The 72089-nt window shown below is 31.1% G+C and overlaps 4 protein-coding genes and 4 long non-coding RNA genes across 12 annotated transcripts in view; 2 read left to right on the top strand and 6 right to left on the bottom strand.

Annotated features, from left to right (window-relative positions):
- LOC121118564 (uncharacterized) overlaps positions 1-1155 on the bottom strand; it is a 1299-nt gene extending 144 nt beyond the window's left edge. The window contains exons 1-2 of the long non-coding RNA XR_005864498.2: positions 318-1155; positions 55-259 (exon numbers count right to left, since the gene is read on the bottom strand). This is a non-coding gene — a long non-coding RNA (uncharacterized lncRNA). The remainder of the gene's footprint in view (positions 1-54; positions 260-317) is intronic.
- A 12281-nt stretch (positions 1156-13436) lies between these two features.
- Positions 13437-13932, bottom strand: LOC139905369 (uncharacterized). Its single transcript, XR_011780041.1, has 2 exons — positions 13792-13932; positions 13437-13564 (listed from the first exon to the last, which is right to left on the bottom strand). It is a non-coding gene; the product is annotated as an uncharacterized lncRNA (long non-coding RNA).
- Positions 13831-22977, top strand: LOC121118313 (uncharacterized). 3 transcript variants are annotated; one of them, XM_040712887.2, is made up of 7 exons: positions 13831-13960; positions 14015-14068; positions 14609-14894; positions 14977-15891; positions 15947-16195; positions 16813-17327; positions 22355-22977. In XM_040712887.2, the coding sequence occupies exons 1-7, from the start codon at positions 13888-13890 to the stop codon at positions 22744-22746; spliced, it is 2484 nt and encodes an 827-aa protein (XP_040568821.2). In that variant the 5' UTR covers positions 13831-13887; the 3' UTR covers positions 22747-22977. The 3 variants fall into 3 exon arrangements, with proteins under 3 accessions (XP_040568821.2, XP_071744457.1, XP_071744458.1); XM_071888356.1 differs by having other exon boundaries at positions 13888-14068; XM_071888357.1 differs by lacking the exons at positions 13831-13960; positions 14015-14068 and adding an exon at positions 14216-14552.
- Positions 22876-29389, bottom strand: LOC121118315 (uncharacterized). Of its 3 annotated transcripts, none has more exons than XM_071888358.1 (8): positions 28509-28881; positions 28360-28432; positions 26823-26911; positions 24605-24802; positions 24408-24536; positions 23607-23778; positions 23308-23432; positions 22876-23241 (listed from the first exon to the last, which is right to left on the bottom strand). In XM_071888358.1, exons 2-8 carry the CDS (start codon positions 28425-28427, stop codon positions 23117-23119), a joined length of 906 nt encoding a protein of 301 aa, XP_071744459.1. In that variant the 5' UTR covers positions 28428-28432; positions 28509-28881; the 3' UTR covers positions 22876-23116. The 3 variants fall into 3 exon arrangements, with proteins under 3 accessions (XP_071744459.1, XP_040568825.1, XP_040568824.1); XM_040712891.2 differs by lacking the exons at positions 28360-28432; positions 28509-28881 and adding exons at positions 27171-27349; positions 27405-27590; XM_040712890.2 differs by having other exon boundaries at positions 28360-29389.
- A 15630-nt stretch (positions 29390-45019) lies between these two features.
- LOC121118284 (uncharacterized) lies at positions 45020-47410 on the bottom strand. Its single transcript, XR_011780043.1, has 2 exons — positions 46962-47410; positions 45020-46848 (listed from the first exon to the last, which is right to left on the bottom strand). It is a non-coding gene; the product is annotated as an uncharacterized lncRNA (long non-coding RNA).
- A 471-nt stretch (positions 47411-47881) lies between these two features.
- Positions 47882-53023, bottom strand: LOC121118590 (uncharacterized). The gene is made up of 3 exons (XR_011780042.1): positions 52774-53023; positions 52504-52589; positions 47882-52297 (listed from the first exon to the last, which is right to left on the bottom strand). It is a non-coding gene; the product is annotated as an uncharacterized lncRNA (long non-coding RNA).
- Positions 53024-54940: 1917 nt separating this feature from the next.
- On the bottom strand, positions 54941-57896 carry MTA1-like (metastasis associated 1-like). Its single transcript, XM_040713457.2, has one exon. It carries the CDS (start codon positions 57384-57386, stop codon positions 55320-55322), a length of 2067 nt encoding a protein of 688 aa, XP_040569391.1. The 5' UTR covers positions 57387-57896; the 3' UTR covers positions 54941-55319.
- Positions 57897-60316: 2420 nt separating this feature from the next.
- LOC121118863 (tyrosine-protein phosphatase non-receptor type 4-like) lies at positions 60317-70249 on the top strand. Its single transcript, XM_040713459.2, is given in 8 exon segments — positions 60317-60847; positions 65267-65870; positions 65950-66767; positions 66770-67073; positions 67248-67430; positions 67494-67803; positions 67868-68012; positions 68085-70249. Coding segments are annotated over 7 exon segments (3300 nt in total). The 5' UTR covers positions 60317-60847; positions 65267-65299; the 3' UTR covers positions 69054-70249.
- Positions 70250-72089: the final 1840 nt, after the last annotated feature.

The raw sequence follows: 72089 nt of genomic DNA, 5'->3' as shown, positions 1-72089 counted from the left end.
TAGAAATGAGGCAATTAAGTAACAAATTATTTAAAAAATATTGTTAATATTTACGTGTTGACAATTAAATGATAACGGAACATTCATTTCATTAGGTGATCAACAAGCCCCTCAATTTCTTAGTACTTAGTTGAGACCGTTTAATTCTCCTTCGTCTCCTTGAGTCTTGTGTTTCTTGAAGACTTTTAAGTTGTTGATGTGATGGGAGATTTTGGAGTGGCGGATTATTTCCAATAAATAACGAGATGGGCACGAGAAACTGCAAAAACGGTAAGATATACTTTTATTTTCAAAATCATAAATCCACATATCAGTACCTTCATTATTAGAAACCCATGAAAAAACGCACGTTTCCTTCGGCATGATGATGATGAACTTGAGAGAGCAGTAAGGGAAAGTTGCTTTGCTGAAGATTAGTGCAATACTAAGAATAATTTGTTTAGAAGATGCAAGGGCACCAACGTATTTTATTCCTTTTTTTATATAATATCTTTCAGCCAATCAAATTCGTTCTTTTTCAACAATTCCTATAACTCTACATATTGTATTATTTATTTTTTCTTTTTCTCCTTTTTCATTTTATCTCTCTTTCTTTCTATCTCTTTTCTTCTTCTCTGTCTTTGTTTCTATATGTTCTAGCTGGGCATACGAATACTTATTGACTTTTATTATGAGATCAATTCAAAAATGATTTTTTTCTTGAAATATTATCGTGGCTTTATCTTAAATTGACAACCATGTAGAGCGTTTTGGGAAAGGTTTTTTTTTTTAAATTAAAGTTCATACTTTCAGCTATCAAATACAATACTTTTAAGCTTTTTGAATTGATTCGTCTTGAAGCTATGATCCTCTAAACAAAAAGCACTTATTTTCAACTTTAAACAAAGATAACTCGAGTTAAAAGTATGTTGCAGACATTTTATAAATGGTTTTAGAATTTTTTAACATTCAAGTTTTAAATATATTAGCATAATTTATCCCTATCTTCAACACTGAGGGTTTAAAACAGCTTTGAACCTTAAAAATAGACAAAAATAGCAAGAAATGTATGTCCTTTTCCGAAGGTCACGAAACTATGAGAGAAAAAATAATAACACATTTAGAATCAAGGGATCAAACTGTACTAAGTTGAGCATATGCTGTTCTTTTGCATAAAAAAAAGTGGGGTTTTGTTTTGGATAGTGTAATAACATCTTTAGAAAATAAAAAATACTATTCCTGTTGCCAACAGCAAAAAAAAAAAAAAAAACTCGCACGCGGAAAAAGGCTAAGGAATTACAACCCAGGATATGATATTATAAGCATCAGTGACCCAATTAAATTAATAAATAGAGGTGTAAATACTCCCTCTGAAAATATATTCATTTAAAGATGACCCCTTGTTCAATTGAGCGGCTAGATGGAACTAGTTAAACATTTAAAACATTCGTATTAAGATTATTTATTTTTAAATTTTAAATTATTTTGTTAGAAATAAATATAGTGTGAAATAATAAAATTAGTTGTAAATTATTTTCAAACTCTGTTTAAAACTCACATACTCCCAAAAAACGAATTATCAAAGGATCATGTAAAAAATCAGTGTTATAAACGCCTTGGCAGGTCGGAAACAACGTCAAGTTGTGTTTCATTTGATCCATGTAGTCTTCCCAACGAGTAGTTTGGCTGTTATAAAAGTAAATTATATAATTGCGTACATACTTCAACAAATTGTATCTTTTTTTTTTGTTTACTTTGAATACTTTTTGCCATTTTATTTCATTGTCTATGAATTGGTAATCTAAAGTAGTGGTTGGAGAAAAGAATATTAAATTATGTGGGCTATAAAGGATATATTATTAATAATGAGTATTAGAATGAGACATTGTTTACTCCCCTTACATTTCTCTTTTCAATATCCATTGTTGAGGTAGATAAATAGCGAGAACACATAGAAATCATTAATTGAAATATCAATAATTCATTTCAAAATCCGTTAAATTAAATTTTTGTGTTATTATTAGTTCTGAAGAGCTTTCCAATAGAAGCAAACTCGATTAAATGTTAGTGATCCTCTAAACATCTTGGTTTTATTGTGTTGGTTGAGTCAAGCCTGTCTTTTCAATGTTTGTTAAATTAATGAAGTAATATCACAAGATGTGGGAAGCAAGAAGTAACTGATTATCATTAAGAATTTACTTAGGTAGAAAGTGAAAAAAACATGATACACAAAAGATATTATTGTCAGCCCTTATTTATTCAATCCACTCCAATCTTAGGACCAGTCCTTCAGACTGTCAGTTCTAGAACTGATTTTTAAAAAATGAAATAAATTTGAGTGACGTTATCTAGGACCAAACTTTATATGTTTTAGGACTGATATACATAACTGCAGTCTTCAGTCCTAAGGACCGACGCAATACTAACTACAAGGATATTTCAGACACTGGGAGGGAGGGGCATAAATAACTCAGGGAAGTAACGGAATGTTACGTAAATTGTAACTCAAGTGTATCTAATAAGAAATTATATATTAATTATTTTTTAATAATAAGTATTGTTTTTTAAACATATTTGGATATAACCAATTATACAAACCACAATAATAATACAAGTCAACAAAATATCTACTTTTTTCGCCCCTAGATTGAGAGGGTGTGTTGTTTATTGTTTTTATCCGTAGAAACATGAAAAAAAAAAAGTTTAATTATTTATGTATCTTTTCTTAATCGGAAAAATTGCCTTGTTAGTAAAAAATAATTGACTAAAAATGGACTCTTTGTTGGAAGTCTCATTAATTAATCCTTTTCAATAAAAATGACAAAAATTATAGTTTGTCGTTCTTTAAGGACATACAAATTCCCCTCAAAAAGAGACCATAAAAAAATAAATGTTTTAAAAGTTATTTTTTTAAATTAGTTGCTTGAAAAAATATTTTAATATATTTATTAATCTATCAAGGATCATTAATAGTATAGAAAAATATATTATTTACATCTTTCTTGGGGTAAAAATAATGATAAGGAACACTATCTCAATTCAAGGGGAACATTTGTTGACTTTTTACAACCTCGCTTATTCAAATAATATCTATACTTTATTTGAGGGGCCAAAGAGACGAAATTTCAATTGTTTTTTAGTTATTTTGTTAATGATAATTTAAAACGTCATTTCTTAATTGATATATAATTTTGTGAGGCTTTGTCAATCTTAGCCTTCAAGAGAGAAAAAACAAAAAAGGCATATGATCAAGGAAAGAACAGTATATATTTATTTTTTTACCTTTTCATTTCCTTACAAAAATTTATAATAATACTTGTCAACACAAAAGAAAGCTAGAATAGCGTGGATAACATTCTTTGACGAATTATCTTTAATTTCCATCAACAAGTTATTATTATTGACAGTTTAGGTGTGTCTCAAGTTGCACTTAAAGTAGCCGAGATTGATCCTTACAATAAAAAAAGGATAACCTTATAGATTCTATCGTTGAAAGGCCATATCGGGGCCTATATATGTTTCTGAAAGCCAATTAAGATTCTAAACTATTGCTAAAATACCTGGCTAGATAAAATCACCCTTCAAATTTACATAATAATCCTATAATTGACTCAAATATTCCTATGAAATATTTGCCTGTATTATATAAATATTTGAATTGAAATAAAGAATTGGGATTTTCTCCTTTTATTTGATTTTTGCCCAAGATTGCTTTTATGTTGACTTATGATATATGTATACACTTACACATTATATTATTGAATTTCCATCCAATTTGTTCTACAAATGTTGGATATTTTGTGAATCAAAACCTAATGAATTGGTTCCCAGGATAATATTTGAAATTTATAAAGACAAATAAGGAAAACTACCATTTCAATTCCTCTTTTCCCATATATGTATGAACTAAGTACATATTACTTGAATATTTTATGAATAAACAAATTGGTTTAGAGAAAGAAGATTTAAGTTTTACCATTAGAAAATAACCACATTTGAATGAAAGTTTATTTCGTATCATTTTTATATTATGTTATAGAATATATACAAATGTCTAATATCATCATTAGAATGAACCACCAATCTACTCACACACAATCCCTGGGAAAATATATATGATTTAATAAGCCTAGTATAATAATAAATACATAAATACCTTATATAAATATGACGTATACAGGAATCACAGTGTGATATGAATGTACATAATATCTTCGAATATTCTATGTATTATAAATATCATGAGAAAATGCGTACTGTCTTAGAGTAGTAAATCAAATATTGTACCATAATGAACATAAGATGTATTAGGGCGGTCTGTTTCTCTACTTTTTTTGAATTATGATCATCTAGATCAAAGTGTGCAAACAAGAAAGAATAATGTAAGGAAGTTTTGATAATCAGCGTATAGCGCTCATCTTCTATGTCCTTCTGAAAATGTACATATATGTTCAAAATTCCTTATGAAGATTATCACAAGCCACGTGGCTGCATAGAGAGAAGCCCCCAAAGCAATTCCATCCTCTCTATCTTCCCCCATTTAAATAATATACAAAGATGCCATAAATGACGTCATAGGGAACAGGAAGAAAAAAAATTAGAAAAAGGATCGACCTTCAGAAAAACGTCATTACATGAAGTTCTTTCAAAAAGGCCATAAGAAGGTCTTTTAAAAAGTTCAATTTAAAAAAATAAAATATAACATTATTTTATTTTTTTTAAACTTGATTTGATAAATATAGTAAAATATTTTTTATTGTCTTCCAAAATATCGGTCCACATTTTATTTTCTCTGCTTGAGGAGGGGGACCTATTGCTTGATATGATTAATAGTGTCGGGTTTCGGACTGAATATCCTAGAGAGGTCCCTTTAACTTTATGATTTTTAGTGAGCCGAACTAATTCTGTCTAGACCGTTGTTTAAAAAAATTTGTGCTGCATCGGTCTTAATTTTAAATTTGAGTTTTCACATGAATTGTTAATGACATCCAGTGTGTGTTCAAAATTGTGAGCATTGACAAAAAAAGATATCGTTCTTCGAGTGGATCTCAACACTAGTATGAATATTTTGCCTTGAATACTGGCGAATACTAATAACAATTCGATACGATACCAACACGAATCATTTTTTTTTTCATTTTCCATTGTCATTTCCCAAGGAGCATAAACACAGGGCACCCTTTATGGGTCACGAAAATCGCTATTTAATGCAGTATTCTGTGATGTATATACCCTTGAGTTGGATATATTTCAGTTAAACATTTTAATCATCTTGTACACAGTAATAAAGGTACATTAATAAAACAGGGGTTTAAAAAAAAAGAGAAGAAAACAACAACAAAAAAAAAACAGACAGACAATCAAAATGTCGACCATCCAAAAAAATCATTCATATTTTTTAGCCTTATGGTTTATCGTTCTTTTTCTTTTTGTTCAATCATTAATAGATCGTTGTCGTGTTAACAACTATCTCTGAATGATGAATTCCCAGCCTACTTTTGTAGCATTTTTTTTTTTCAATGCATAATATATATGTTATATTATTTTCACAGCATTTATTTGTATTTTAATTGTGGAAAGTTCCCCTCTCTATATCATTAAATCATTTTCTTCCCCAAAACCAGATATCAAGCAGCTGATGTTAACAATTATGTTATTCCATAAGTCTTGCTCCGGCCTTCTCCTCGTACTCTTCGAACCCCTCATGCCCATCAATGAAACGACTTTTTATGCGTCCTAAAGATTGAGGGCAGGATTTCAAAAGTTTGTCACTGTTTGCTACTACTGAATTTGCACAAAACACTAAAAGATTTTAAAGAAGATTAAAGGGGGAAATATATACATGGAGAGAACATAAAAATGGTCTTAAAAGCTATTCAAAACACATTCATATAATGTATTTTTCTGCAAAATACTCAAAGAAGGCAATGAAAGGATAATTTCAAAGCATTCCATGATTTCTATCTCCATTGTTCATTTTTATCTACTTTCATTAAAAACAATTTTCGGTAACATTTTGTTTTTGTATAAAAAAATACAATTAAAGTTCACAAGATACCAACCACAACTGCCGCAATAGGCTATGCCTACATGGAATTTCCGTATTAATAAATATATATAACTAACACGTATTTAATTATACAGAATTGTAGAAGGACAACATCATCTAGCAAAATAAAAATGATTACTATAATGTAAAAGATTTCAATTAGAACTTACACAGTCTGCACACTTCCGTTCCTTCCTTATTTTAACAAACCTTGAAATCTTTGACTTATTACATAGAGTTAATAAATTGATTTAAATGATCTTTTATTCCCTCTTAGAGACTGAAACAATTCAAACCCAATTCAATAATCAGACCTATATCCAAGGACGGGTAATTGACTAGCTTGAAATGTCATTTTATGATGTAAAAAAATTACAACATTAGTTTGAATTTATTATATTTTGAACTTTGGCAAAAAAACGGATCAATAGTGGAATATTAAATTTAAAATATTGACAAAGTATTTTCATTTTTGATAAAAATAACTGTCTTTTATTCAACAAAATTTTGGTCAGTGTGCCTAAGGTTCTCATGCAGTTACGTTTTTGCCTTCTTTTTTTTTTTTTTTTTTTTTTTTTTGTATGCGGAAAAATTGGATATTATCACTTATTTTCCGTACAATTCAAAGAAATTGGCATCCAAAAAAGTTCATTTTCACTTTTATCAATTATTTTTTTAAGAAGAATTAAATTTGCAATATAAATATGTACAGGATTGTAATGATTTATGATTAGTGTTTATTTATATAAAATAACCTGATCGTGACTATTTTTTTGTACATATTATGTATCTGTTGATAATTGATGAAATAAATAAAAATTAATAATCTTTTAACTAATGTCAAATTTAACTAAACAAATAATATAAATATTAATGTAAATAACTACTATTATTTATCCATGAGGAATACAGAGTTACATGGGAGGATATTATTGGTACTGAGACTAAGTCTGGGCACGTCGTTACTTTTATTGTATCACGCAACCTTTCCTCCATAAAGGAATAAAAAAGGCTCGAATTTATTTAGTAGTTAGCCAAATAAGTTAATCACAACAACTGATATTTATCTCTTAAATACTGCCAGACTATCATTGTCATTTTATATCTCCACAACTTTTAAAATAGATTACATATGTATATTTCGTAATATTAAAATCCTACATTGTATTTTATTCGATACTGTGTGAAGTGTAATATTGCTTTGTAATATTTTATTAAAAGCGTAACCATACATTTTTATTTATATATGATAACCAAAATTATACAATATATACAATAAATATATACGACGAAGGATCAACAAGATATTGTATTCCTATCCTTTTGGAAACACACAATAAGTAATCATAATAAATATGTCCATATATCATTTTTGATGAGTTTTTTTTAAGAAAATAATAATTCTTTCTATTTATGAAACAGCCTTTCTTTATAAAAAAAAAGTAAATCAATTTCCTATTGAAACAAAATTTATTTTTCGTGTATACATTTATTTATTACAGTGACCAATTAAGTGCCCAATTAACGGTCAGAACTCTAACAAAGAAAAAAGAAGCAGAAAAAACGACCGCTGAACTATAAAAATTTTGTGACGTTTTCATTGACCTCATAAAATGCATTGTTATGTATTTAATATGTCCTTTCTGGTTTTTATCTTCTTGTATATTCGTCTATGTATTATAAGTACTGAGTTTTACGTATTATAAATAGTGTCGTCTTTTGTAAATATATCAGAGTATAGTTGGAATACACATGAACATATAAACAGTGTAGTTTCATTCCTCCACGTCATTCTTCTCCTCATTTCTCTCGGTCATCCTGGATCTCTCCACCTTATAAATAAGATTGTGTCTCTCCCTCGTCAAGACGCAACATGCATCATTATTTAAGGTGATAACATTTTGGAGGCTCATAATTGGTATTTTTACAACATAAAAAGGACAATTTTACAATAATTCTTGATTAAACTCCATCAAATTGCTTTATAAATTTAAAAAAAAAAATAATAATAACATTAGATTGAACACTACTTGATACAAAGAACAAACCTGAAACAAGCATATTTGCATATAACCATAGTAACATGTACTGAAAATCCCTATGAGATGTCTAAATTTGTACAATTATGAATTATTTTATCGATGAGAGACAAGAAAAGTAGTATATATGAAAATAAGATTGTATATTAAGATTATTTGATACATTATAGGGGCAGGCATATAATAAAACTAGGCAATAGAGGGATATATTTTTAATCAGGAGTAAGGTATAAGCTGAAATAAGCGAAAAAAGAATTCTTGTAGCCAACTAAATTTGTATTAAAGTTGATTGCGTGATCATCATTTCTCGACTTCATGATAGTTTGTTCGTACAATACTTTGAAAAAGTATGATTCACCTCTTCTGAATATCTATGTACATTCTACACACATATTATGTGTAATGTATATCATTAACTCGATTACTAATAATTATATCCCATGACATTAAGGATTAATGGTGTAATTTATTTTCTTTCGTGCTTCTTTCCTTCATATTTTTTGGATATTATCAGTTCATAAAATTTAGACAGGGTAGGCAATGGAAATAAATTTTTTATATAAATATTATCAACAATTATATTATATAATAAAATTATATTACATAATTAAAAAATATGCATGTGTATATGATTTATATATATATATACTAATGTTGAGACTCGGTCCAAGACCGAATTTTTTATTTTTTTGGTTCGGTCTATATAGATTTTTTTCTTGACCAATTTTTCTTTTTAATGCATCACTAAATTACAATTACTTCATCTGACCTAGTATTTTCGTCCAGATCGTGATTTTAGACCGTAGACCGAAATTTAATCGCTTTCAAATCATAAACTGATTGTTTCTTAATCAATCTATGGACCAATTTTCTTCCACATTCTGATTATGAGTGTGCAAATATAATTTATGCAAAACATTGAACTCCATAATGACGTTATTCTAGGTCAATGTTTATAATTTTGAAATAAATAAAAAGTCATCAACAATTCATCCATAGAATCCGTCTTGATCGAATTTTAAATTAGACCCATTTTTTGTAATACAGATCCAGACCAATTATTTTTTTTTGGGCCAATCTATACCGAATTTTTTATAAATGACCGAATTAGGCTAGGTTACTATATATAAGGTGAGTCGATAGGAAACTTGCAATGCAGTCTGGTCGACGTTAGTTGACAACTTTTTCATTTGTAAAATTAAAATTTCAGCGACACATTAAATCAAAACAAAACAGGAACTTTGGGTTTCTAATTGTAAGAGGTCAGACAGAGTCAATATAAAAAATACAGGAGTTTGTGAACGACACTTTTCTCCAGAGGATTTTGAAAGAAATCACCGAGTGGAACTCTTAAAATTGAAATGCAGGAAAAAATTGAAAAAGAATGCATTCCCATCGTGCCATATTCCAGGGAATAAATTCATTCCCGCTGAAATAAAATGTGACAGAAATTGACTTAGAAAAAAAAATGAAAGAAAGGTGTTGGTAGAAATTTTTTTAAATCAAGACTGTCCTGAGAATATTTTCTCTCAAATTCCTGCCTTAACAGGAAGTAATAAGCACCCGTCTCCGGTTGAGGTCTTTAAAAGATTAAAAGTTATCATGATTTGCAAAAATCATAACTCAATCCTTAGATACCCAGTAGTCGAGGAAGAAGCTAATGAAAATGATCTGACAGCCTTGAGAGATGTTGTGCAAATTGTAACAAAATCTTAAACTCATGACTTCTTTGAGTGTACAATTAATCAGCCTAATGAATCACATCAAGAAATATTAGATGGAATTGAATGTTAGGAAGTTTTGAAACATTCTGAAATTTTAGAGATTTTTGGTATTCACAAAGAAGTCAATAGAAATTAAATGCTCTAACAAGAATGTTTAAAAGCTTCCAGAAGTCAAAGTAATTGCTCAGACCAGGGTTTTGCCTTCATTGTTTGATTTTTAGAAAAAAATCAAATCTTTATATCCATATCTTGGACAGAAACAAGTTAAACAGAAACTTACGCGCAAACATCTAGTTCTTGGACTATGCTTGTTTCTCATAAAGGTCTTAACATTCTTTCGGAAGAATTATTGAAATTTTACCAATTATTGCAATATAAACTCCAAGAATTTCACAGTATTCATGAGGACAGTATTGGCAAAAGAGCAAACTCTTTTAAAAGGCTGTTTGATACTCTTTTTGAACTTTATCTTTTGTAAAAAAATAGATCAAGAATAAGAGTAAATTACCTAAATCACAAACCGAAACTCAAAAATCAAAGTGTTAATTTGAGAAGATTGAAACAAACTGACCAATTTACGAATTATTAATTACAAATATATTTAGTTCATGAATATTACAAAAAAAAAGGATTTTAATGAGTGAAGGATTGAATTGAAATATTATTGATTAACTATATATTTATTTGAAACATTATGTTCCGACGTATTTTTAATTAAAAACAACTTTTAATTTATTTATTTTAGATAATTTTAGTACCATAATCGTCGGAGGGTAAAAATTTACACTAATAGTATTGGGTGATGAGAAAATACTATATTATGTATACAATTTGTTTTACCAAATTTCCTCCTAAATTGGCTCATCTGTGACTTCATAAAAATACCCAATACAATTGTAATCAAAAGCAAAGAAATCTCTTCTCGACACATTTTCTGTAATAGTTGCCTTGGCCTTAGGTCGCTCCACTAAAAATTATTAAGGTCACAGCCTGATCTAGTATTTTCAAAACAAATCCAATCACTAATTAATACATATATATATATATTATGTGATATAAATTATTTTCTTCTAATACTCATTCATACGCGTAAATATCAATGATACCAGAAGACTGTTTTTATTGCTACACTCTGCGGTTGAAGTAGAGTTTTCTTAGAAAATCATGATTTCCAAAAATAAAATAAAAAGTCATTTGAGAAATCATCCAAGCATACAAATATAATACAAAATCAACCGCTGTGGATCAACGTCGTCCTTCTCTTCTTTTTTTTTTTTTTTTTTTTTTTTTCATTCCCTTGAAGTGTAAATCGAATATTTCAAATACATACATAAATTAATATTCGTAGGTATGTCAGTCGTTACCTGGCTAACACAAAAATATAGACTATCTTTTGTTGTCAGCTGTACATATTTTTCCATTATCCTCCTAATCAGTGTTCTGAACGTTGATTGGTTGAATTAAAATCACCAACAATTATTGAACAACTGTTCTATTGTTGTAAGAGTTGGCTAACTACCAACTGATTTTAGACTTTTCATGCTTCTTTTCGGATGAAAGGTTGTGTGATACAATGTAGGTAACGACGTGATTTATATATTGTACAATCATTATAATTGAGATAGTCGTAAATATTATGCGTAACAAAATAATTACTTGGATTGTATCGCTCCTTAATATCGGATTTAAAATTGGTCCATTCCTATATAGTCCCTGTTATCGATCGTTAAAAAACGTTTCAAATCTTAAATCTGCTCCTTAAAAGCTTTCATTTTCCCCAATATTAGAGTAAAGTATCTCAGTTTACCATTTCAATTAGTTTGGTATAACTTTCAGTATCTGTAAAACACGTAAATCTTTTGCCATTGTTATGTACTTAGGCCTGATTAAATCGAAATTAGGCTTATTAAAATGATAGAGTTTATCATGACGTTACCGTTAGATATCTGCTATGACGTCATTTATGAAAGATTGTTATATGTACCAGCTATTGCGTCCGATTCGGACGTAGCTCTAAAATTTAGGACGGATCATCAAAATCCAATACATCCCTAATAGATACTTATCACTTTGTCAGGATGTGATTTGTATTGTATATCCCAACCTTTCTTCCAAAAAGAACAGATCTAGGGTCGTTACTTGATAATTTTGATAGAATATATTAGGAAGAATATATTTATTTTAAATTGTGATAAAAAATCAAAATTTTGATAACATACTTCTATTTTTGACAAAAAAACGTTACATTCGACAAATTTGAGAACAATATATTTAATCAAAGGGTAGTATTCGCGAGACCGTTGATAGTCAATTGGAATTTACCTAATTATATCAAACAGTAGAGCATTTTCATGTGACACAGTGTTAATGTAGGTCATCTTGGAGGATAAATCTAACGGAAATTTGTTACACATGATTTGATGTTTATTGTATTTCTCTACCTTTCCTTCAAAAAAGAAAAAAAAGGCCCAAAATTAGTTTGTAGTTAGACAATGTCACCAACTGTTGGACAATTATATATTTAATAGTAAGAACTAGTACTAATATCTTGCAGATTACCTACATATACTTTTTTTAAATGTATGCTCACGAGAATTTAGACAATTTTCACAACCCTAGTCATTATCAAAAAGTTGATCAAATATCCTGAGAATGCTGTCATTGAGGTTTGAACAAGGTTTAGGCCCAGAGTCCAGACTGTAATAGAGATTAACTATCAAACTACAATAACTATAGACTATCAAACCGAGTATTTTTGCATGCACACCCTATAAAGGATCAATTTATTATTAACTTTAAGATTTATGTAAGGAATAACTAATAAATAATTGCTTGGATGACTATGGATAACTTGTTAAGAAGTGACAATCTTCACTTACTTAGAAACGTAGGTTATTATTATTATGTTAGTAGATGATTCAGTCTGGTATTCTTTATTATAGCTATTTTTTATTATTCACAGCGTTTACACTGAGATAATTGTTCCACACACAGTGGTAGCCTGTTTCACTATGGTCTATGAACCACTGGATTCCTTGCGGCTATTATTATGAATGGTATGGACGTTATGGTATGAAAGGAACGGAGAAAAAAAATAGTCAAAAAAGAGTGCGCTTCAAGTTGCGCCAACCGCTTATTGAGCCAAGAACTCCGTTCCTTTAGTCAACGGTCGACTCAAGTGTCGTCCACACTGAAAACATGTGATTTGTTATTCCTTGTGAGCATTTAATATTTAATTATTATACATATAAGTAATTATTATATTACTGAATTTAGTTTTATAATAATTAGTGATTTTTAAAGTTATTATTTGTGGCTCTTGAAAATTTTATAGGGTTGAGTTTTTTATATCAACTTTGAAAGCATCTTTTAAATCTGTATACAACCATTAAATTATAATTTATTTATTTTCATCGTTTTATTATTATTTTTCTCGATTAATCCTCCTCAACTTACGGAAATTCATTAGAATTTATTGATTTGAATCAAAGAATTTTATACCAAATAATACACGGAGCAAACATGGGCACCCAGTTCTCAAAAATAAAAGTAACTCAACGAGTTGAGTATGAAGGAAAAGTCCTACATTTTAAAGAGGATTACTATGGACGAGGACAAGGATCTTTTTCAGATGAAGAAGAAGAGGATGATGAAGAGATCTACACTCGGAGATCACATCATAGTGGGATAATTTCGGGGCATGAACTTATGTCGTATACGTTCCTGGGAGGACAAGCTTGTCGTCCAAGGAGGAGTGTTCGAAGAAGACATCGCTATAAGGGATTTGTTCATTTTAATATCATAAAATGAAATTACTGTAAATTTGTCGATGATTCCTCATTACGAAATGGATCATCGACGGCCATGAAAATCTATTTGATATAAAACGTCTGTGTTAAATGACAATTATTATTTCTATTTTATTTTTATTAAATGATGGAATCATAAACGAAGGTTTTATGATATTAAAATGATCCTGGATATTGTCGACTTTTTATACAATAAATAGGTTACAAAGGAAATCCTTGCGTCTAAGAAAGAACGACGAAAGAAATCCTTCGAAGATGAAGTTGTGGATAAAAAGAAGTATTTAGACATGGGATATTGTTCCTCACACGATTCCTCCACTGGAAGTACGTCTTCTAGACCTGAATCAGAGCTGGACTCAGGTATTTCAATCAATTATGAGCATGAACCCAGATTGCATCTCATCAGGCCTCTAGGAAGTAACACTGTGAGTGAGAGTCACCTCTATGAAATCCCATCCATTCAGGAAGGTAAGCAAATCATTCGCTTTTTGTTTCTTTTTTTTTTTTTTTTTTTTGCTTATTCGTCTGCTGTTGTTGGTGTTAGTCCATCTGTGACAAAGATCGTATTTTAACTTTCAAAAATAAATAAAAAACACACATACTATAATTTGAAATAGTCGAGATGTGTGCATGCATATCTGACTATTATATGTGTCTACTAGAAAATTATGATTTTTTCCACTTGCAATAGAGTGTACAAAGCTCCTCTTCTTCCATGAGAAAATTACCTTTATACGTAACGGCACAAATAATATCTATATATACATATAATATGTTATATGTATCTTCAATACCTCTTTTTCGCATTTCAACCATGTTGTAAAACCAGTATGATTTTAGAAAACGAATGCTGTGCATTTCAATTCCATCATATGAATGGGGGCAAAGGAGTTTTATTAAATTATGATTTTGTCTTTCCTTTTATTAATATTGACACTCTTCGTATTTTTATGTACGTATTATCATAGTAAATAAAATGTATATTTTATTTTGTGCCTTTCTGAATAGATGCAACTTCCCTATCGACGGAGGCTCTAACATTCAAGGATGGGGATTTCATCAAAGTTGAAGTCCTGCAGGAAGATGAAAAAGAAGAAAACTACACATGTGAGCCCTTGGATGTAGAAGAATCGGTCGATGGAAAACAGACGGAGGAAGAGGAAGAAAAAGTTGAAATGACTGAAGAAATGACGGATATTCTCAAGAGGTACTATCGAGATAACTTCTGTGATTGGTTTCAACCCGGGACTATTGTGGATGGCAATAAAACATCTCAGTCATTGGCGGTTTATAGGTACATCCTATGTCGTTTCAAAATCTTATATTTTGTATGCCCTTGAAAATATTAACAATAAGTTTGTATTTGTACTTTTCAGACGATCCTCCAGGAAGAAAAGTCTGCATCAAAAGTTAGTACTCTCCCAATACGCATCCTCCCCATCATCTAAACAGACCAAGGGTTTTTCATCAGCTATTAAGCTAGATATGGACGATAGAGCAAAAATGATCCAATATTTTTCCACAAAGGAAAATGGAAAAAGTTCCAAGGAAATGTCCGTTAAAATTGAAGATATGTTTGTCGGAGCTCGTTGCTGGAGTCTTCCAAGACCAGGACCATCAGTTCCGACCATTATAACAGTTCAAGCTCCAGCTGGAATTGGCAAAAGCTCTATGTTAAAATATATGTGCATGAAATGGGGATGTCAAGAGTTGTGGAATTCTAATTTTGATGTGATTGCTTTTGTGGAATGTAGAACTCTTAATCGTCTTGGTCCTCTCACAGGAAAGGAATTTTTGAAGAAAATTCTCTTAGATCCTGTGAAGGACCTTCGTAACAAATATGGTGTGAATGAGTTTGAAAAGGAAACGGAAGGAGATGAAGAAACTAAAAGTGAAGGTTTTGATTCCTTTTTTCAAGAGTTAGCATTGAAGGCAGCTACCGGCCGAGTTTTACTACTTTTAGATGGATTAGATGAAGTGCATGGGGTTGCTAATCTAAATAATATTCCCTTAGGAACAATTGTTCATAATGGGAGAAATGGAACCAAGGAAATCTCCAGCTCACGGAAACACTCGCATTATTATTATGACATTAAATTAACTCCTTTGGAATTCACACAGCTTTTGTTGACAGGATCAATATTAGGCGGATGTCATGTCATTGTTACTTCAAGACCACATACGCTTAGCCATCTTCAGGCTTCGAAATGGTTCCTATCCTTACAAAAGAGATTGGTATCTCTGGATATTCAAGGATTAAGTGACGAAGGAGTACAATCTTTCATTCATAGGTATATATGTACCTAAATATTTATTAGATTTACAGCTCTTATAAACCAATTATAGTTATGTAGACGCAAGACAGCAATATATGGATAGAATTTCGCTAAGTGAGGATGAAAGGCCTTGTTCGAGCCAATGCCCTTGCCAACGGTTACATGATTCTGCACGATCGGATCCTTATATATTTTCTTTAGCGACCAATCCGTTTTATCTTTGGTTAATTTGTACCATCTTTTCTGAAACTGGAGAAGAATTCGTACCTAAAACACTAACACAGTTATATACATGGGTAATGCTTGTCTTTGCTCATAGGTATGAATACATGATCAATTATAATTCCATGCAGCAGCATTTTTGCATGCAGGCTGAAAATTAAATTTATCATTGTTATTAAAGCCGTAGAGAACAAAAATGACCATTAAAACTTTCAACATCTAAATGTTTGGCCTTTAAAGTCTTTTTAAAAAAATTAAGTTTTAAGGGTATAGCTAAGATTCAGTGTCATACTTTGATATGATAGAACTATATAAATGAAAATCAAAGTAAATAACAAATTGATACAAACATTCTGCAATTGAAAAAATAATTATTTATTACTAATTAATATGTACATTTTTTATTAATTAGTAATAAATAATTCTTTTTTCAAGTGTTGTATCAATTTCTTATTTACTTTGATTTTCATCTATATAGTCTATCAATCATGTCGAAATATAGCACTTTTTCGTAGCTATACCCTTAAAACGTGATTTTTTTTTAAAAGGCTATATATATTGAAAGTGTTTCTTTTTTCGTGTTCTACGGCTCAAATAACAATAGTAATTGTGGGTTTCAGTCTGCAGGTATTCCAAGACCTTAATTTTGTTCATAGTGATATAATTAATACATTATTTTGAGTATATGTACTTCATCCATTCCTTTCGTTATAGATGGCAAAACACAAGTCTACAGCTTACATCCATGTTGGAAGAAGAAACAGTTTCCTTCCTCCTTGGATTTGCACGACTCTGTTATCACTTAGTTCGAACTGGAAACATCAAAATGTCTGCTCGACTCGTTAAAAACGAAACAGAATACAGACTTTTCTTTCCAGATCTTGGAAATGACGTGAGTATTGATCAAGAGCGAGCAGAGACATTTGGACTCATGACTGTGAGTCAGAATAAAAATGATCTTGAGTGTGAATTCCGTCATTTATCGCTGGCAGAGTATTTAACTGCTCTGCATGTTCATGTGACGGGAGATTCCCTCCAAGGATTTCCAAGAGATCGTAAGGAGTTGATTCTTCAGTACCTTAGTGGTCTAGCCTCATCTTCTACAGTAAAAGATCAAATAGTTGTGCAAGAGTTTTTACTTGCATTGGGATCATCCCATGAAATCAAAGACCCACTCTCCTATCTGAAAATTGTGCAAAAAATGAAGGGCGAATGGTATAATCAACAAGGTGAGGGATCATAATTATAATTAATAATTATCCTAGATATTTTTTGTATATACATCATTGATTATAAAAAGAAAGTTATCTGCTTTCAAACAACATAATAACCACACTATAAATATACCAAGGGATAAATAGTTGTACGTAGTTCTTATAAATTATATTGACTTCATTCGACTTTCTATTACAATCGTGACGGAATTTAATATGTAATAAAGCCAAAGTCCACATTTATTTACATATTGCTGAGTGAAGTGTAATTTTGATATTAATGAACTACTAAATAGACCTCATTGAATATTGCAATGGACAGTAGTTTGATCAGAGACAAAAAAAACAAAATAAGATGACAGTAATCAGCAATGATGAAATAAAAAATGTTATAATGGAATAGTCTTTTTGTAGTTGCAACTTGGAAAGGGTTTTTTGAATTTACCATAGCTGTAACTCGGAGTAGAATTGAGGATCGACGTTGTTGTAATTCCTGTCTATATCATTACTGTATGCAGAGTGGGATTTGTGTTAATTTCCCTCATCTCATAGCTGTTTGCAGATAATTTAATGGAGCGTCATTACAAATAAGCTTCTCTCCTCACAAACATTCCTCGAGTTGTCACGGTTAATTTTCGGGGTTTTTTTTTATTTTATTTTTTTTAATATACTGACCTTTCATACTACTTAAATATATGAATATTGCAATGGACTTTATCTCCATCCGAAACACACAAAAAAAAACAATGTAAAAAAACGAGAATCAGTCATGATTTGAGATGCGAATATTGGCTAAATTGAGGTGAGCGTTCAATTTATAAAAAAGTATATATTGATACTAGCAAAATAAGAACGCTTTGTTATTAATCATTCATCTCTGTTTGAAAATTATATCGTATTAACAAGCAAAGAGCACCTTAGTTTATGGCCATCTCTGTCATCAGATTTGTCGTCCCTTAAAGTTACCGTATTTGATATGAAATTCTCTCAGGCGGAGTTTCGATGCTCAGCTCAATTTAGTAAACATTCACATCGCTGATCATGATCCATCAATTAAGTGAGAAAGGACAGATATTCGGCAAGAAAATAATATTGTGGGGCTGTTAACCCAAAAGCAAGCTTCCTAAAAAATTAAGTATTGATTTGTATTATTCAACTTTTTACCTTCTATTTCTGTTATCAAAAAATTCTAATTAATATTTTGAAGGCACCACAACTGGCACTTAAATATTATCAAAATTCCTTCCTATAATTTCTTTTTGAAAGGCCAAATAAAGTCCAATAAATCAAATAAATATTTTAAACTATATTTAACATTATTGGGTATTTGAATATAAAGCCCATAACTGACCAAAGTATTTTCATCAAATATTTGTCTGTATACATTTATGAAGTAAAAAAATTATTTGGAAATGTTTTTTTGTTTGTTTTTTCATATTTATTAAAATTGTTATGTGTTGACGCACCACTTATTTGAACTTAAAAAATAATATTTATATACAAACCTGCGTATAAAATTTTCAAATAAAAATCTCAGAATATAATAATCAAACCTTAACTATTTAATTTTTAAGATCCTTCAATCACGTTTGCTCTTTTGATCAGTTTTATTACCTACTTTCTGGGCACTATCGCACAACAGACTTAATTTATCACTAACCATAATTGAACAATTTACACAATAACTATATTATGGTAATGACTTTTTTATAACCTCATACTATTCTTGGGTCATTTTTGGATTAGTTCTAATTCGAATTTGAATAAAATTTAAATTTTAAAGTGATTTGAGAAAAAACGTCATGTATTAAAGGTTTTTAGTGTGTGTGAACATTTCTCAACAATTATTGAATAATAATTCCATAGTTGGGGAGGATTGGTACAGAATTGGCTAACTACCAACTGATTTTGAGCCTTTTCCCCCAAGTTTATTTTCGTATGAAATGTTCATAGTACAAAAAAGGTTACAATGTGAGAGTCTATGTTGAAAATGCTCAAAAAATAAGAAAGACAAAAATCTTTTTTTTTTTTTTTTTTTTTTTTAAAAAGAATTAAAATTTATTAAAAAGAAAAAAAATTGTTAATCACATAATGTTATCATTATTGAACTACCTTATCATAAAAAATAATGTATGCAAATAGTATTGCCTTTAGTTCACCACGTAATTGCTTCTCTATCGATGCGTAATAAGAGCTATAATGAATTTATTATTTGATTAACTCTATTAAGAGTCTTTTAAATTTTATTTTATGAGCAGTTAAGCTATATAAATATTATGTTTTATAATTCATATGTAGCCTAGTCCGATTAATTCAAATCAGACTTTTCAACATATGTTTACATATTGTATGTATATTATAAATATAGGATTAGGTAAGGCAGGCCCGTAGATATGAACGTGACGTCATTCACTATTAATCGAAAGAAATACATTAAATATTCACATGGAATATTATATTATATTATATATATTGGAATGAATGGTTGAGTTCCTTATGACGTGATGACGTCATAAGGAACGACTTGTTACTTACAGTTAAAGCGAGCGCACTTACAAAAGAAAGGAGGGAGTGTGCTTTTCACGAATGAAGTAATAAAGGAGGAAAGCATTGAAAACATGAGACAGTAATGATTAGAAATAGTAGATCTTCATTATTGTTATATCTACTGTCGTGCTGTCATATTCATGGTAAAGAATATGCAGAGGTTGCTGTCATTGATCATATGGACATCTTGTTTCCATTCCATGTCATTTTTTCAAATCCCAAGAATTACCTTGGCACAACTAGTGTCACTCAAGGATGGAGATGAGGCTATAAATAACCTCAAGGACGATGGGGATAAGATTAGTGCCTTCTATGTGTCCGAACTTGGCTCCGAATTTAATTTAACGGATTTTCGAAATAAGGCACCATCTTGCATCGGCGAAAATCCAGATTTACCTACTCTTACCCTTAAAGATGGTTCGTCTCGGAAAACATTTGCTACGACAGACTCTGAATTGTATCCTGTCTGCATGGGCAAGACCATGATTCCTTTGGTGGATGCTTATGATCGTATTGAAGCAGCGGTTATTCAAGTTATCCAATTAATTCTAAATGGAGATTCAACAGGCTTTTCCTCTGAGACACGTGGAGAGAAATTTATTCTTCCTCTTGAAGAGTCCCCTGTTAAGGATCATATCCATGTTTATATGAAAAACAAGGATTCTCACTTGGAAACGATAGATTCAATTGTTCCATTTCATGTTGATAATGGCCTATTTCTTATTCTTACTCCATTTCCAGGACATGGCATTCAATTGAAGAGTTCAAAAGGGACGGAATGGAATACACACGAGGCGGAGTCTTCTGATTTGGTAGTACTGATTTGTCGTGGCTTGACAGATTGGTTTTTACAAAAAAATAAGGCTGCTAAACGCAAATTATTTCCAGCTCCTCATGCTGTCCCTCCTTTTAAATCGCCAGTAATAGGCAATCGGAGTGTATATGCTCGAATGAAAGTTGTTCCCATGGATGCTCTACCATGGATTGGTGGTCAGCCTAGAGGGAATAAACCGTTTAAGTACGTTTTTGAGAACAGTGATCATCATGAAAATTCGGAAAGTATATGCTCAATTAATCTGGATCAAGAAGAAGAAGAGTCCGGCCGCAATTCCTGGCTACGAATGATGGATCGCCAATGTGCAGCTGGTGAAGCATATTGTTGGATGTCTTGTCGCCCTTTTCGATCGGAATGTTCAAGCTTAGAAGAGTCTATATGTTATAGTACCATTCGTAATTTGTCGTGTAGTACTCAGATCAATGGGCTCCCAATGGATCAAAGCTGCAAATGGGAGTGTCAGAAGGATGTAGTTCGGAGTCATCATAAGGCCATTTCTGAAACACCGAGTTCTTATTGTTATGGAGAAATGGATATGTACATGACTGGATTTGAAGTTCAAGGGAGTGCTAACGGTGCACATCTATGTATAATTTTATTTATAGAAGCATGGACCTTGGACTCTCGGCTCAAATTTGCCTTTGGTTGTATTGGTGTATTTCTTTTAGGATTTAGTATTGAGGCATTAATTGCATTAAGGAGAAAAATATCTTCCAATTGTCGGAGAATTCTTACATTTACAGGAACAAGTCGTAAAGCGAAAAAGGCACTTCTTATATCTTCTTTCGGTCTCAATTTAGCCTTAGGTTATTTGGCAATGTTAGTTGCTATGACATATTCTGTTGAACTATTTTGTTGTGTTCTTTTTGGTCTCATATGTGGTCACGCATTCTTCAACGTCAATAGTGGAATTATATCCGAAAGTATAGATCCATGCTGTGCTGGAGGCGTAGAAAATAACTATCAGAGAGAGGGTATCAGTAGTGGAAACTCTTATCAATTTAACAGAGCTCCTTGTGAAGAGATTGGGGGGACATCAATAAACGTCACCACTAACTCTGATGATGATGCTGGAAGTATAATACCCTGCTGCTCAGAAAGGCAATCCATTTTACAAGGATCAAATGACAATCCAAGGAACTTAGTTGTTTAAAATTAACATAATTTTAATATATTTTTAAACATACTGTGATAGTGCTACTTAAATGAAAGAAAATGCATTCAGTTGAACGGCTTACCGGAAATTGTGCAATCCCACTTTATTATACAACATTTTTTATTTATATAAAATGATTAGGTTATAGTGCAGATTTTGAAAAGGAATGGACGAGCATTTCTTAGCAATTGATTTTAGTTAACGCTGCTATTTGTTTAAGCTTGATGTTATAATTTACGACTCAATTATTTCGTGCATCCCATTTAGTTGAATTAATATATCAATTTGCTACTCACGGGTTATAATTGAATAAAGTATACTATTATTATAAATTATTTTAAAAAAATAACTTGAAAATTTTTCTATATAATTTATGATCGACTCGATTTTCCTGTTTATTTAATAAATTTCGTAATAACTAACAATTAAATTCTCTAATTTTAAGCGTGTATTCAATTGCATTTATTATATGTATTGTATATCCTATCATCTTTATGAATTTAGGTCTTCAAAAACAGCTTCTATTTATGCGTTGCGCCTTTGAATCGCGTCATCAAGAGATTGACATATACCCATTTCCTGGACTTAAAATAATCAATATTCGAGGCTCTGCACTTTTACCATTAGATTTGATTGTCATTACTCATTTTGTGAGTAATTTATCGGACAATAATCGACTGTTGGAGCTCTCACTTCGTGATTATCCAATTGAAGAGGCTGGACTTTGCATAATTTTACCTTGTCTTCCTCTTATTCGAACAGTCACATTCTGTGCTAGAAAGTTAAGTAATCCAGAAATATATAAAAAAATTGCTCGAGTTTGCATTACTCATACAAAAAAATACACGAATTCGAGAGTTGTGGCTATTAGAAATTCCTCACCCTTGTGGATTTGATGATTACGAAGAACCTGATGATAGCCTCGGTGTAGCCTTAAAGCATTTAAGAGATGTTTGTCGTCAAAACAGCGTTAAAATTAATATATAATATTATTTTAGGAAGTATAATAATGGAATCTTTGTCCGTAAGTTCATTAAATGTTTATTTCCATACTAGTATTCTCCAATTATGTTAATGTTAATAAATAAATACTTATATATTTCTTTTTAATATAGTGCTTTACTGAACATTGTTTTTTTCTTCCTTACTACATCAGATGTCAAATCATGATAATATATAAACTTATATAAACTATCGATAGTAAGACAATGGGTTAATACTATAAGCAATTATTTTTTTATTAGCTCTTTTTCTTGTGTGAGTTATTTAGTAAGCTGAGTAATCAGTTAAGATGTATTTGAAATAGAAAATAAATAGAGTTAGAGGTCTAAGGAGAGGTTCCATGGCCGCAAAAACGAAGCTCCAAACATCATAAGTCAATGTATTGACGCCTAAATAGATTATTTAAAAAATAAGCATAAATGAACGTTTAAATTAATTGAAAATAAGTATATCACCTGTATATGGCTCCTCAACGTCACAACAGCCATACAACATTCGAGAAATTTCCTTAAAGTTCAACAAAAATCCAGTTATGATATAAAATATGTTTACTACACTGAGAGTGAGCATCAATCGCCATCTAGAGAAAATTAAGTAAATAAAATGTCACTTAAATGAACAATTAATGATATTTTTAAATATGACTTATTACCAAAAATCAGTTGATATGAAATAATATATGAAGAGTATTAAAAAATGTAGTCATATATTTTGAGTAAATGCTATCATACATATATTTAAATATCCATTTTACCTTTGACTATATTCCTCTCTATCGTAGATCTCTCTTAAAAATGGAGATCCCATAATACAAAGAGAGAACAAGAAACTCATTGAGAAGCTAAAAAGTAAGGATGTCGACATGTAGTATGAAACTACCATAGTGAAACTATCATAAGTTCGGCATTCCTGTTTATAGAGGGCACCTATACAAAAATATATGTATATATAATGAAAAACTTATTTTAAGGTTTGATTAGTATTATTTTCTTTTGGGATTTTTAAATTCTCTAAAATCAATACTACAAACACTCTAATGTAAATTTTAAATTAAGAATTACATATCCGAACAATTGAAATTCTAATTTTTCAAGTTTAAATACATGGAAGTAACATTTGAAACAAAATTCAATTTTAGGACAAAATCAATCAAAATTTACAAGGAATTAAATTTTCATTTCAAATTTATCAATTTATAATTCTTACATTTTGACAAGGAATTTTGCCGGTACTTTGCAAAAGATTAATAATAATTATCTGTTGATAGAAATTGACGATTATAATTATTCGAATTATACAAATATATTCCAGACTCAATGTTGAGTATTCTATATTGTTTTTGGGTTGACGGACCACATATATAAATTTAATCAAAGTATTTTCAAAAAACTAAATAATTTCATTTTCACTGTAAAGGTTGAATGATTTTCTAGTATATAAACTTCCGCATAATTATTTTTGAATTTAACAGCAAGCTGAATAATCAAGCGCACAGTATTACCAAGTTTATTTTTATTAATTTAAATTCATTAAAAATACTAAAGCATAAAATTACCCGGGGCATCATCTTTGTAAATATCACTATAAACAGTCGCTGGGATTGCAAATAAAAGGGATATGAGGACTGCTAATCCAATAGAGACCATATAAATAATCTTCTTATACTTGTAATTATCCATGACTCCTATTTAATGAATAAATAATTAATTAAGGTTAGTCCTTTATATATTAATAAATTATATTTATAAAAACCTGCGTATTTTAACGAAACATAGGCACAAATGAGAACAAGGAGACCAGGTATGATCATATCATGAAATGTGAAGTAATATATGTAAAACTGACAGTAACTTAGGCTTTGATTCCAATAAAAATTAATGTAATTTTCCACAAAGAAGGGTGATACAAGCATAGCATAGAATAAATCCAGAATTGCAATGGCAAGTATAGCTGTAAAAAATACACAAGCATACATAAAGATACAAAAACATTAGTAATATTAGGGTTGTAAATCTTAAACATTTTTTAGTGTGCAAGATTTTCTTTTTGTTGTTGGCAACCTGAACAGTGTTTATTTTTTAAATCCTAATTCTTGAAAAGAGAATGTCAAAGTATAAAGGGTAAGCCCAACGCATGCGTGTGCGTGTGTCTGTGCTCATTATGACGGATAGTAACCCTGATTATTTGTTTGGGTGTTTTATAATTATGAGTCCATATTGGACATAGAGTATAATGGAGGATCGAAAACGGAATCATTCTCTTGCCTATGTCCTTACTTGATACGCATTGGTTTTTTTCATTCATCTTACAGCTGCTCCCAGCTGATAGTCATGAAACATCACAACTAGTTTTTTTATTTACTCTCAATCTCAATTGTCAAATAAGAAAGGAAAATTTTGAAAAAAAATCAACATATAGTAGCAGGCTTGTGAATGGAACGCAAAATTGAACGGCATCAAAAAGATATTACGGTCAATTAAAGGCATTTAATTCAAATTTCTGGGATGAATTGAAATACCCGAGTGTGTTAACTGTAGCTTAAAAACTTCGTTTTATCTTACTTAATTTGGCCCAATATTGTTTTAGAAATATAGAATTTATTAATTTCCTAATTCTATAAATATGGGGGTGAATTTATACTACTTTAAGTACATTTAGTAGTGCCTCCAAAGGATTAATCAGAATCATTTGTTTATTGAAATGAACTATAATTTGAGGATAATGTATTCTATGTTCAATTTTGAGAATAATTATTCCAGCTTCTTTTTGGGTTGACGTGCTACAAATATGCAATTTTATTACAAAGACTCAGTAATACCAAGAATTGGTCATAAGTTATATATAATAGATTTTAATAATTAATTATGACTTAATTCATCTATATTTACATTTGGTATTAAGAGAAGATCGATATGAATCACAACGGACATAGCTATTCTACTTCTGTGGAAATAAAATATTGTTATTTTTAGTCGGCTATTGGTATTTCGAACTTTAGTTTGATTAATTTTTTTATGACTCCCATAGAAATTTTAGACAACAAAAAAAAAAGCTGTGGCGCTCCAGATACACATGAAAGCGTTCTCGTTTTTCAACATTCAATTTAATTTAGCAATCTTATTTGGAGTATCTGACTTTATTATGTCTCAAAAACTTGTACAGCTTCATTTAACAAACGCGCTTGAGTATGTATGTATAATGTACAAGCCTGCTCCTACCTTATAATTGGAACTCTGAACGGAACACAACGAAAATAATGGCTGAAGAAAAAATAGAAAAATTGAATGGAACGCCAAAATAGAGAAATGCTTACAAGCCTGTATGGTAGCTATCATAGAAAATGGTTATAGCTCTATGGTAGCTATCCTACTGTATTTTCATGTTGTCAACTGTCAATAATTATTTAGATAATAGTTATTGATTGTTATTTACATTGAATTGATAATATTATCAATCATATAGTATGAAATGACACAAATTCTAAACAAAGGTCCTTGATTGATATAAATTAATATTAAAATCCAAATCTTGTGTAATTTTTAAGTTCCTAATACGTAGACCGCTTCTTTAAATCATATAAGAGTCATCTTATGAAAATTCATTGAAACAGCTGAGAGGAAAATATAATGTATCTTTGTTGATTCCAAAAAACGAGCCGTGCGTCATAACAGCTAATCTGCTCTCCTTTCAAACATACTTATAACTGTCAGAGTTACCATGTTGATTTTTTTTACATATAAAAAATGCTTATGATTTACAACCCTAGGTATAAGCAGACTTTGTCTCAATGATTTTTCTTGAGGGGATAAAATATTAGAGAGAAAATATCATTTTTTAAGGTGGTTAAATATTATAAATTTTGTCTTATCCCCAAAACATACAAATATTCATTTTTCTGACTGATATATGACATTTCTCCCCTCGTAACGGGCTAGGGTATAATTAAAAATATGCATTTTTATTTTAATACCCTTGTTAACAGCTGAAGAGATGTTTCTTCTTAGGAGGAGAATAAGTATTAAAGCCAAATTAAGAATGATGGTAAGAGCCACAACGAGCCTGAAAAGAATAGAAAATTACTGCATATTATTAAATTGAAGATGAAATAGGATATAATTAGATGGACTTTTTAAAAAATGAAGGTATCTCTTCATAAGTAGCTTATATGATTTTTTCATTTATATATGTACATATTATGTAGGTTTTTTTTTTTTTTTTTTAAATATCGTTTCTTATTACAAATAGATTATGTAATAACTTGGCAAATAACATATTATAAATTGTATGAGTATTGTCTAAAAACACTTTTTATGCTTACATTAATCATGAATATCATCATCCATCCGTGATTCTATATCGCTTAAAGTACTCCATTAATACATATTTTAAAGAACCTTTACAACATCTTATCACAACGACCCCTGGATTATAATTAGGGGTGTGAACATTGTTGAAATCCTCATTAGCATACATTTAGAGAAAGTATAAATTGCTAACCTGCAAGATATTACTGCACTTATTAATTATTTTTCACTATTTTGGTAATTCAAACCTATTTGCGAGCATAGAGTTTCTATTTTTTTATAGAGATCACTGTCAGCAGATATTCAAAATGTACTCGTATACATATTTTATATACAATGTACATACTATGTATGTTCCAATGAAATTAAATTTATAAACCTATTTATGGATTTTCAAATAATAATTTTAAATACAAGTTAAGGTATGTATACCTATAAATGTAAAACTATTTTGATGAATAGAAGCCGATAAATATAAAATGCATTTACAACACCTAAAACTGGAAAAAATAATGTATGTAAAAAAAACATTATGAAATTTGCTAACAAAATCCCCCTGGTTCCATTTTATTTATTTAATATAAATAAGTACACATTTTATTATTGATACCATTAGCCAGAGTCGAATCCTTCCCACCTATGTAGAAAATCATTCAAAAAATGTCATAACTATATTCGATAGTAGTTGTATTTAAAATATATTTTCATTTCTAAGCTCAAGGTTATTTTCGTATAATTATTTCTTCTGATGAATTAGATGACACAGGGAGTAAACAAATGCTCAGAAATACATACAATAATATATTAATAAAAATGAGTTAGTTATGAATGTGTGAGATGAATATTACATAGAATGGACGGACAGGCATGAGGATGACTCACATTCTTGCTTGAAATAAAAATAGAAGTCTTTGTAATATATGCCTTCCTTACAGGCCGGAATAAATCGAATCGAATGATATTTACAATTAATATATTTATTAAATAATATTAGGTTTAATCTTCTTCAACAAATAAATTCAATTGACTTATTTTTGTGGTGATTTATTAATTTTCTAAATGTTATTATCTAATAAAAATGATAATTAACAATTGAATTATGAAACAAACAACATCTGTTTCCATTTTTAAGACTGTAAAGCTACTCATTTCCGAGGGTTCCTTTATTTCAAAGTATGCAATAAGGATAAATTTGTAAATTACCATGTGATGACTTCCCACGCATAGCGTTGGCCACTCTCATCTTCCGGCTCTGGTTGTATAATATCCATAGTATCTTCCGTTGACATATTTGTAGTTTAGCTTATTTAGTCTTTTCACAATATTATGTATATAAATTTAGGTTCACTCACACTAGTTCAGTCAGTTCCAAATATATTATACTTTTTAAATATAATTTAAATATAGTCAAACCTCCTGGCTTCTTTCCAAAGAGATAGAAATTCACGGATGAACCATAATCCTCAGCGAATTATCTGTGTAATTAAATGGTAAATAGTCCACAAATGCATTTAAATAAAAAAACTATTGAATCTATTTTTAACACCACTAGGTAAGCGCTAAGTAAGTAAGTAAGTAATACAAGTATAATATACTTAGTTCCTTAGCAATTCAATTCCCTCCTGAATAATAATGATGATACACACTTTCGGCCTTACCCAAGTGAGCGTATATATGTATACACGCACATATACAACAATCAACATATGTAGCTAGCTAGTCACTACTTTAAATAGCATCATTCTCTCACGCGTTTTATTATAGGCACTCACTCCCCCTATGACTTGCTTCCTTGCAAAAATACGTACAGAAGAGTTGTTTTTGCATGTAAATAATTATGTAATATGGTGGATATACAATTATACATACAAGAAAAAGTTTTACCGTCCATGGTGTAGAAATATGGGCGAGCCTAAAAAGTAAAAATATCTACCTATCTGATAAAACTGTCAAAACTGTAGCGTACTCCAAAACGAACCAAAAGTATAAACCCAACATTCTTAGCTCCTTGATCGTAAATATCTTATACTTGCTACTGGATCATTTACATATATTTTGCCAAATAAAAAACAACTTACGTCTAAATTCAGTTCCTTTTATTATGTATCATGTTCTGAATAATATGATAGTTTTTCACATTCATTCATCCACGTTCCGTTAAGCGTTCCAATTATAACTTATAAGTTATAACTAAGGTAGTACAGGCTTGTACAGTATACATACATACACTACCACGCTCGTTAAGTGAAGCTGTACAGTTTTTGAGGCATAAAAAGTTCGGATAAAGTAGTCAAAATTCCCCGTCTCATTTATAGGATTAGAAAATTAATAAATTATATTTCTAAGACAACATTGTTGTATATATGAAGTCAGGTAAATAAAACGGAGTTTTTAAATTACATTTAACACTCGGGTATTACAATTCATCCCAGAAATTTGAATTTCAAATATTGCTTGTCCTTTTATTAATATAAATGATTGGACCTTTGTATATATGATTCGTGTATTATCATACTAATAAATACATTGTATCGAAGATTAATAGAGATACTATTAACCTTGATTGCAGCGAGTAACGTTAATCATAATATGTAACTCAAATATCCACTCAATGTGAAGTACTTAAAATCCATTCCAAAAATTACAGCCAAAAATAAAAAACAAAGGGAGTGAGAATGTGTTTCATTGAGTACAAGATAAATTCAATTATTACTGCGTAAAAGGGACATAAAATTTTTTTACTTATGTACTTTTTAAAATGGTTAATTCACATTTACATTAATATTAATATCAGGGTCGTCTGCAAGGGTGGAGGCTTTAGGTCCCTCACAAATTTCACAAATTACTCATGAATTTGCATAGTCGTGTTTCTAGGATAATTATCCCGTGGAAAAATACACACCTTCAAAAATTACTATGACCTCTTGGAACGGAAGGCTAAAATCTTATATTGGCAATTGTATTATTTCTATGAAGAAATTTCGACTATCACAAACAAATAAATAAAGAGCCAAGATTGTATCAAAAGGACTCTTCGAAATCAAAGAGCCCAATCTTTTCCACCTGTACCGTCTTCCCTTCTGGAGTTACGAGTGGAAAGTGAATGGACATTATCATCAAAAGGGGATCCATTCTTATTTATGATAATGGTCCCTTGTCCATAGCCCGACTCCTTGTTTTTGGTACGTGTTCTGGCCTTGATTATATGTGTAAGGCAAACACCTGGATGATGGATGGGAATTTTTCAATGGCACCCCCAACGTTCCTTACAAGTTTACGTTATGCAAGTTCCTCATGGAGATACATTGGTTAACACAGTATTTGACCTACTTCAAAATAAGACTCAAAACATTTACCAGGAGATTTTTGATGCAGTTTTGAATCATTGTCAAGATCTAAATTTCATGCCTCATCCTGCTACTGTCATCCTGGATTTCGAACAGGCGGCAATCCAAGCCATCAGGTTATGTTTGGGTCCAGAGGTAGAAACACAAGGTTGTTTTTATCATCTGACCCAGAGTACTTGGAGGAAAGTTCAAGAACTGGGTCTCCCAAATACTTATAAGCAAAACCAAGAATTTTGTCAGTTTTGAGGGGAGATAGATTATTTGGCCTTACTCCCAATTGAAGATGTTTCCAATGGTATGGCTTGTCCTTGTGAACAATGTCCACCTAATGCAGAGCCACTACTTTCGTATTTTGATGCAACATACGTGAGTGGTATAAATCGTTTATCTCGTTACCCCCTTACTGCCTGAGGACTAACAACCAGTGTGAAGGATGAAACTGTCGTTTCTTTCATCTCGTTCAACACCATTACCCATCAATTTGGAAATTCATACTGCATTTCAAAAGGAAGATTATCCATCATTCTATGATAAGGAATATGATAGAAAATTATACCATATTTGTCATCAAGGAAAATTACCTTGTGTTGCCTGGCTTCATATTTTGGGCGTTTTTCGCGTATAGCATGGTTTAAATCGGCAATTGTTGATGGTACCGATCACCATTAACGGTTTGATCGGGTTGTCATACTATATGACACCACACTGATCCCAGAATACACACAGCATTGCCTTCTTTCCGAAGCCATCTAGCCTTGTGAAAAAATCACCACTTTGGAATATTTCAAACTACCTGAAGCACTGTGTTCTGCTCAGAGTATGTCCACCGTAAGCTTCCATATGCATTTGATGGGCTTGAAAAGCTTTTTTCTTCAATTGGTAACAGAAAATCAATGATGTTCGCACATCGTAGTGTGTAGGCACAAAATTAGACATTTTTACGAACGAAAAAAGTGCGTTGGGGAATGAAACTATACAAACAATGAATTAAATATTGTTGACACATGTCGAAATAAGCATTTAGATTTTTGGACAGTTTATAATGTCTAACTGGTGACACCTAGGGACCAATAGCCGAAGTATCATTTTATAGGGGTATAACTATTACTTCTCTGAAAAAAAATAAACTATTATTTTCTAATTCCTAATTTAATTTTCATTCGATTGTCAAAGTTTATTATTTTGAGAATAATGTTGATACACATGTCCACAACGTATGTTGAGAATATCATTTATTTTGCATTGTTAGTTTTTTTTTGAAAGATAAAAAGTTTGGACGTATTTTGCTCTGCTCCGCATTTTTCTACTATTGAAAAAAAAGGTGAAGAAAAAGTCCGTTTAGAGAAAAATTCTCTAAAAACTTTTAAAAGATTTTTATCATTTTAAAATAGTTATTTTTTTCACAATGCTAAATTTTGAAGAATAAACAATCTTAGAATACTTAAGTACTACGTGTAATGATGATACTGCAAAAGTTAAATTATTACGTTATTCTCCATATGGTGACTTTAGAAAATGATTTAACTGAATAAATAAACATCTGCTATAGAACACTTTCATTTGACGTAAGTATTGTTGATATCATCCATTCTGGGGGAGCTAAATCAAAGAAAATATATGAAGAACTAGAAGAGCAACGTGTCAGCTCAATGAAAGGAGCCAGTAACAGAAAAGAATGATAAATTATATTTATAAAAGTAGATATTTTTTCATACATCATAATCTGTTGTTGACCTGAATTTCAGCTCTTTAACACACTACAAAAGAAGGCTACCAATTCATCTGACCTGCCCGTATTGCTCTTTTAGTTCTATGTTAAGGACTCCAGTAGAAGAAGAGCATGTTTTTTCCTTCTCTTTCCTGATGGCTTAAAATTGTCAACTGCCATAAGGTCTATTTTAAAGGTATTGAAGGCAATTCATCTACTACTTTGAGGGCTTAATTTAATTATTTGTCATAATTAGACGGTATTTATTAATTGCAATATATTTTTCATAATGGTAATATGTACAAAAAATAGTGTACATAAGTATTCATGGAATTGTGCAACACATTTTTTGATTATTGGCCACATTTAATTATAATTAATTATATACATGTTTGATTTCATAATAATATTATTTAAATTTATAGTGTAAAATTCACTTAAGTATTTAATATTTAAAAGGTAATTTCAGTTCCTTTTGAACTTTATATTTATTTTTAAAAATTACTTTTTTTATTGAATTTTTTAAGAAAAATAATAAAACAAAATATTAACAACTATTTTATACAAAAATTACCCATCTTAAATCATGAATAATGATTTATAAAGCCTTAAATGAAGACCTTATTTCTTTAATTTATATTTTTGTTGTTGTTGTAGGTCTGTTCTTTGGCCTAAACAACCAAGTTTAATAATAATAAAAACAATTTCTTCATTAATATTAAGGAACATAATTAGCTATTGGATGTCAAAAATGCCACTTAAACCTTACTGTCTATCTAAAATATCTCTCTCTAATACCTAGTCTTTTTATATATTAGAAATAACATATTTATTAAAAATATGTTGTTTCATCGATATACACTCTTATTTCTATATTGTATGTATATAAAAATTGGTAATTACAACTGAAAGAATTAAATATTTTTCACTAACTATGTTACTTCTTTCGTCCCTAATCTATAAATATTTAAGAAATTTTATTGGGATTTTCAGTACAGGTTACTCTGGTTTCATTCAAATATCGCCGTCTATCATTGGCATAAAGTAAGTAGTATTCAAGGAGTTCTTAATTATTTTTTATTCTTAAAACCGTTTAATTGAATTTAATCAAAATTTATTGGAATTTTTTATGTATTAAAAATATCATTTTGACCCCACAAGATGGCGTCTTTTTCAATAAGGATGCAATTTATGACGTCATTGAAAACGCTCAGTAGGCTTTAATTTTTATCGACTAAATAAAACATGTTTGCCCTTTTTCAAAGTTTGACCCACACGTGTGACCTATAGATGGCATTATAGAATAATGAAATTTTGCGCAGTTATTTTTTACTAGCAGTAATCAGAAGTTGAAAAAAGTTGACAAGCATACCACCTTATTTTATGTACAATGTAAATACCATACCATACTATATAACCAAGGATGGCTAAACTACGGCCTGCAGATGCTATGTTGCCTAGCAACAAATAAATAAACCTGTCTATATGTGATTCCGGTGAAGTTTCTACATTTAAATAGTTTTAATTATGTGGCCCGTTTAAATAAGCTAGAATAATTTTCCCTTAAATTGACATTGGATTAAATTTGTATTCTTCAACAAATTATTCTTATTAACCCTTTGAAGGCGCTGCAAATTGTACTTAAGTAGGCAAAATTCATTGTCACAATAAAAGAATGATACATAGATAGATTTTATTTGAAAGAGGTCACATTGGGGCTAATATAAGTATTTTAAATCAAATATTGGCTCTAAATTATTGCGGGCACGCTTACTAAAATCTACCATCACCACTTTCTCTTTCTAATTATTCTTCCTTTCTCTCTCTCTCTCTCTCTCTCTTTCTATAACAAAAACTTTTTTCCCTAGACTCAACTTTTCAATATTAAATATGCTGTAATATAGAAAAGTATGGATATAGGAAATTAATGAATTAGACTCTCCAAAATTTTGTTTCTCTAATTTGAATTTGAATGAATGAAGTAGCTACGAATGAATTATATTAATTTATATGTTTTCAATATAAACTCAGAATATTTTTTAAGGACCACTTAAATTTTTATTTATATCATACTATTTAAATTAAATAAGTAAAGTAAGATAAACGTTTAAAGCATATATCCATAATAACAAGAAGATTTTTTCTATAATATCCTTCAGTCAACTTCCGATAAACATCCAATATACTTCATCTATTAGGATAAAAAAAATATAGAATCTTTATAAATCAATGACATGATTTATTCTTACCTTTTAATTATCCAGTATTCAACTCCTTATTTTTTGTCTGATTACCAGAGGTTCAGAGAAGGAATAGTTACTAATCTGTGTTTTCTCTTCAGTCACTTTACTAGTACAGACACTTATAGTGGATATACTCAATAATATGATCCAAAATGTGATCAAGAACTTTATCCTTTGAGAATTTCTTTCGCCACTTATACTCTGGGAGATAGGTGGGAAAGAGATCTCTTGAAATGTTGCAAACACCTACCTTACGCATGATGGCCTTGACTCGACTCCACAAAGACTCAATAGTTAGAGTTAAAGATCCAGTCAAGGGGTTCACATAATTTATCTTATAGACCACAGTAAATTGTTGCATACCTAAGGAATGTACCCGCCTATAGGACGCCCAATCGTCGCACATGACAGTAGTTTCGGGTTCGACGTACTTTGCGATGAATGGCAACAGAGTAGCCGCTGTTCGGTCTTCAACCTCAACCATCAAACAATATCCACTGTCTCTATAAATACCTCTAAGTACACAGTGCCCTACTTGTTACTTACCTCTATGATACTTCGTCTTTCCGAACTTGGACTCGTCGATCTCAACAACGTGTCCAGCCCACCTAAACTTACAGGATGGCTTTCAAAATATTTTTTAGAAATTTCTCGTAAAAAATTATACCAATCTACAACTTTACGTTTAGAAAGGCCAGTTTGGTTTGCATGAGCAGAAACCGTTGATAATTTCAAACAATGATAAATGATCATAATAGAATGTTTAAAAGAAATGTGACTTTTTTTCAAAAAAAAAAAAAAAATTGTATATATTTTCTTACAAAATGCCCGAGAACACATATTGCAGGGGATGCCTGCACGCAATACTTCCTTACAATTCCTGCCGCACAAACAAATCACGAACGATGGAAGGAGTCTTCGAGCTTGAAGCCACCCAATCGCAGCTTCTTTCGGATGCAAGAGCATTGAAGATATGTGCGTGTATGTTTCCTCTACTAATTTCACGAATAGAATTATACTATGGAGAATTATGAGTATAGTAATGACCGTTGGTGTGCTTTGAAAGATCCAGACTATCATAGTAATAATTATCATGGTGATGTATTTATGTATTGTATGATGCTTTTTAATATATTAGGTTGATGTAGGATTAATATCTAGTTGAGTCTACGGGAAAAAAGTCCTTGGTATAGAAAGAGAAAGAGAGAAAATAAAGGAAGAATAATTTGAAAGAGAAGGGGGTGATGGTAGATTTTAGTAAACGTACCCTTATTGGGTATTTTAACTAATCCCACAAAAATATTGCGTTGTATAAACATATTAAGTAAAAAATAAATTGGTATCTTCTCCTTTTCTTGATTTTTGTTAAATATTATTTTTATGTTAAACCAAAACATATAAAATAATTAACCTATAGCAATCTTTAGTGTATTTCTCAACCTTTCCTCTAAAAAGAGAAAAAAAGAACTTAAATGTTGTGCCTTTCATGAGGTTGAGAGACAAAATCTACTTATTAAAGGAATCCAGGACGACCAAGAGAAACGAGGGAGAGACGCGGAGGAATAATGTAAGGCTTTATTTATAAGAAAAACAGATCTATTCTTATTAAAGACATATTACATACTACTCTAACAATCATAATCAATATATGCTATTTATACTGATAAAAGATCAAAATGTACTTCACATACATCTTAAATAATTACAATATTAATAAGAACATAAGATAAATAATAAGATGGGGGAGAAGGAAGGAAACAAGAGACAAATTCATTACAATAATTACCAAAATTATAAAATGATAGAACATTTTTGTATGCGAAATATCTTTTTTTCAACACTAAAATGTGCTATCTGGTTTGGATTGTATAATCTGAAATAATGCAACACTGCATTACAGATAGGATTGTTAAAGCCACATAGCATTGTTTTCCACTGAATGTATAATTAGCAGATTTTAGTTAGTACATTTTCACTTCTAAAATAGGAAAAATATTGACTTTTAGTAAAAAAAAATTATGGTATGCGTAGTTATTGGAAATAAATTGCGTGTACACGTATGATAGATGTGGTAAGGGGTAATTTGCCTTTACTCTTTTTATAAAAATCTGAGTCATCTGAATTGTCTCATTTCCTACTGCTTCAAAAACACATATTATATATATTCCAAATATCAAACATATGTGACCATATATAGAACAGTTTTTAATAAAATACAACTGACCAATGAATACTTAGTTGTTAAGATATTATTGAACTGGCATTTAAATAATTTGTCAGTTTTTGGGTTGATTTTATTGTCCTTGTTTCCTTTTTCCATGTATCAAACGTGCGATATATGATACACGCACTTGTACATATGTATGAGTGATATTATCGAGTATGGGTATAAAAAGAGTAAAGGGAATAAGAACGTGTGAGATTTTTTGTTGTTAAGTTCTATAATTCGAAACATTTTTAAACTGTATATTGAGTGAGTCTTCAATATGTATTTAACGTTTAATTCCGGGCCATAGGGGGCGGCTGTCGCGCAAACAATCAATGATATTGGGTTTTTTTATACAGGGCGTGGACTCAAAAATTAGAAAATTTTAAAAGCCGTATTCACTCCTACATATTTTTATTTTGTGCCATTTCTCTGTTAGCTGCGTCTTGGAGTACAGGACAGACAAGACTTCCCACCCTAATGTCGATGCCCGGAAGGCCGTGATCACAGAGGAGTGGACAACTTTCTTCGGACTTCATCAAGGCCAGAGGTTTCACGTCGGATGAGGAGAAAGGCCAGAAGTATTCCATCCAGAAGGCAGCCAAGTTCTCCTTGAAGAAATGCTACACCTTCTTGGACGTGTGTGTCGGTGCGCCGTCTTGGGTGAAGACATAGTTGTTCCTGAGGAACGTGCTCTTCAACCATGGCAAGAAAAAGAAGAAGAATGTTTCAAAGATCAAGTTGATAATATTAAATCTCAGCTCGATTTATTTATTTTTTCAACCTCAAATTTCTTATCAGATCAGCATCAGGCTAATTTATGATATTTTGTTTCTGGTTATATAGCCTCATCAATTATAAAAGTACTTAAAATAAACAACTGTCATTGTACCAACTTTTTAATCTCGGTAAAACCAATATCGTTTGACGTTGATTTTTCTGGAGATGATAGAAATGTAATAGAAAATTTTCAAAGAAATGTTGATAGAGGAGGCCTTAAACGAACATTGGATTTGTTATACTTGGTAACTTTAAATACCAATCAGTTATATAAATTAACATATTCTTCGGACATTGCCTTTCAAATATTGTTAAAATCTTCGAATCTAAGACGTTGTTTTACTAAATTGCTTATCAATATGCTCCAAAATGGAACTACTTGTATTCCCATTGATTTAAAATGTAAAAAAAAAATCATATTTTTGTCGATTTTCTACACCAAGTAGCTTTTAAATACTTTAACTTTTGTTGTAAAAACTATGTCAATGAACAAAATAGTATTATCCATAAGGCCTATGAAAGAAAAATTTTATGTAATCTAGTAAATAGAAAAATAGCCAAGTTGACTTCTCAATCTTAAGTATTTATTAGGTTCCCTATAAAAAAAAATTGTTCTTTAAGAAATTTATATTTGTATATACTACAGTATGTCCAAAAATTGATGGTGTTTTTAAATCATGAAATGACCTAAGCAAGTGATTTTTTTGGTGAAAAACTTTATTTACTTCCCAATATGACGACCTTTAAGCTTAATACATTTTTTATACGTTTTAGTATCCCTTCATACAGATTATTCAAAGTATCTGGAGAAATTTTTCCCCAAGCTTTTGTCAGTTTTTTTTTTTTTTTAATTCATCCTCTGAAGTTGCTGAGTTCCCTTTGGACCAAGCCTCACAAATTTTCAATGGGAGACAAATCAGGACTGTTGGCAGTGCATGTGCCATTGCCCAAAAAGAATCAAAGTTGTCTGAACACCACTTTTGTGCCTTTTTGGAGTGGTGAGCAGAGGCACCATCCTGTTGGAAAATGGCTCTTGATGTGTCAGACAACATTTTCCTCTTCAAAGGAGGTCCATTTTCTTCAGTACGAGACAAAGCTGACATCAGAGACTTCTTGAGGATCTCCGTAACGTAGTACTCGGCCGTCACAGTTTGGTTTCGTGGAATCAGGTGTAGATCTGACACTGCCTGGTGGCTGATTACGGCCCTAACCTGAATTTTCAGGGGAAATTTCACAGTTGGAGTGGGTTCCACATATCTCTTATCTCTTGCCCAACCCCGATCTGTTTTGGAATTTAGGGCATGAAATAGCTCAAATGGACTTTCATCACTGAAGAGGATACATTTCCAGTAATCTGAAGTCCAGCCCTTTCAAGTCAATCTTGCTGCAAGTTTCTTGTGAATTGCCTCTTTTTGGTCAAAGATTTTGAAATCACCAGTTTGGGAACTTTGCTAATTTTTTTCTTCCTTCCTCAAGCCTTCTGATTTGCAAGGGTTTGTCCATTCTTCCTTTTCTTACAACAATTCTCAATGGTCCTGAGAGGAATCTGTAATCTTTGAGCAACGTCTCTCTGGCTTGATCCATCCTCTATTATGCCAACAGCCTTGGCCCTGGTCTCCAAAGTGTGTTCTCTCACCATTTCGGAAATTGGCATCCTGTGGTGTTTTCTGAGCCCTTTTATACTGATGTATGATGCAATCATCGAAAATTATTGCATCAGAAAAATTAAATATTGCCTATTGATTGTATCAGCCAAATTTCATTTTATTCCGACCCAAAAAAAAATTTTTTTTTACTATAGAACGGATATTTTTAATTTAATACCACCATCAATTTTTGGACATACTGTATGTAATGTCGTTAAATATCAAAAATTCCATATTTTAAGTATTTTTAGTTTAAATATATCGTTAAGGTCAATGAAGTTAGTAAATTTTTTTATTTTTAAAAATTACACACCTAAAGATTATTTAAAGTATACGAATGAACGAAATGAAAGGAGTTTCAGTAATATTAAGATATATTTATCTAAATTTGAATAGCGTTATAAAAACGTAGTTGCTCCATTAACAGATTTGAAAAAATCAGACTAAATATAAAGGTGTAATTGCTATCATATAATTGCATACCTCCAAATGTATAAAAGGTTTTGTGGATACAAAATCAGTGATAAGTCCCCTTTTCTATAGTCCCAGCCTTACTTAAGCAGATTGATATAGTGTGAAGAATTAAAAAAAAAAATTATCAGGATCTTTTTCGACAACTTCGAAATATTCATTTATTATTAATATACAGAAGTATTTTATGAATAATTTTTTCATTTTCTCAATTAATTTGACAATTTTTAATGTGATTTCCCTCCTTAGCCCGAGCAACGCCGGGTTACCCTTAGCTTGTATTGATTATTGATAAATTTTTTTTATATGCTTTATCTGTGACTCTCTGCTGTGTTCGGTTGATGAGTTTGCCTCTCATGTAGCTGAACACTCTAAGAAGACTCAGACATAAGCTCCCTCATAGACACCACCGGCTCATTCGTGTGTGGAAATTACGTTGGAAGATTTTTTTTAACGAATTTGCTCGACTGAAATACAATTTTGACATAAATATCAAAATCTAACGCAAGCATAATTTCAAAAACTTGAGAACCCTTTGTTCAAAATCAAACTAATTATCAGGCTTAACTGGATTGACAAAACCTCAAAATAACAAAGGACTAGAAACAATTTTTGAGGTACACTCCCCAAAGCCAGTGCTTCCCAAACTTTTTGTGCCCAAGGAACACCAAAAGACAAATAAAAATTTCTTAAAACACGTATTTTGATTAAACTAATTAAAAACTAGGACAAATTAAAATACTTCTAAACGAGTGAAAAATGCAAGCCTCTCATTTTTAATTGAGCGGGAGCGAGAGAGTATTCACAAAATTATTAAGTGAGCGGGAGTCTGCTCAAGATTTCTTGAGCTGACTAATGCTCTGGTTAGGTACGATCTATACCTTAACAATTAAAAATTCTAAATTCAGATAGAAAAATATATTCTTGAGTTATTTTATGGATGGATTATAAATATAATCCGATTCGGTTCAAGGGCTCTTAAAAGATCAACAATTTATGTATCAAGATTTAAGAATAGCATTGATCATATTACTATTAATAACACATAATTCTTTTGAATATAGATATAAAGAATAATAATATTATTAAGATTGTTTGACTTAATCATAACGAAATGATGTAGGTAATGATATTTTTTTTTAAAGTGGGCTAGATAGTTCGTAAAGGAAGCTTTACAAATTTGATAGTAGTTATGATTGCTAGCTGCTACTATTAACATTCATCATATTTTGTATTGCTAAGAATGTATATTTTATGTTAAGTAAAAGGAATAGAAGGGGATCTCCAGCTGGTAAGGCTACGTCAAATTGACGTTTTTTTAGTAGCTCTCTTCTTTTTTTTCTTTTTTTTGTTACTACGCTACACTACTACTAATCAATTAGTAATCATTAATCACTAAAGTCACCGGCAGCACATACTTAAAAAAAATGGACAACATGTTAGAGGCATAGGGACTTATTTAGTAATATAAGGACATTAATTACACGATTGTTTTAGTGCCGTTCTATCTTTTATCTTATAATTATTGTAGTATTTAGTAAGGGCTTATTTTGCGATAGGCTATTGATGTACAAAGTACGTAAGGAGGTAGGAGGAGATACATTGAATTTGCCGGGGAACTCTCAAGATATTTTATATATAAAGTATGAAAATGAATACAAATTGCCCCCCCTCCTAGGATAAATTTCAAACTTTATCTTTGGACGAGGGATTTTAAATTTTTAAACAAGCTATAATGTGCGTTCTTTAACAGGAGAGGCAAAAATGAAAAAACAACTTGCGTACATAATATTAAGTTGTGTATGGCCTTTAAGGTTTGAAACAAAATAGCTCTTAGAAGGTAAAAAAAAAAAAAAGAGTGCACATTACATATATTGATTATTTCTCGAGTGAACTACAGTCAAACTAAAGTATAAAACCAAGTAGCACATTGCAACCGTTAGCCTGAGGAAATAGTATGTTCTATAATTTTTTACATGATGTCGCTATATCTATGACGTTATTCTGTTATTCATATATTTTCAACATATGAAACAAGAAATGTGTTTGCCAAGAACATGACCAAAGGCCAAAAAGTATATAAAGCCCGATGCTGTTCCAACCATATCATCTGAGTATAAACCAAAAGCTGATCATACCTATGGCATGAAAGCAGAGGCCAAGACGTACTTGAGAATAGAAGAGGGATGCAGTCCATGGTTAGGAACAGGCAGCAGGAAATGAGCCCTGACAGCAAAGATAGAGAAGGACTGCAAGGCCGCCCTCACCTCGAAAAGAGATTGTTTGGATGCAAATGGGACGTTACTTGATGCCCCACAAACATCTAAGGGTACAAATGACTAAATTATATTTAATTATGTAATTATCAATCAGAGTAAATAGTAAAAAATATTTTTTTTTAATTTTATTATTAACTATGCTCTATTTCTGTAAATGTTTTATTTGTTTATCCTATACATGTTATTATAAGTATTATTTATTTTTTTCTCACAAACTCTAATAAAGAGTAGAATAAATGTTTGAATATAACAAATAACAGTTTTTACATGTTTCCTCCTGTTGTAACATGTCTAATCCTACACTGTACCACTGTTCAGTAATAAATGTCTATTAATTATTGCAATACATCAAAAATACTTTGGAAATATTTGTCTTAAGTAACTACCGATGTCATGTTGCCTGGGCGTTGAATGACCTTTCAAATTGTGAAACTTGCAGACAGTTTAAAAAAAAACGATAAATTCTAAAATTACTCTTGGCATGGTTAAAAAGCTCCATTGAAGGACAAGTAGCAGAGCTGTCAAAGCAGACCATTCTCGGAAGACTCCGATACATTACTCTTATCACTGGACATAACTTATCACTAAAATAATTTAACTCTAGCTATATATTTATTAATACATGGATACATTATACCATGGACATCTCTAGACATACTCGAGACGTCTATGATTATAGTTTCTAGATAGTAGATAGCTACAATTGTTATTCTCTTGAAGGAAGAAATAATAACAAAATTTCTTCCTAGCAGACAAAAAAGGTAAATTTTCACCACATTTTTCAACTATTGGTGACGTTGGACCTCGATGCACTACATGGTTTAATACTTTAAGTCAACCCTGGTCTAAGAGTCACGTGTTTTAAGCGCTTTTTCAGTTTCCCTTGCCTGACCACTTAATACAGCCTTGACTGTATTTGTCTTTTCATCGAGCTCTTACACAGCTGTCTTTAGGAATTTATAGAGGGCTGGCAAATCAGATGGATTTGAGGCTGGAAAAGTAATGTAAACGGAAAAAAATATATTTCCCTTATAAAAATCATAGGTAGTTTATTAGCCAGAAAATATTTGAATACTTAACGACATATAATATTAATACCGTATAAACTAAAACATATTATGCTCTACATAATAATAAAAAGTGATCAATTTTTGGTAAACAACAAACGTTTAAGTCCCCCTATTAGTCGGTTATATTATGATTTATGACATCGAAATAAACGATAATAGTTCAGCATTTACCTAAATTAAAAAAAAATGAAATGGGTTGCATTCAAATAAAAGTTTATTGCCTCCAAGATGACTGCTTTCCAGAATGATGCCTTCATGTGAAAATGCTGTTTTTTTTCCTAAATACAATTCTCACATTGGGACAAACAAATGCTTTTTATCATAATTCGTTCAAATATAAATATGTTTTTAAATATCAATACTTAATGTTAGGTATGCAAATAAGTAAGAACAAAGTTTATCAGCAAATGTTTATACCATACATATTATGTAATGATATTCAAAAGGATTCACGTTCATTTGAATTGTTAATAGTTTTATATTTAAAGAAACAAATTTATTTTCAATTTTAACATAATTAGTCTTATGAATGGGATTTTTGGAGAGCACAAGGAAAAAGCAGGAGGAAAGACTTATGGTTAGGACATATCTTAAGTATATGTCAAAGTAGAGATTGAAATCTAGTAGAATCGTTGATTCTCCTTGTCAATAATTCTACTAGCAGAGATTAAAATCCTATTATCTCCTAGGACAAATTACAATTTTACTGAGGGAGACAGTAGCATTGAATATTTGAAGAGGTTGCGTTTTTTTTCGAAAATATGACACCAAGTCATACCCTCTAGAAGCCAACAAAATATTTTCAAGAAATATTTTTATTCGTGAAATAATAAAACATTGGTATATCATAACCAATGATTTCTAATACTATCTGGAGGAGCACAAGCTCCAATCATGTGGTGAAAAACATCACTTTTTGAGAAATTCGACTTGGGAAACTCATAGGAACTTTGTGGAGCTATAATATTTGTCGTAGTTGTAATTTTATATTAACATCACGTGGTATTTTAAGAGATTCTTCCATTTTGGTATAATATTTGAAATCCTAAAAGATTATTTTTGAGCAAAAAGTGATGAACTTACTTAAGATATACAACTCAAAATGAAAGCTCCTCCTGATAGTATTAGAACTCATTAGCAGAACTTATATAATGAAAGAAATGTATTATGACTGGTTCTTAATTAAATACACTGAAGAAAATTTTTGCTGTACATGGTCGTTCAGCTATTTTACATTTACAACGATCAGAAAAACTGTTTCCTTTGCATGAACTAATAGGCAATAGCTGATAGCTTCTTCCATTGTCCAAGGTGAATAGAATTACAATGTTAGACCATCATGTAATCGGCTTGATAGAATTTTTATCTGATGTATTGAACCAAATGCTGGCAAGACAGGAAGATTTTGACAAAGCACGTAACCACTCATACCCAATGACGTCACTATTGCTAGAATTTTCAATTTATTGTATCGTAACGATTGCCCGCAGGAAAAACAGATTTAGACAAAACACTCATCTACTATGACTTCAATATTAAAAGCGTCGTGTAAGTCAAGCATCAGTCGTAAACACGTTATGAATTTATGGTATAACCTTGTATTTCTATTAACCTTGCCATTGTCAACAAATAATTTATATCGATACAATTTTTAATTTTGACTTAATACAAAAATACGTTTATATTATTTAATCATTTGCTCTTTATTTACAAAGTAGTGTTGGATCGGTCCGGAATGAATTAACCGTACCGATTATCTATCGGTCTAAATTGAGTGAGTCGATGGACCGTGGTCTGGACTGATATAAATTAGAAAAAGAAAACATGTGACGTCACACACCTTTTTTAAAATGACACATATGAATTATGATAATTCATTTCGTTACTATTCCGAAATAGGGCCTTCCTGTGTCTCCGCAGGCCGGTAGTACAATTTTAAAAGCTTCTTTCTTTTGTAGTCTACGTCTTCATTCTGCAGAACGATGCAGGACAGAATCATTTGACAAGAATTTTATCGACAGAGTGAGTCGATCACGTGACCCGACACTAGACTACAAAGAGACTGAGGATCATTTTTACGAAAAAAAGAAAAGAAATCAGCATGAAAGAATCCTTTTTGTACAATATTGGAATATACAATACCATGACTTGGTGTCATATCTTTGAAAACACGCAGCCTTTTCTAATATTAAATGCTAAAATTGCTCTCAGTAAAATTGTAATTTGTCCTAGGAGAAAATAGGATTGTACTTTCTAATAAGCGAATAACTAATTCTACTGGATTTCAATACAGGCAGTCCGAAAGTTAGAAAGTAGACGTATAAAATAAACAAGCTTGGTCCTATGATATTTTTTTTTTTTTTTTTTTTTTGGGGGGGGGGTCGAGGTCATAAGAGGCAATTTTTCACCGAAATAAAACCTCATTTCCCTTCTCTCTTTCTATACCTCTCTCACGGTGTTACCTTGCTGTCACATAAATACATGGTATTTTCTAATAAGTTGTCAATTCCCTCGTCTAACTTGATACGTCATGGCTATTTCATAATTTATTCTTTTTGATCAATAAGCAAAATAATAAGCTTTACATAGAGATGTAATTTGTCTAAGACGGCTAAGAGGAAGTATAAATGGTGGGGGTGAGACATATTGCGTTACTCAATTAAGGCCTTTGTTTATATTTTATGTACACTTGCCTATCTTATGTTTTTGGGGTAAAAAATGAATTACTGCTAATCTACATTTAATATTAAACAAGGACATCTTTTACTACTAGAAAAAGATGTCCTTGAATATTGTATAGCATTACTCATTTATAATTTATAAAGTAGTAACAGGCTTGTACAGTATACATACATACACTACCGCGCTCGTTAAATGAAGCTGTACAGTTTTTGAGGCATAAAAAGTTCGGATAAAGTAGACAAGATTCCCTGTCTCATTTATAGGATTAGAAAATTAATAAATTATATTTCTAAGACAATATTGAGCCTTATTAAATCAAGTAGATAAAACGGAGTTTTTAAAATACATTTAACATTCGGGTATTACAATTAGTTCCAGAAATTTGAATTTCAAATATTGCATGTCATTTTATTAATATAAATGATTGAACCTTTGTTCGTGTATTATCATACAAATAAATACATTGCAGCGAAGATTAATAGAAATACTATTAACCTTGATTGCAGACAGTAACGTTAAACATAATATCTAACTCAAATATCCACTCAATGTGAAGTACTTTAAACCCATTCGAAAAATTACAACCAAAAATAAAAAAACAAAGAGTTAGACATCAAGCCAGTTTAGACACTTTTCTTTTTTTTATCTTGCCATTTTTTCCTGACAAACTGTTAAGTGTTAACTCAAGGAACACTCAAATGAATGTGGAATACCTTTCATATATATATATATTAGTACCAGTATGGAAAAGAAAAATTGTAAACAAGATTTTACTCACGTATGTTGTTTTGTTGTGTACACGTGGAAGGTGTAGCCGATCGTCTCAAACTCGAAGTGTGTCTAAAAGGAAATATAAGAAACATAATTAGTACAATCCAATATATTGTATATTTATAACTCATATTTTTTTTCTTATTTCCAATAGAATGATTTGCTGTTGTCCTGGCTTCAGGACTGGTTTTCCCAAGTCAAAGAAAAAGAAACTTAAGAATTCAAAGAGAGAAAGTTATTTTCTCCATAAATTTCCTTAAGATCCTGAGCTTCTGAAGCAATGGATTATAACAATTAGAATGCATTATTAGGAGCTAGACCATCATTCAAAAATTTATAGTAGGCATTTTTCGGAGAAAGATTCTATAAATAGAAGAAATGATACATATTCTTTTCGAAACCAAAGATGTAGACCTATCCAAAGAAGAAGACTTAAAGCAGATGCCTTCCCAACAATTCTTCCTGATGTTCTAAGGTTCCAGAAAGTTCCTGAAAGACCGACTAAATTAGCTTTTTCTACTAATAGGTAATGTCTTTAAACAATTTTTCAATTTATTTTGTGTATACTATATTAGAAAGACAAATAATAATATACTACTTACTAGGATTCGTTGAGATTTCAGAAACTTCACAACTATGATTACCATTAATATATTATTTACAGATTTGAACGAGATAAAAGTCGTCTTAATAATCGAATTCACCAATTTTTAAAAGAAGACGTTATCACAAAAATCAAGGATAGTAAGGAGAAGCTGGATAGATCATGTTTTTCGTGAAGGCATTCATGTAATATCGAATGAAGAATACTCAATTTATTTTGCTCTATCTAAAGAAGATCTTGTTCCTACCATTTTATATGGCTTGTAAGCAATAGAAAGACGCTTTGGATGGTACAGGTAACTTTCGAGTGGCAGCTATTATTTAAGTTGTAGACAATTCTTTGAAGCAGAAAAAAAAATCGTGTCAGTCAACTTAAAAAATGTAAAATCAACTCGTAAAAGTCTTTGAATGAATTTTTTTTTGTCAAATGGAGCAAGTGAAGCGTGTTGAATGATGATTAATTGATTGATAATATTAATATTATATTATACAGTATTGTGTCACTGCCATTTTAATTTCATTACTGAAAATTTTATTAATTTTGCTTTATATAATAATAGCATATTAATAGTGTAGTTGTAAAAATACATTATATCTGTGATAAATCTGAAAAGGTAATTTATAAATTACCTCTTCACATTCACACTAAAATGTAGTTAGCTTAATGGTTTCACATTCGCTTATCTTGCTGAGTTTAATATAAATTAATGACCTTGGTTCTTACATTATTATTTTCCTATTTTCTTCCAATACACTTATAACTTTTTCAAGGTAATAATCATTGAAATGTTTAAATAGAAAATTAAATTTGAAGAAGTAAACCCTGGAAAGTATTTGTCAGAAGATGTCCCCCATCATTTGGTTCAGCAGTAATTGAAATGTTATTATTTTACAAGTATATTATTAAAACAACAAATCATTTTGAAAAACTTGATAAAATCTTTTTAAATTTTAGTTTGTGTAATAATACTTAATAAAATATTAAACATACTTGAATCAGCCCTTTAAAAAAACATTGTAAATATGCTATAAGGATAAAGTAACTAATGCAAAAAAAAAACCACATATCATTATGAGAAGTTTCATCTTCTATTGTTGATAAAATTAGATTCATGTCCACTAAGTCTATTCATCTATTTTCGAAAGTAGTAGGTTCCAAATAAGAAGTGTAGTATGTATGATCCTGAAATTGTGGAGATCTTTTTTTACCTGAAATTCCAAATAAAAAAGTTACTTAAGATTTCCTTAATTATTAAATTTTTTTAGTATCAGCATTGTTCTCCCAAATGAAAATGGGTTTGTTGGAGTTTTCGGTGAGACTTGGAACTTTAGGTTTTAGATGTTTTAACAATTTTGGAATGGCTTGAGAGTTGGAATTCATTATTTTTTCAATATGTTTAGAGCAAAATCGAGAATTATATCATGGTTTCCAAAGAATTAATTTCATTTTTAGGACTCATTGCCTTCAAAGGAATTTGTCCCTTGGAAATGAAAAGTGTCATCCCCTCAGCTCAAGAACGATTCTTGTAATTCACGGCGCACGACAAGAGGACATACTTGGGGTATTTTAACAAAATATATCGCCTTTGTAGAGTTCTTCACCTAAAATATAGTATTAAATTTTGAATGTCTTGGGCCGTAACTCAAAAACATGAGGAAGTCAGCTATCGTCAAACCGGATAACCCGGTGACGTAACTCTACTTATAGGGCTATGTGTTTTGTAAAGCGTTAATTAGTCTTTTGGTATTTGATTTTTAACCATAAATACCATAAGAAATACACATTACTATGAGGTCAAGATACTTAGAGACAAGGTAGTTCAGAGATGCTATTTTCATGAAGATTTTATTGATACACACGCCCAATTCTGTGACGTCATATAGATAAAATATCTAAATATTATAAACATAAACAATCATCTTTACTTATATAATTTATCGTGGCAAATTTCACTCTTGATTATAATATTAAATATACGAACATAATAAATAGTAAAGTATACACTGTGATAATGAGTTCCTCAGACTTGTCAAAAAATATCCTGGAGACTGAAGATATAATTCATGATTCTAAATCTGATCCATTTACAGAAAGACTTGAATACTCGACCAAATCTTTTGCCATCTTTAATTGCCCAAATCCAATTGATACTTCCTACCATTTATTCTCATCCAATCATCACCTTAGACAGACTTGGATTGGTTTGTGCGAATTGAAAAAGTCGTTTAAACCAAAGACATCAAGAATTTGTGGCAAGCATTTTATTAATGATAATTTTACTTATTCAAGTTTGAGAGAGAAATTGACTTCACAAAAATCATTGAAAAGGAGGCTAAAACCTGATGCTGTACCATCAATTAATTTTGTTAAAAAATCTATTAAAAGTGATCCATTTGAATTTGTTGAAGACTCTGTGCAATATTCCTATACCAAATCGTCCACTGTGGAAGAATCAATTAATATCAAAGAGATGGAATTTTATCCAAACCTAGAATTCATGGAAGAACCGGAGCCAATCATAAAGTTAATTGATGACCCAATGGAGAAAAAAAAATATTGAATTTACAATTGAGAAATCTATTTGTTTATCAAGGACTACTTCTCAAAAAAAGAATTGTGAAAATTATGAATACCGGATGGAAATTCTAAGATACAAAGTAAAACTTTGAAATCTTCAAAGAATTTTGATGCGGGAGAAGAGAGGAAAAAAAATTAATAAAAACAAATTGATAAAAGATTTCGTTTTGGAGAAAGGCCATAGTAGATCTCAAGTTAATTTCTTGATGGGGAAGACAAATCGCTCAGGAAATTTTTCTCAAGATGAAATCATTGACAGCCTTCTACTTAGAACGATTTCTCTGAGGGCTAATAAGTTTCTGCGATAGAAAAAACTCATGTGTCTCCCCACTCCCTCTACACTATCGAATTGGATTAAAGATTTTAAAGTAGATATTGGATTCCTATGGAACAGCCTTGATGTAATGAGAAAAAACTTTTCTGCGAATAAATGCATGACTAATTTCGATTTAACAGTATTATCTTTTGACGAGGTTGAAATTGTTGAAACAATTGAATATAGTCATTCTTTGGACCAAGCCATTGGCCCATTTAAGCAAATGTAAGTGGTATTCGCTCGTGGTCTTTTGCATCAATGGAAGCAAAAATAAATTTTATTTTAATGCATATCAGAAGTAGAAAAGCAGGGTGGAAAAGTAATCCAGACAGTTAGTGACATGGGTCCTTCAACCCAAAAGCTATGGAAAGAATTGGGAATATCAAAAGACAAACCTTTTTTATTCATCCAGGTATTTGGATTTTTTTTTTTAAACGACATACTTAACCTATATTTTTTTAATGTTACAGATGACTTCGAAAGAAGAATATTTTTGATGGCTGATCCACCGCATCTAATTAAACTTGTAAGGAATAATTTATTAACAAGTGGATTTGATCTTCCAAAAGGTGGAACCCTAACGAAAGAACTTTTTAAACATGTTTTAAAAGCTCAATCACAATGTGATCTGACTCCATTACATTTCCTTTAGCCTATACATATTTATTGCAAAGGTCATGATCGTCAGCGGGTGTACTTGGCAACTCAATTACTAAGTCATGAAGTTTCCAGCTTCATAAGACTTAAATGGCCATACCTTGATGAACAACAAGTTTTTATCAATTTGATGTCCAGTTGGTACAGTGTTTTCTCATCGAGAAAAAAGTATGATACAGAAATACTAATGTGCGCTTATGGTGGATATCATTACATTGAGCAAAAAAATATTTTAGAAAAATTAATAGAAGTAATGGAGAAAGTAAGAAAATGTGGCACTGAAAAGCATAGTTGGCCCTTTCAGAGAGCGATGAAATCAGGATTCGCTAGAAAATTTGTTTTCTCGCTTGCGTCAAATAGATGGTTCTAATGAGCACCCAAGGCCAGTAGATGCTCTTAATCGCATTCGAATTTTAATGCGGGGTAAGCAAGTGGAATTCGCTGTTCCCAATGCTCCTGTTAAATATAGAAGCACAATTGAAGAAACTAAAGATATGCCTCCCTTGAATCAATTAGAACCTACATCTGGACTGGGGATAAAGAAGTGTGCCAGGAGCTATTTACGATTCATGGACATACCTACCAATTTCATATGTGATATATTAATAAATAGGGAAGTCCATATCCATCCAGAGTTATTCAAAGAGGATATTGGATATCGTTTAAAACATTTTTAAACTCTTGATGATTGTTATTACTTATTAGCAGCCTTAAGGCTTTCTATAGTGAACGTGAGATGAACCAAAGCTATATCCAAATTTTACGAGTCTGAGTGCAAATATTCCAATTTAATGCGCTTCCAGATTTCATAACAAATTTCCATTGGAGTACAGTCCATTATAAGTTCTTGACAAACTCAAATGCGAATGAACCATTCCTTCTTCATTCAAGGTATCTTCTTATCACGGGAATGAAATATATATGTGAGTAGTTATCATGAGTTAAGAACAAGGAGTAACATTTTTCATCTTTATCACACCCTTGATTGACGATTGTAAGGCTAAATCTATCCCCTAAGTAATTAATTTACTGAAAAATGAAGAATATTGGTAAATATCACAATTTAGCAAACTATTGCCATATTTGATATTTCTCTTACACTTATTGACTATTGATATTATCAATGATAATAATTTATATGATAGATTAATAATTATAATTTATGTGATATATTAATAAATATAATAATTATGAATGTACTTCTAAACAGAAACAGCTGACTATATTATGATTTATTCAGCTAGGGAACGCTTTTATTTATCCACTTGACGTCATATCTGCCTGGTGAGGTTAAAAAAATGATGACGGACCTACCTTGTCTCTAAGTATCTTGCATGAGGTTAATAGATTGACCCTTGGTTCACTCCAGATATTAGTAGAATTCATTGACCATGTTGATTTTGATTTCTTTTTTTTTTAAATGGACAAAATACACAGAATTAACATCCCTAACAATGACAATACCATTTATAATTCAAATTCAAAGGGGAATAGTCCAGTTCTAAATGGGAATAATCCAATTCAAAATGAGACCAGTCTAATTAGAAATGAAACTATTTAAGCTTATTAACTGTAGTAAATGTATATTTATATATAAAATTTACACTAATATATACTTGGATCTGAGGTAAAAGTCAAAGACTTGACAATATATTTAGGACTTGATAGGTATAAATGAATATAATTAGGTCTTTAATTTAACATCTTAATTAATATACGCATACATACCGGATCGTCAATAGGATTTTTCTTGGTGCAGGGGCGTGTTACCAATTTTGGAAAACCTGTATTCAAAAAAAAAAAAAAAAAAAAAAAAAATGAAAGACTTTTTTTTAAAAACTACATATTCTTGAATAACTTTAGTAAATAAATTGTTGACGATATATATATTGTAATCAAATAAATAGTAACAACAGATTGTTTCTGCATTCTTTTAAAAAGTTATTTCCTCAAGATTTAAAGTAGCGTTGATTTTTATTTGTATACTTACTAGCCATACATCTTGAACAGGATTATACGTCGTTATTGGTAGGATATTTTTGGTAGAAATTTATGTTACCATTGAACATTTCAAATCTAAATATATATTGTTTATTAGGTACCATAAAGTGCATTTAATGGTTGTTTTCTTTAAAAAAAATTATGGAATTATGCCCCAAAATTTCAATGAATATATGGTATGGAAGTTTTACTATGAAATGAGTTCCAACCAGAGACAAAACAGCTAATAAAATAAGTATTATATGAAGTATAAACAAACATCAAAACAACTCCAATTGAAGAAGTGCTAATAATTTCTCTGTTATCAATTCTTCTTAGATTTGAGGGATTTTTCATATCGGAAAATACTAATGGATTGACGAATAAGCGCAATATGAAGCAGAGTGTATTTCCATCATTATTCCAACAGATAACGTTTTATAGTAATAAACATTAATTATTTTGATTAGAAATTCAAAGATAACATCAATTTCAACTAAAAATAAACAATAACGATTTATAAACCTAATGTATTCAAATATTAAAGCAAAATATCAATGATGTAAAATAGTTTAAGGCGAAAGCACCGGCCACAAAATTTATAATTGTTACATGCTAATGCTACATTAGTGGAGGAAAAATATTTTAAAATTATATACAAATATATATTTATTGTATTATCAATTTTTAAACAATTTCATCATTCATTCAGAGAGAAATCCTATCACCACGACTACCTATTAAAGAATGAGCAAATTAGAAAAAACAGTTCACGCACAAACCGTTTTTCCTAATCTAATTTCAAAAAGGTGTTTTTTTTTTGTTTCTAAGGCAATTAATTGGCTGTAAACATTTATGCCGAAGGAGAATTTAATTGACTAATCAAGAATGATAATAGCATCTTTGGATAATTAAAAAAAAACTTTTTTAGGTTGTAACTACAAAAAGACTCTTCCATGATCCTATTTGTTTAATTAGGCATCCTAGTCTAGGGGTGTTGAGATTTACACATGGTCCCTCCTGGAAAGTTGTAACATTCTGCCGCTGTTTAACTCATTTAATAGCGGTCGAGTTTTGTTTAGTATTTATCCTTAATGTAAACTAATCACTGGTAGTCAACATATGAATTAAAAATAGCACCAATATTTAATGAGTTTATAGAAATAAGTAATCCGAAAAGGATATTTCTAGGAGAAAGAGAAGAGCTGATCATCATAGCAAGTATCTAATGTATAATTTTGTAACAATTGTGTTAATTATAATTTGGTTTGGCGTAAATAGTATTCAAATTAATGTATTCTAGTCTATTTCAATTAAAATAAACCTCATTCCAACAGTCTGAAATGTTGATGATTTTTCATCATAAATTATGATGAAAAATTAATAATGATAATTTGTGTATTTCAATATAAATGACGTCATTTAAATAAATATAAGATTAAAACTGCAAAACCGTTTTTCATGGTCAAATATATGAATAAATTAAAAGTGTATTGTTATGTATACTGGGCTATCAACTATTAAAGAATCTGCTTACTCTATCAACTATGGTTCTTGTCAAGATAAATTTGTGAACTCATCTTTCTTGAGCTCACCTACAAAGTCTGAAATTATGATGTTCCCCAAAATCCATAAATTGGTGGATCAGTCCAATGAATTAAGTAAAAATGTATTTACACTTATTTAATAGGTATATATTTTAATATTCATTTCGTAATTTGATAACCATTATTAGGAGATAGAAATGATAAATGCTTTAAGAAATTCACTGGTTGAATCTGTACGACAACTAATTACCTCTCTCAAATCTCAGATTGCTGAAATACAAAGTATGCGATGTCATAGACTAAAGAAGGTTCTGAATTTTATGCAAAATCTATTTTATATAGGTCAATCTGACGAAACTGAACTTCAAGGTAATTAATTGCCAATTTATAGTTAATATATCATTACTTCTCGATGCAAGTTGCAACACGCCTTGATCATTAATATTTTATAAAATTTATACAAATCGGTTATATTAAAAAGTAGTATCAAGAATGCTTCGACTTATGAGTGCAAAAACTATTTTTCAATTACAAATAATTTATTTATTTATGTGTAATTGAAGTGCTATCGTCTAACTTATATTCTTGATCTTTAGCAGTAAAGTCAGGTTTGATTAATGTTATTTCATTTTAAATTAAGAATTATTTAATTGTTAAGATATCACATCTATATTTTTCATTAATATATTCTTTAACATCGTTCTAATTTTTTTCCTCCGCATTTTTAGAATTTGCGACAGAGCTCCAATACTTTGTGAACGAGATCAACATCGAACTGGAATGTTTGTCTAGAAAAACACACTTATAGATAAAGTTTGACAACCAATGAGAGTATACTTGTTCTTTGTGTCTATTCCTCATTCTAAATCGATATAATTATGTAAAGAAAAAAAAGACTAATTCACAAAAATGTACATATATTATTTATATGATCTGATATCTCAGGAAATTCATGTGTAGGAAATACAACGTTTCAATAATAAGAACGTAAAAATCGAATGTATAAATGGCATTATTAGTCCAAATGTCGACAATAGCAACATAAATACTAGACAATATACAATGATCTAGAATTTAATTTAAAATCGAAATTCATGATAATAATTTAGGAAGGTACAATCAAGTAACACAATATACTGAATATTATTGGATAAAACACATGAACACATGTGTTTCTTAATATTTTAAATGTATAAATATAATTCCTCAGACATAATGAACGAGGAAATTTGACGGAAACAACAATGTATCAAATTCATCATATTAAATAAAAATATCTTTAAGCAGGAAATGAGATAACTTTCTTGAATGGTTTTCTAGCAGCTCTCCTAAGCTGAACAACCGGTAATCTTTTTCTGAGTTTCTTTGTGGTGATCGTTGCTTTATAGAAAACATCATCAGGTGCATCCATCCAAGAGATGACCTGCTTATGTCCTCCTTGGATTCTAGTCAAAGTAGCGACTCTACCTTTAGGTGGAACAACATTTGGAATGTGCTGACGGCCATCAGGCCGAAGTACTTTGGAGGCAGGACCTTCGGGCCCTCTTTCGTCATAAGCCCTTTTCTTATACAAGATTGCGTTATGGTTAGGAGTCGACTGATAGGAGCTGGGAACCCTATCGTATATGTAGCTACCATCGGATCGCTTATTAGGACGAGGAAAGGATTCTCTAACGGGTCTAGGTAATTGTGATCTTGGAGTAAGAATAAGCCATTCTTGTCGACCGATATCTTTTTGACCGAGGCGTTGGACAACAACACTCATATCTACTCTCTTTTTTTGAGTAAATTTGTTATAAAGACGGATTTTCTTTTCCGACATACCAGACATTTTACTGATGGCATCGGCTTTTACTCCCTTCATATCAATAGGTGTACCAGGTTTACGAGCAAAATGATGAATATTAATCATGCCTCTACAGATTCGACGAGAAGCTCTAGTAAGTGGTGTGGTTTTTAAATAAAATGCTGCTCGCGTTTTTCCAGAGCCTGATTTATTTGTTCCACCAGCAGGTGATCCAGGTTCAATAATAAGACCGGGTCTGAGTTGGGCTAATTTGGCTGCAGTTGAACTCGAAAAAGTAGATTTGTCTAAAATGAAACTGTCTTCTATTGTGGATGAAGAGACAAAAATTCCATACTTTTTATACTTGATCCATGAATATTTACTTAGATTGGGATATGCATCACAATCTTTGCCTCTGATAAAAAGTTCTCCATTTGACCCAGTGAGTCGAGTGCTTTTGTTATTGTAAGGTGGAACATAAACCTGTTTTAGTTTAGACTCCGCTTCTATGGCCTTCAACCTCTTTTGTTGAACATAGCGATCCGTTGTTTTCCACATAAAGAAGAACTCAATAATATTTTTCATTGATTTCCAAGGTAGAAAATCTCTTCTGATATCATTAAAATCTTTTCCATATTTTTCGACAGCCTCTTCAAATAGATTGGCTTCACTTGCTGACCAATCTTCCATTTCATCCCGACAAAGCATGGGACCCGTTGTAGGAACTAAGGCTCCTAGAGCGGAAGCAATATCATATTCATGCTTATGAAGTAGATGGTGAGCATGGAATAAAGTAATGTCTCTTGAGGCAGCCGCTGCACTCATATGAAGGCTGGGTTGCTTCACAGAGCTGGAACAATCCAGAGCTCTGGCAAAGGTACCCACACTACGAGAAATGATGAGGAATTTGTCGACTTGTTCCTCTGCTATGCGATGATCCGTGTTCCAAAGACGCTCTTCAAGGAGAGCCTCATCTCGTTCATCACTTTCTCCAGAGGCCAAAAGAGGAGGGACCGTGGCTTGGTAGGCAGATCCGATACGGATCTCTCCTCGGTCTGCCAAGAGCGTCTTGTGAACCGGATCGTATACCAATGCGTAAAAGAAAGCATCTTCTCGGCAGGCGTAGGACTCCAGGGTTTCCACTTCCGAAAGAAGTGTCACAGAGCATTTCCCTCGAATCAGCGTCGCCGGAAGCGTTTCCACTTGTCGAGAGAGGAAGACTTCTCGTTCCTTGAGCCATGCACGCGTCAAGCGTCTCCTACGCCGGGATCCGTCCTCTTGTTGCTCTTCCTCCTCCTCGTCCTCTTCGTCCTCGAAGTCATCCTCATCTCCCCAATGATGCTTGTCCGCTTGAGGGAGGAGGGAGGAAGGGATCTCGGAGCGACGGTAGAAACACATCACACGGGCCTCCACGTTCCCGTTCCCTCCCTTGTTTAGCTCCTCAATCCGACGAATGGCGTAGCAGTTGGAAGCGGAATTCTCGAAGTACACGTAGTCTCCAACTCGATACATGTTCCAGGAGGAGGACTGACCTGGCGGAGAATGCCCTGATGCGTTCATGGGTTACTGGGTAGGCTAAGCCGAAAGGAGATCGATCCAGGATAGTCGATAGATAACCCCAAGCCGTGTCAACAAGAATCAGTTACCAGTCACAGTAGCTCTAAGGATGGAATTAGAAACAGAAAATTATGAACAGAGGCCGGCAGTTCAGGCAAGGAGCTCAGGAGCAGCAAAAACAGAACTCAAATAACTTGGAGCTCTTTCAACAAGCGCTCGCCAGAGGGGGACACTTCTTTCCATTCATCACACTTATAGCTAAAACTTTAAAACAAAGTAGCGAAACACAGTACCACGTGATCAATATTAGTATAAGGTAGTTGTCGTGGCGATACTATTTCTTGTACGGTAGGAGTTTTGAATATTACTCCATAATTAACTTCGCAGCCTCCATGAATTCATCCTTTTAAATCAATTAACAAGATAAACTCCGTCAAGGTAAGAAAAGTTACGGTCGGATTACAGCATAATGGAAAGGGATACTGATGAGCGATGTCATCTGTTGTATCATACAAAGCGACATCTTGCGAGGGATAAATATAACTACAGGACTTTGTGTATCTCCTCAAGCTAACAGCCCCATTTCACTACTTTGGTTTAAAGAATAAAGCACACCACCAGTAGGACTCTTTTATTTCTTATTGAAGATTCGAGCTACTATCATATTTATAATCAGTAATCACGCAGTCTCTATTCCATTAATTTTATTACTTTTTGTAGCCGACTAACTTAATAGTTTTTTCATATTTGTAACTAGGATTGCCAATTGTCCCTTAAAAATGGAATTTAGAAAACAAGCAACATGCCAGTATTGAGCTGAAATGAGACAAACTTTGTCCCGTAATACTTTAAAAAAATGGTCATGAAAATAGAATTTAAGGCATACTTTCTATCTATTTTTTTATATTAATGTATACAGTTTTATGTAAGCAAGACAGGTTTCTGTCTAAAAAAGATTCTTATTTTATTCAGTTGATTTTTTATTATTAAAGTGAATTGCTCGATAATAAAATGCGTTCATTGTGTTAATGTCACTAAAAAATATGCATCTCATTCAATTCAGGTTCCAATAGTTAGAAAATTGGAAAATAGGAAAAAATTGGTTGACAACCATCCCTTAAAAAAAGAATCATATTTAGAAAAAATGGCACCCGTCCTGGTGCTGCCAATGAGATGTCCCTTATTTATTTTTCAGAGAGTTGGCAACCCTATTTGTAACCAGCTTTGCAAGCCCTCCGTCATTTAATCAGATAAATATAGAAATGGAGTTACCCATTCGTACAATACTACATTCAAAAATTAAGGAAATACTTGATATCCTCATTAATTAGAATAAATATATTTATAAATACAAATAATCATCATGAATTATGATTTAATATATGTAGTTATATCAAATATATAAAATACATAGAGTGACAATATTGTGCAATAGTGAGGTAAATTCTTTGACGCCGCAACAGCAGACAAGAGAAAATTGATAGTTGACCAAAACTCGTAAACATAGTTTTGTATCCATTATCCTACATTTATTTAAAAAATTAAAGACCTAATTTGCATCTCATTATTGATTAGATCACATCCATTAACCCACAAGTCATTACTACAAGCGTATATTATTTAAATAACAAAAATACATATAGTCACAGGTTGAATATACCAACTTTAATAACCTATAATTGTACCTCCTGAGTGGTAATTTTTACAAAATTCTTCAAATATGGAAATATTCTTAGATAAATCATGAATATTGTGACCCCGAGCAAGAAACGATAAACAAAGCTGGTAATGAAATTAAGAAGGGGAGTGAGGAATGTCCTAACATGGGAAATATATGTTTTTTCGCTTAGTACTTTAATATGATGACTAATTTATTATTTAGGTCTATCAGTAATCTGATAATTTATATCGTAGATCTAGAGGATCTTAAATACTTTTTTGAATTATTCTTATTAAAGATAATTAATTTGGGATAGTATTATAAATATAGTAAACAAATACTAAGTCTACTGTATTATTCTCAAATTTTACTTAAAGTGAATAAATTGTATATCATTTCAATTTGGCAAAACGTAAAAGTTAGAGGAGTTAAGAGACCAAAGTTTGGAGCATACTCACGAATCTTATTTAATTTAAGAATAAATAATTATTAATTCTTGAAAGGAATTAGTCAGAATAATCTCCCGAATCCATTATTAATATTGGGAAAGATTGAATAAAATTATATTCAAATTTAAATAAAATATTAATTATTTTTGTTACAATAAACATTTAAAAAAATAAAGGTATTTGAAGCGTCCTCTATGTTTTTAAAATACAATTCGAATATTTTTGTAAACTATTTCTTCACAAGTCTACAAGTACTACTACTAGAGAAGGACTCGAGACATAAATAAGTCAGCTGTTGACTGTATTCCTTTTACTTCAATATTATTTGTGATGTTATAAAAGTGAAACAAATCAATATTTATCTAGAGGGCGCTATTTTTATTTTCATTATGGTATTTCTAATTTTATATTTCATAATATTTTTCATTAAAGAACCTTTCAACTTTTATAGAAATTTAGGATGCAAGGTCAGTTATGATTGATGTATAATAACAAAAGTAACTATATTTTCCATTGTTTTGGCTCAGCTATGCACTCATTATTAATATTGGGTTAACCTAATGTCTATTGACACTATATGTATATTTGATCTCTTCGAGAAAAAATAATAAATGAATTGAATTTGGGGACTACACTCAACAGCTGTCTCTACCCTACCTCTACCCCTTATCTCTTGTGGTTCTTGACTAAAATTATTCTGAATTCATATTATATTATTATTACCATCGGTGTCCGCTTTGTGGCTAATAAGAAGGAAGAAGAAGAGGATTGGCAGCTAGCGCCAATAAGAAATAAAAGAGGAAGATGGAATTAAAGAGTGGAGTAGAGGAGAGGGGGTGAGCGGAGAAGGGGAAAAGAGTAAACTCAGTTAGTAGACACAGCATTCGATCAAACAGCTAGGAGATGAAGAGAGAGCTAGAGAGAGAGAGAATTAGAAAAGAGAAAGAAAGAAACTCTTTGATGAGCAGAGTTGAATTTGAAGTGTGCTGTGATTGAAGGGAGAGCTAGCTAGCTAGAAAAGAGACAATAATAATAGGCAATAGCAGCAGCAGGAGCAGCAGCAATAACAGCAATTAGAAGGAAGGAAAAAGAGAAGGAAAGAAATATATATTTTTTCTCTCTCTTACTTCTACAACAATAACAACAAAAAAACAATTAAAAGTTACTATCAGTGCTACTCAACTACTCCGAATTGTCTCATGAGCTAGGATAACTGGGATCATGGTGTAAACCTTCGCCGCCGCCACTTCCTCTTTCATCCATTCGTCATGACTCTCTCCTATGACTAATGGTTTGGAGCCTCCATCATTCCGTCGTCAATTCCTTTGTTGGCAAGGATGCCTCTGGATTCTGAGGTAAGAAACGGATCATCTTTGGTACTATTGGTTTGTACAAGTGCGAATTAATCATTAATCATTGTGTGTGGCTGCCTATTTCTTTTGTTGCGGAAATCAGTGAGGAATTTCTTTGTTGTGATTTTTGAAAAGGTTGTGGAAGTGGGTTCGAAAAGGAAAGCGGATCTATGTCATGTACGGATACTCCATATGTGGCCCCTCAACATAGAAAAAATCTTGAACAAAAATCAAAAAAACTGAGAAAACACCATTTTTGGTTTATTTCAGAACTACATACAGCCAAATAAATATAGGTTATTTATTCAAATTACTGTGATGAGTGTAGATACCCAAGAATTTTAGCTATAGCTTAAAAATTTAATTTGATCAAGAAACTTATATTGGCCCCGATATGCTCTTTCAAAAATAAATCCATCTACTTCTCTTTCTTTTATTGTGACGATCAATTTGGCTACTTTAAGTGCAATTTGCGGCATGCCCAAAGGGTTAATAGTACAATTTGTAGTTTCATTCGTCCAATAATACTAATGTAATATTCACTTGATTGTGAGAAAAATCATTCTAGATTGTTTATGTGTTGACGGACCACATATATAGACACTGTCTCTTTCCTAAATTGCTAAATACACACTCTGGCAACCCGCCACAACTAGCAAGTTTTCAAATGATCACTCGAAGGTTGTTACAACAGCCTTGAACATTCAGCAATCTTTCTAACAGTTTTTGCTTCTCAACTTATTCATACTCTTTTATTCCTCATTCAAAGGGACTCTTCAAAACTTTGGAGGAATAGAAAGGACTCAGTTTCAAGTCTCATATAATAATTCATATTATTACGTAGTTGCTAGAAGTTATTATCCATCTCAAGTATTCAAATAATAACCTTGTAAAATCAATTAAATGATGTGAAGGATGATGTTTGAGGGAAGGGACAGACCTATGAAATAATTTACTTGTTTTATATATATATATATATAAAGATAATAGTTGAATAGGAATCTATTTATTTACGAATATTTCATATCAACAATGGCTTATAAGTCATTTATTTAATTATGTTATGTAGTAGGATATAATTATGGATGTAAAAATTGTCAAAATCCTCGTAAGCATACATTTTTATATTGGCTATCTGTAAGACATTACTGCACTTATTAATGATTCCTTCCTATTTTATAAGCCAGCAAAGTGGACTATAGTTTTGATAGTGATATTTATCAGTAGATATGTTACTAATGTATGCTTTTCTTTTTGATTTACACTCACGAAGATTTAGACAATTTTCTCATCCCTAGATATAACAATAAATTGCAATACTACATGTGCACCACATATCACATTGTAATTCAAATCATATATCTCTGTTGTTTAGTCTAATGAGGCGATGAGTGAAAAGGGAAAGATTGCTCATATCGTACCAATATATGTATGTATTATATATATAAACAGATACTACTGTGTCCCTATCCCTGTGTTGTTGATGATATGAGGGGAACAATGATAAATAAATACATACACTTATGAGATTAGATGTTGTTTTTTTAAGAGTCCAGGTAAAAAGTTAAAATTATTCACCCCCCCCCCCATTTTTTTTGTTGAAATTATTAGTTTCGTTTATTTTATTTTATTTTTTTCTCCTTCTACTATTTACCTCTTTCTTAATTCTATGTCTTAAGAAGTAGTCCTACTAATAGTAGTACGGAAAGACACTTCATTATTACCATTGCCTAAAGGAGAAAGTGAAGGGGAATTATTATTATTATTATTATCAATCATGGGGAAGTTGAAGTAAGTGGTAGTTGTGGCCACAATGTGTTAGTTATCTAATGATTCTACTTTTTTGATTACCTATATACATACATAGTACATACCTATCGTCCCTTCCACCCTATTCTCTCTCCCAATCTCCTTCTACATATTATATGTATATATAATATGTTGTAAGAGAACAAAAGTTTCATCTCCTAATATGGTATTGGTATACAGTAATGAGAGTGAAACAAGTATGTTTCCCTACCTTTTCCTTTCATCACCACCAGTGAATAAGTACATCAACAGTAGTAGCAGTGTTGGTAATAATAATAATAATCCTATTAAAATATGTAGCCCATCAAACCAAAAACTAGCAAATTGCACTCTTAAGGTAGCCAAAGTTGATTGTGCCAATAAAAGGATGAGAATTGTATAGATTTTATTTGTTAAGGGCAGTTCAAGGACAATATAAATCTCTTAAATCAAATAAAAATTAAAAACTATGGCTAAAATCTTTGGGTATCTTAACTCATCAAACAAATTTGAATACTAAGTCTATTGTGAAATCAATTATGCCAATAAAATATAGGCCTGTATGCACATTTATATATATGAAGTACACAAAATAAATTAGGATTCTCTTATTTCACATATGTTGTTTATAAAAATAAATGCAAAACTCTAATTTACATTTTATCCTATGGAAGAAGCGTGTAATTAGTGTGGTTTCCAATAGTACTTTATTTTGGTTTTTATTGTTGTGTTGTTTTTCTCTAAATTCAAGATTGAGATTATATTTAATTGTTTATGCACATTCATAGTTATATATCGGTCTATCGAATCTATTCCTTCCTTTTCAAAATACATAAGCACATACAAGTATTTCGTATTCTATTGAAGAGGTATTTTCCCCGTTTAATTTTCAAATAAACACTTGGACGATATTTTATTTTTGTTTTTCTTCATGTGTTTTGTTTGTTATTTGTAAAAACCTACAAGTTTTTTCGTTGATTAATTGCTCATCTTACATTTGTGTCGTAAAAAAAGGTAATGACTTATTGACTGCTTGTTTTACACACACCATACTTAGTTACTCCTAGGTATTTATCTGATTCTTAAGCTGAATGAAACTTCTACTAAAAAATATCACTGTCATACATTATATTTTAGTTCTCTATAGTTTCAATAATGCAGTGAAAGTTCATGCATATGTTTGTATTGGCCATGTTTTAATCAGGATAAAAAGAAAAATAGTAGCAGTTGACTTTTATGAAGTATTGTTTTTTTGAGAATGGCTCATGACTTACCCATATAAATTAGCATACAAAATTTCCCTCGTGTACTGTACTACTATATTGTATATTATTTATATCTTAATGACCTTGATGTACGTGTGTTACTTATTAGTCATTCATATTTGTCTATGTTTCTATTCATGAATGAAAATAGTTGGTGATTATGCCAGCGGTTCTGTGTGACCCTTATTTGTTCTTGATTCAAGTCAAGTTCGTTCTATAGGTGGTGTATTTTTTAAATTAGCTATAATAATATCCTTTCTTTAGTACATGATATATCATGTTTTTGGGTATGATTCATGGTCGAACTTGGAGGTTTTTATTTATTTTCAAAAACTTTGAAATGAGTGAATTAGGTTACGGTTATTATGATGTGATTTCGAAGATAAATGTTGTATAGTTTGAAATATCTTGAATTAATGGAAGAAAAGTCATGAAGTTATGTGTTATAATAGATATCAAAGTCTTCAACGGCCTACTACAATTAGTTTTTATTCTCCTTTCTTTAGTGCATAAGTTTTAGTGTTGAGTCTTGGTCTAAGACTGAATTTTTTCCCTGGTTTGGTCTTGGCTGATTTTTCTAGACCAATTTAGACCAATATTTCTGCCCAGACCGTAGATAGAAATTTAATAGCTGCCCATTTTTTTCTGTCTCAAACTATGGACCAATTTTCAACCCATCCTGATTTTTGAGTTGTACAAATATGATTTATTATTTATGCTACAAATTTAAATTCCTATGGGATTATTGTTCGGATGTTCACAATTTTGAAATACGGATGACATCATCAACAGTTTATCGATAGAATCTGTCTACACCGAATTTTAAATTAAACAGATCCGGATTGAACTTTTTTCAATGACCGAATTAGTTCGGTCTTACAAAAATCATAACGGTCTCAGACCGGTCTAGGATTTTCATACCTAAACCTAACACTAATAAATATGTATAATATGCGAAATTGATAAGTTATAATCCACAAGAAATATTATTCATAGAGAGGTCTCCCATAGAAACTCATCTTATCTTTTATTTTTTATAGATTTTTGTAAGAGACACTATGTATTGACTAATTGATCTTTTATCATTTCCTTAGTTGATATAATTATAGGTATTTACTCACTCACTCTATGTACATACATAATTATCTGTAGTTACACCTACTATCCGCTGCTGTTGTTGATTTATTTATTTTTGCATGACTTTATATTAATATGGGACAATGAATGTATAATTTGGATGAATCATGCAGTTATACTATAATCATACTCATTTGCAGTCACATACTCTGTTCTTCTCCCTTTCAATAACTTTTGCACTTATTTTGCGTATATATTATAGTTTTAACAGTATTTGCATTTTTGTTTTCAGATGTGGATAAATTAAAAGAAGTATAAAAAAAACATGTTTGATTCTCTGAGTAAATCAATGAGCAAGGGGGGATTAATGGCAAGTCGCTTTACCCCTTCTGCTCCCTCGATATCATCCTCCACTTCTCCTCATCACTTCTCTGCTTCCACAAAATCTGTCGCATCATCAACCCTCACTAATAGTTCAAGTATACTAAGTCGAAATAATAATTTAAGTACAAACAACAACAACAACATCAATAATAATAACAACAAAAACTCATCCACCAACTCTTCATTATCAACATCCTCTTCGGGTCGGAAGACTTTACTTGCAAGGGTTATGTTCCTAGATGACAGTTTTCATACTTTTGAAGTAGATAAAAAATCTAAAGGCTCTGTGCTATTGGAATCTGTTTTCAATCATTTAGAATTGACTGAAAGAGAATACTTTGGTTTGGTCTTTTGTGATACTGGAGGACCACTTCCATTGTCACATTCTCCAGAAGTGTCAAGATGGCTTGATGCTCATAAAATGATAAAAAAACAAACCAAAAATGCAATAAGCTCCAACACGAAAGGCTCTCTACTTACCCTCTACTTTAGAGTCAAGTTTTATGTAACTGGTAAGACCTTTTTCTTCATTCATTGTCTTTCATTTAAATTTCATATCATACTATTAAATATCATTTTTATTTACTTCAGATCCGTCCCAATTAAAAGAAGAATTTACTCGCTATCACGTTTACTTACAAGTACGCAAAGACTTAATGGAAGGTCGCCTTAAAGCCCCTTCTTCAACTCTGTGTCTTCTTACGAGTTACGTTGTCCAGTCTACAGTAGGAGATTATGATCCAGATATGTGTCATACGGATTATTTAACACGATTCAATGACCTCAAAAAACATTGCATATATATCCCTGAGCAAGATACAAAAATAAGTTCATCATCGTCTTTAAATGATTTTATTGAATCTAATGAAGAAGTAGATCGTCGTATCACTGAACTTCATAAATTACATAAAGGCCAAAATCCAGCAGACTCTGAATTCAATTTCTTAGAGCATGCAAAGCGCTTAGAAATGTTTGGTATAAATCTACATAATGGCAAAGATTCTAATGGACGTGACATTCAGTTAGGTGTAACTTGCATAGGTCTAGTTGTTTTTCAAAATAACCTTAGGATTAATACTTTTTCTTGGTCAAAAATTGTCAAAATTTCTTTTAAGAGAAAACAATTTTTTATTCAATTACGCAAAGAGTTAACTGAGGACTATGACACTCTTTTAGGCTTCAATTTAACATCCTATAGATCTTGTAAAAATCTGTGGAAGTCTGCTGTTGAACATCATTCTTTCTTTCGTCTTCATTCATCACCTAGAATTAATAATGCAACACCAAGTACCTCAACGGCCCCGAGACGTTTCCTAATGACTCTAGGATCTAGATTTAGATATAGTTCAAGACATGATATTCACACGTCGCCTTTTGGAAGATCTCATTCTAAAAGTTTCTCAGAAGAACACTACCACTTAATCTTGAAACTCCGGTCCAGAATTCTGCCAACCGAGTTCCTCGTCTAGCATCTCCAGAAACATCTAGCATAGGCTCAAGTGTACATAGTAACGGTGGAAGTCTTAAACCTAGTGCTCCAATAGTTACACCAATTATCGTAGAAAATACTACAACTACGCCCTCTGAAAGGGGTCACAGTAGCTCTGGATCTCTAGCTCATCGCGCTATTGAAAGTTTTAATCATAGAGTTCAAAGTCTTAGTACTAAATTGCCCAAAAAGGCATGGCAGGAGGATATTATGTCTGATGATGAGGGTAAGATATAACTTCAAAGTAATGAAAATCTCAAATATTATGTAATTTTTAGTCCATATTTGGACTATGTTATTTAAAAAAAAATGATTATTCTAAACAATGATTGAGATTACTATGTTTTGCTGTAGAATATTTTAAGTTAACTGATGTGATATGACCATTTCTAATGATTAGGTGGGTTTTTAGATTCTCGCCAAAGAAATGTTTCTTCCTTAAGTCGACTTTCGAAATCCTCAAATCCATCATCATCTAGCTCTATCATCAAACCTAAACAACAGTCCATTTTTCAACCAACCTTGTTGACTGGAGGAGGTGGAATTGCATCAAGTCTAGCCACAGTCAGATTAGCCTATGCAGGTAAATGCTAAATTATTTCTTGTTACAATATTACAAATTTACTAAACTTGTACTCATTAATAGACGAATCGAGTTTATCGACGACTGCATCGACACAAAACAGTGATACTGCCTCAAATTCTGTAATTTCTTCTTCTACTTTGACTAATGGAGACAATAGTCCATTCATAGAATCTCTTAAATGTAAATCAACAGAAAATATGATTAATAACAATCAATCTATTCTGTCTGATGGAGAGAGTGGTGGAGGTCTTGTATATATAAAAATATTTGCTGATGAGTTTGGAAGATTTGGATTTAACGTTAAAGGAGGAGCAGATCAAGATCTGCCCATAATTGTATCTCGAGTTGGTCCTAATACTCCTGCTGATACGTAAGTTTGTATAATACTCCATCTGATTTTTTGTATAAATATGTTTATATTTATTCTATGGTAGGTGCTATCCTAAATTAAATGAGGGTGATCAAGTAGTTTTGATTAACGGAAGAGATGTATCTAATCATACTCATGATCAGGTCGTGAGTTTCATTCGAGCCTGTAGTGAACCACATTCTCGACAATTAATACTTGCTGTTAGACAGGTAATTTTCCATAATGTTTCCTTCATAGATTCTAGTTTTATTGTTAACTCTGTACTTATTTATATTTTGCAGAATGTTTACATTGGCGAAGACGTGGAGGAACCTGAATTCCAGTATGTACCTGAAACTCCTCGCATAGTCTCAGCACCTCCAGGAACGCAAGCTTTATCACAGTCTATGCTTCTCCTTGAAGAGAGTTTAGAGTCTGGAGCTATAAACGGCCAGTTTGAGCAACTTTATCGTCGCAATCCTAATCTTTCTATCACTGAATGTCATAAAATTGATAACTTGAGTAAGAATAGATACCGAGACATTTCTCCATACGACAAAACTCGAGTGAACATTAGAAATTGCCCTTCTGGAGATTATATTAATGCTAACCATGTTGTCATGACAGTACCAGGATCGGGTATCATCAACAGATATATAGCAACCCAAGGTCCATTAAGTACTACATGTCCTGACTTTTGGTTCATGATTTGGGATGCACAAACTTCATTGATAATTATGTTAACGACTATAGTAGAGCAAGGAAGAGTTAAGTGTCATAAATATTGGCCTGATTTGGATGAAAAAATGGAATTTGAGTCAACTGGCCTTGTAATTAAATGTATTGGAGAGAAAAAACATGACAATTTTGCATTTAGGGATTTCACTCTCATCAATAAAGAAGGAGAAGAGAGATCCATTTCTCAAATGGCCTATCTTTCTTGGCCTGATCATGGAGTTCCCGAATCTTCTGATGAATTTGTTGACTTTGTCGAAACCGTTAGAACACATAGAGCTGCTAGTATAAATCCCACAGTGGTTCATTGCTCAGCAGGAATAGGAAGAACTGGAGTATTGATTCTGATGGAGACTGCAGTTAATTTAATAGAAGCTAATCAACCTGTATATCCTTTAGACTTGACCCGTGTTATGAGAGATCAGCGAGCTAGTATGATTCAAACTCCAACTCAGTATCGATTTGTATGTCAAGCAATACTCAAGGTTTATAAGGAAGGAAAGGTCAAACCTTTACCAGAGTTTTGTGTTACTTGAACATGTTCACATTATCCTTTCCACATTTTAATATTTATTTTCTACATGTCAAAGAAATCAAATTTGAATAGTAGACTGTTTATATACCTACATATATTTTAGTTCACTTTTTAGCGATTATTTTAGCAGCTAAGAATTTGTCAGATTCTCTTCATTTTATTTGTGGTCAATGAATGAGTTTTTTTCTTGAAAATTACAATATGATTTTATTTTTAATATATATTGAAACACTCCTATAATAATGAACGTAGTAGTCCCCCATTTAGTTTAAACTAATTAATTGACACCTTTTACATAATATCTACGTTGTTGACCCTCGTCTTTTTACTATCAATTACTACCCTTACTACTTTACGGTGCCAAAGTGAACATATGACTTATTTACTGTAGTAATAATATTGATTATATGTAATTTTTTCCTCTTGAGATTTGCTGTCATGTTCGAAATAATTTATTTAATTATTTTCACCATCTTTTAAATAAACTATATTTTTCCAAGATTTTTATAAATATATTTTTTCTCCTATTATGATAATAATTAAAATGTAATAATATTGTTTGCCTTGGAAAATTACTCTACACAAAAAAATATCAGGATTATTATAGCTTGAATTGTGTTTTCCCTACCTATTTTCCCCCTCTTTCCTATATTATATTTATCTATTTATTGTTATGTTTATCTCTTCCGAGGTTATTTTTTAATTACTAAAGACTTTTTTTAAGAAAACAAAAAACAAACAAAAATCAATCCAAGAATGAATAAAGAAATTAAACGACTCTAGCGAAAAAGTTAATGAATACTGACATACATCGAATTACCTTCCTTTTATTTTTTTAAGATCTCTTTTATTTGTTTATAATAATGACTTATTTCTTGTATTCATAATGATTTATGCAAATAACCAAGAAATAAAAATATATAATTATTATTTAATTCTCAATAAAGATTGTCAAACACATTCTATTTTTATAAACGAATTCCTTACTTACGAATGATGATAATTAATTATTATTAACTCTCAACACATTCATTTAGTGTTATGTGACTGCCCTATTTATTAAATCATCAAATGATACCCTATATATAATTCATCCTTTGTATGTACATATTAACTGTTGATTTATATTGTACATGTATGTACTATAATTGTGTTATGAAATCTTGCATTAGCTGTGAATATACATTCTTCTTTGAACTTCTCACATTTTTTTTTATAATATCTTGTCATTAGTTATTACTAATTCGTATCTTCTGATGTAAGAGAAATATGTATCGCCAGGAGTTGTAAATCCTAAGCATTTTGTAGTATGAAGGTTTTTATTTTCGCTATTTACTTCGATATATGCTGATAGAGATCACTATAAAAACTATAGTGACCCTTGCTCACTGATACGTTTGAAATCTCAAAATAGAGAGAAACAATAAAAAAGAGCACTAATATCTTTCAAATTACTAAACTACTCTTTCTACGAGGATTTTGGCAATTTTCCCATCCCTTATCATCAGGTTTTTAAATCCCAAGCATTGTTTAGCCTTGATTTTTTTTGTCGGCATCTTAAATAGTGTACTTTTATTTTCTGAAGCTGTTATCATTATTTTTCAGGAGATAAAATATATGTTAAGTGTAACCACGAGTGCGTGAGCTCATGGATAATAACACTGATAATTAATTGGTTAGGATAAGTCATTTTTTTGACGACTCTGAGTAGAATTGTGGATCGAAAACTGAGTTATTCTTACATTATATGTTCTTGCTTGATTTGGAGTGGGAATAGTATCTATTACCTTCCTTTGATAGCTGCTTAATGGAATGTCGTGACAGCTAAGTTGCTCTTCTCCAAATTGTCAGGATTACCATGTTTTTTTTAATAATTTACTGCCAGATCATATTTTTTACAACTTTCTATGATCATGTCTCTTTAGGGGCATTCCATGTCAAGCGTACACACCCTTCTGCCATCACCATCACCGGTTTTGAAATTTTTTGGTCAGGATGCTTATCCCAATCATAAATAAAATATGTCTAAAATTTTAGAATTGTGGAGGTGCGAGGTCCCGTTTGAGAGTCCATCTTAGTTTGGCCCCCTTCGAAAGACCTTCATACTTAAGTATGCCATTACTCCATTTAGAATAAGCCGATTTCATTTTTTTTTTCGATTAAAATATTTTTAAGAGTTTCAATTTATATTTTATAAAAAAATAGCATATGTGCAAAAAATATTATGAAAACATTATTGCAAAATATAAAAAATGGGGCTTCAGCCTTGCTTCAAAATTGATTTCGCCATTTTTTTTGTGATAACTTCGACTTACTCACATTCTATAGGTGTACTAAAAATTAGAAAGGGATCTCAATGGGATTTTCATATCGCTGCTGAGTGTCATTTTTTTCGCTACTAGTCATGGCAAAGGGGCAGCGGATGGAGTCGGAAGGACAACTAAAAGAGAAGCCACAAAAGAGAGCCTTCACCGTCCTTACGAGTTTGTTTCTAATCCTTTAAAGTCAATGGAGTGTGATTTTTGTACACATGCTGACTAAAAAAATGATCGATTTTTTTAAAGAAGAGGTTGAACAGTGCAAAAAACCATACTAGGTACCCAGAAGCTTCATACTTTTATATCTGAAACAGATACATCCGTTAGAGTTTTGGAGTACAGCAACGCAGCTGAGTCAAGAGTGGAATCATTGGTTCATACTGTATATACTCTGGAAAATAAAAATCCAAAATCTACTTTAAATAATTTTATACAATTAGCAAAACTTATATTTTAGTCCTTTGAAATAATAAAATATTTTATTTTGATAAATATGATAAATGATACAATTACATATATGACAAGAATATGAATACTTATAAGTTAAAGGGGATAGAAAGGAAGAATAACACATATACTACATATGTTTTTATTAAAAAAACGGAATTTACTATTATGGCGATTATGACCTTTTCCAGTTATAGGCCTGAATGAAGGTGGTCCCATTAAGATCACATTCTATTTTTTCTGCACACCTATAGAATATAATTAAGTCAAAG

This window comes from Lepeophtheirus salmonis, chromosome 5, assembly GCF_016086655.4.
Source record: "Lepeophtheirus salmonis chromosome 5, UVic_Lsal_1.4, whole genome shotgun sequence".
NCBI classification, from domain to species: Eukaryota; Metazoa; Arthropoda; class Copepoda; order Siphonostomatoida; family Caligidae; genus Lepeophtheirus; species Lepeophtheirus salmonis.
This window is presented reverse-complemented; position numbering and strand designations above follow the sequence as displayed.

Bases quoted from the DNA above. Each gene is read 5' to 3' on its own strand.
- LOC121118313 (XM_071888356.1), top strand. From the start codon at position 13,888: ATGGGATATTGTTCCTCACACGATTCCTCCACTGGAAGTACGTCTTCT. The intron at 14,069-14,608 runs GTAAGCAAATCA...CTTTCTGAATAG, and splicing joins AATCCCATCCATTCAGGAAG to ATGCAACTTCCCTATCGACG. The intron at 16,196-16,812 runs GTATGAATACAT...CTTTCGTTATAG, and splicing joins ATGCTTGTCTTTGCTCATAG to ATGGCAAAACACAAGTCTAC.
- LOC121118315 (XM_040712890.2), bottom strand. From the start codon at position 28,445: ATGTCAACGGAAGATACTATGGATATTATACAACCAGAGCCGGAAGAT. The intron at 23,779-24,407 runs GTAATTTTATGC...ATTTTTGTATAG, and splicing joins TTACAAAGATGATGCCCCGG to GTGCCCTCTATAAACAGGAA. The intron at 23,433-23,606 runs GTAAAATGGATA...AATTTTCTCTAG, and splicing joins AGAGAGGAATATAGTCAAAG to ATGGCGATTGATGCTCACTC.
- MTA1-like (XM_040713457.2), bottom strand. From the start codon at position 57,386: ATGAACGCATCAGGGCATTCTCCGCCAGGTCAGTCCTCCTCCTGGAAC.